At 34.1% G+C, this 61,766-nt stretch overlaps 4 protein-coding genes across 5 annotated transcripts in view; 2 read left to right on the top strand and 2 right to left on the bottom strand.

Moving 5' to 3' along the window:
* The window catches only part of LOC145635771 (putative peroxygenase 5), a 3,389-nt gene extending 2,234 nt beyond the window's left edge, over positions 1–1,155 (top strand). The window contains exons 5-6 of the mRNA XM_081687122.1: positions 260–385; positions 695–1,155. Of these exons, the coding sequence (XP_081543248.1) occupies positions 260–385; positions 695–836 (268 nt within the window). The 3' untranslated portion in view covers positions 837–1,155. The remainder of the gene's footprint in view (positions 1–259; positions 386–694) is intronic.
* Positions 1,156–22,867: 21,712 nt separating this feature from the next.
* LOC145634449 (gamma-glutamyl peptidase 5-like) lies at positions 22,868–25,263 on the top strand. Its single transcript, XM_081685874.1, has 3 exons — positions 22,868–23,379; positions 24,420–24,761; positions 24,918–25,263. The coding sequence occupies exons 1-3, from the start codon at positions 23,044–23,046 to the stop codon at positions 25,047–25,049; spliced, it is 810 nt and encodes a 269-aa protein (XP_081542000.1). The 5' UTR covers positions 22,868–23,043; the 3' UTR covers positions 25,050–25,263.
* Positions 25,264–29,635: 4,372 nt separating this feature from the next.
* LOC145634451 (histone-lysine N-methyltransferase ASHR3-like) lies at positions 29,636–41,695 on the bottom strand. The gene is made up of 11 exons (XM_081685875.1): positions 41,156–41,695; positions 39,704–39,850; positions 38,956–39,114; positions 36,355–36,381; positions 35,822–35,939; positions 35,368–35,461; positions 34,021–34,114; positions 33,748–33,826; positions 31,605–31,776; positions 30,558–30,638; positions 29,636–30,346 (listed from the first exon to the last, which is right to left on the bottom strand). The coding sequence occupies exons 1-11, from the start codon at positions 41,546–41,548 to the stop codon at positions 30,160–30,162; spliced, it is 1,551 nt and encodes a 516-aa protein (XP_081542001.1). The 5' UTR covers positions 41,549–41,695; the 3' UTR covers positions 29,636–30,159.
* A 10,852-nt stretch (positions 41,696–52,547) lies between these two features.
* On the bottom strand, positions 52,548–59,029 carry LOC145635772 (AP2-like ethylene-responsive transcription factor At1g79700). 2 transcript variants are annotated; one of them, XM_081687125.1, is made up of 9 exons: positions 58,511–59,029; positions 58,257–58,339; positions 58,083–58,091; positions 56,105–56,193; positions 55,926–55,999; positions 55,754–55,804; positions 55,340–55,416; positions 53,165–53,275; positions 52,548–53,131 (listed from the first exon to the last, which is right to left on the bottom strand). In XM_081687125.1, the coding sequence occupies exons 1-9, from the start codon at positions 58,687–58,689 to the stop codon at positions 52,692–52,694; spliced, it is 1,113 nt and encodes a 370-aa protein (XP_081543251.1). In that variant the 5' UTR covers positions 58,690–59,029; the 3' UTR covers positions 52,548–52,691. The 2 variants fall into 2 exon arrangements, with proteins under 2 accessions (XP_081543251.1, XP_081543250.1); XM_081687124.1 differs by having other exon boundaries at positions 52,548–53,275.
* Between the last annotated feature and the right edge of the window lie 2,737 nt (positions 59,030–61,766).

Raw genomic sequence — 61,766 nt, forward strand, 5'->3', positions numbered from 1 at the left:
AATTGTCACTAAATGAGGGAGTGTCACTATCACATGGCTGATGAACATACTACGACAAAAACTCAAAATATTTTAGAACTTATTGCCTTCCTATGGGGTGGATACACTGTAAAGTTTTGAAAAACAAGCATGTAACGCTTATAAAAACACTAGCTAGAAAATACATGATCCATCATCTATACCACAATACAATGTACTTTCTCCATCATCACTTATTAAAACTATTGTGTGTGTTGACCATTTGCATATTAATTCATAGGTTTGTAGAATCGAAGTTTGAAGACATCTTTAGGAAGCATGCTCGCTCAAATACAAATGCTCTCACCTCTGAAGAACTTAGTGAAATGCTCAAGGCAAACAGAGAACCTAAGGACTTAACAGGAAGGTTAGCATTGCTTCTTAACTCTTCTAGTCTTCTTGTATGTTCTATCGAACTTTGATTTTTTTTTTCTTCTAATTATTAGGTTATTATTATGCCACTTACTTATTTCGTTTCAAAGATAATTAATTTTTCTCTTTCACGCGACCTCTATGTTATCTTAGTTTTACTCTTATCATTTAAAAAATTAAAAAAAATTACTCGTTTTTTCCTAAATTTTTATACTTGTTGTAATTGAATAGAACAAAATAAATGTATGGAAGCATTTATGTTTCATATTTAGATTATAATTGATCTTGCCTTTTATTTTTACAGGATTGGGGCCTTTGTAGAATGGAAAGTATTGTTTTCTCTATGCAAGGACAAGGATGGGTTGTTACAAAAAGATGTAGTAAGAGGAGTATATGATGGAAGCTTATTTGAGAAGTTGGAAATGGAGAGAAAATCTTCTAAATAAGATTCACAAACAAAACTAGCTAGCTTAGTTGGACTATGTCATATACATAGTGTAATTAAACATATACTGTGAATCATTTTTTAATTTATGTAAATCACTAAATCATCATTATTTTTTACTTCTCTTTTCCAAGTAATTATGGAGGGGATCAATTTGTTTGTTCTTGTTGATCTTCATCATTGGGTTGCACCAATTTGACATTGTTTTGTATTTAACATATGGGTTTGAATTTACTAGCTATACATTGTTGTTCATTCTAACTTAGCGTGTAATTACTGTGTGATGTTTATTTTTAATTTGTACATATATTACATTATTACGTATGTATTGTAAGACACTACTAGAAAATGGTCAAATTCCGACGGAAACGAAATTCGTCGGAAAGTGCAAAATTTTCGACGGATTTTATTTCCCTCGAACATCCATCGGAAATTTCCGACGGAATTTTAATCCGTCGGAAAATTCTTTATTTTCGACGGAAATTCCGTCGCAAATGTTATATTTTCCAACGGAAATTAATTCCCTCGAAAATTTCCGACGGAATTTAAAGCCTTTTCGACGGATTTATGAATTTAAAAAAAAAAAAAAACCAAAACCCTAATCAAAACAGATTTTCTCCCCTCCACCTTTCATTTCTCATTTCTCTTTCCTCTCTCTCCGCCTCTTTTATGTCTCTCTCCTCTCTTCTTCTCTTTCTGTTATGAATTCGGGATCGAAAACAAGCAATAATAAACAATAATGCCAAAGAACAATAAAAGCAGCACAAGCAATTTATGGGTAACTTTGTTACCCTTCTCAAAGACAATCTTACTATTGAATTTGAGCTACAAAACCACAATTACAAACACTCTTAATGAGCTCACAAACTCTCTAGTATTTGCACTCACAATCTACTAAGTACTAACAACTACTCACTCTCTTATGTTTTCACTCAAAACCTTAGAGTAAGTATTATATTTTCCTCACAACTACAATGCTTGTGTGACCACTCTTCTTATGATTAGTGATACTACAACAAGACCCATGCTATAGCTTATATAGCACTCTAGCTACCAAGTTTGGCTTATTCTACAAGCCAACTACAAAGTGTACAAAGCACACTACCACAAAAGGAACCAAGTCAACACTTGGCTTACTCTACACACTACCTTGCATGGCTTATTCCGCACACTACTAATTGCTTGTCTTATTTTACAAGCTATCCTACTAGTGTTAGTAGTGAGTCTTGAACACAACACTCTCCTCTCTTCTTCTCTTTCTCTCTCCTCTTCCCTCTTCTATTCACGCTTGTTTCTCTCTCCTCTTCCCTCTTCTATTCACGCCTTCTGTGCTCTTCTCACGTCCTCTTCCCTTTTCTCACCACCTCAGAAATCATGAAATTTGGAGCCGAAAATGGTGAGTGTTTATAACACTTTAATGGTTTTTAAGGTCGAATCCGACCATAAAATTACTAGATCTAGCGTTTTCATGGTCGAATTTGGCCTTAGTAAACCAAGTTCGAGGTGAAATTTAAAGTTAATTCGATTTTTAAGGTACGTTTTAATGTTTTTAATTTTTGTTTTTGAATTTTTTATCAAAGTTTTTTGCTGTGCGTGGTGTTTGGTTTATTCGTTCATGATGATGGTTTAAGGTGGGTCGGTTTGGGTGTGGGTTTAGTCACGGTTTGGGGAGGGATTTGGTGGATCTAGGTTTGGGTTAGGATTAGGATTTTTGGTGGATCTGGGTTTGGGTTTAGTGGGTCAGGGTTAGGTGGGTTTCAAAATTGAGAAGATATGGTTTAGGGTGCGGTGGTTGTAGTTGGTGGGTTAAGGTTAGTTTTCGGTGGTGGTTGGTGAATTTGGGTTAGGGTTCGGTGATGGGGTGGCTGTTTTGGGTTGTTCTGGGTTAGGGTTTGGTGGTGGTGGCGGTTGGATCTTGGTTAGTTTTCTGTGGTGGTGGTTGGGGAATCTGGGTTAGGGCTCGGTGATGGTGGTTGTTTTGGGTGTAACTAGGTTAGGTTTCGGTGGTGGCTGGATCTGGGCTAGTGAGAATGTCTGTGTGCATGGGGTTACTTCGTCAATGTAATGAGGGTTACTCGGTTAGTGGTACAAGGGTTACTCGATCAATGTTATAAGAGTTACTCGGTTAGTATTGTAAGGGCTACTCGTCTGTATTATATTGGTTACTTTGTTCTTTTGTAGGTGGCACATATGTGGTCAGCCGCACATCAAATGAGCTAATTAAACAATATAATCACCAGTTCACCACGCAATAGGGGCTGATTTCTTAATGTACAATGTAATTAAGGAAGACTTCAACGTGGTAGTGTTACTGTTCCGGATGTAATCCAACAACTCGTATCCAAGATATGTGAAAATCCTATCGTCCAGCAAAGCACCTACACAAGAAATAAGGATTAGCTAACCCTGGAGTAAATCTGAGGATAACCACTCTGATGACAAAGTCAGAAAGTGTTTAAGAATAAGAGAAGGTATTAATAGAGAAAGAGAGTAATAAATACCCTTTTAATAGAGGAACCATGTGACTGCATGCCATGCAAATGACATATATACTAGGTGTTGGTCCACGTGTTATTCGCAGGACGATCATTGCCTATGTCGATATAGGGCAATATCGACATGGTCTTTATGACTCAAAATAGGAATCTGTATAATCTATAAAAGGGGTTGATATCGGCATACATTAACCCTTTATCGGTATCTCCCCATACAATTACGTTTCAACCTCATACAAATAAGATTAAACTAAGCTCGGGAAGGTGTTTGAGAATATTCACTTTGATGCTTAAGCTAATACTTCGTATTTGAAAGGGAACAAAGATACTCTGCAATCTTTCTTGAGGAATGTGCATAAATAATCAAATTGAAAGTACCTTGGGATTTCCCCTTCGAAAGTTATAAGTACTTGCTTATTTTGCTGGCTGCACTTGGACCTAATGGGCTTCTTTTGGAGTTTTGGGGAGCATGTTAAAAGTTTAGGTTGGGCCTAAATTCACTTAGATTGGCCTAACAATTTGTTAATTTGTGTTGGACGGTTGGACATATAAGAACTTAGATCTTTACATGCCTAAATAGCAAAGTTTGTTTTTTTCTTTTTTGACGAGAAATAGCAAAGTTATTTAGACAATCAAATACTCATTCCATTTCACATTAGTTGCAACACTTTTTATTTTCAATCGTTTCATATTAGTTACAACACTACAACATTTGAACACTACTATGTGGAAATAAACATAGTATGTAGAGCTGTCAATTCGGGTAAACGGGTTGGGTTTGGGTCGGGTCAAACCGGGACGGGTCAATTCAGATTAATTCAATAACCTATGCGAGTTGATTTTGGGTTGGGTCATGCTTGAGTCGAGTCACGCCGGATCATACTTCTTATCGGGTTTGGGTCGGGTTACATTTGGGTCGGGTGAACAATAGGTCGGGTTTAATTCGGGTTTTCGCAGGTTAAAACGAGTTAGAGTAATTCTCGGGTTTGAGTCGGGTTCAATTCAAGTCAATAATTTGTGGGTTAGAATCAGATCGGGTCATTCTCGGGTTTGAGTCGGGTTCGGTTCAAGTCAATAATTTGTGGATTATAACAGGTCGGATCATTTTCAAGTCAGGTTCGTTTCAAGTCAATAATTTGCGGGTTAGAATCAGGTTAGGTCATTTCCAAGTCGGGTCATTCTCAGATTCAAGTCGGGTTATATTTAAGTCAATAATTTGCAGGTTACAATCAAGTCGGGTCATTTCCAAGTCAGGTCATATTCGGGTTCAACTAACTATAAATAGATAATTATCATTTTTATCAAGCTAATTATTTCCTTTAACTATATTATATATGGCAATATACTAGGGAACTATAGTCTATAATTTAGGAAGATAATTATCTCCTTTGACCATATACAACAACTATATACTATATTTAACTCTTAAATTTGAGGATGATGCTCCTTTCTTTTGCTGGCCTGGACCGACTTGGTCTCTCAAGATAAAATTCTTTGATCAACAATAATAAGGTGGTCTAATTTATATTTAAGGTGATTTGAAATCGGGTCAGGTTCAATTTGGGTTGAATTTAGGTCGGGTCAATAACATGTCGATTTAATTTCGAGTCGGGTTAGTAATAGATCGGGTTGAATTTTTTGGGTTGGGTAAGTAATAGGTATGGTAAAATTCGGATCAGGTTAATAACAAGTCGGGTTGAATTTGGGTCAGGTCAATAACAAGTCGGGTTGATTTCGGGTCGAGTTTGTAACAGGTTGGGTTTAATTCGGGTCAGGTTAGGAACGGGTCGGGTTGAATTCACGTCAGGTTAGTAACAAGTCGGGTTAAAATCGGGTTTTGACGGGTTAAAAATGGTTTGAGTCAATTTTGGTTCAAATCGAGTTCGGGGCAAGTTAACTAAATTGGCCGTTGTAAACCGGTAAATCGGTGCAAGTTATAAACCAGTAAATTGGCAGTTTAAAAGAAAATTGAATGGTTCCACACAACCAATTAAACGCCCGGAGGGTATTAGGGACCATAGTAAACATTTCAACAATTTTTATTTCCGGGAGAAAAAAAAGTCAAAAAATTCAAAAATTAAAGGCTAATATCCACGCTTTTTGAGAAAATTTGGAGGTTTCGGGGAAGGTCTCGCGGCCATATAACGCCGTTTAAAACCATATATGATCATTTGGTAGGCTTGAATTAATAAAATCGGTGTAAGTTGTAAACTGGTAAATTGGTCGTTTAAAGGCAAATTGGATGGTTCCACTTACTCAATTGGCCACCCGGAGAATATTAGGGACCATGGTAAACATTTCGGAAATTTTTATTTCCGGACGAAAAAAATAAAAAAATCTCAAAATTAAAGGCTAATATCCACGCTGTTTGAGAAATTTTGGAGGTTTCGGGGCCCGATGTAGAAAAGTATTAGTATTTTAGGGGATACATCTCGGGGTCATTAATGCCGTTTGGAACCATATATGATCATTATATGTTGTCATAAATGTTCGTAGTATGCTTGAGTTAATGAAATATGTGCAAGTTGTAAACCAGTAATTAAATTGGCCTTTTAAAAGCAAATTGGATGGTTCACCAACCCAATTGGACTCCCGGAGGAAATTAGGGACCATGGTAAACATTTCGGCAATTTTTATTTTCGGGCGAAAAAAAGTCAAAAAATTCCAAATTAAATTGAATACTAATATCCACGCTTTTTGAGAAATTTTGGAGGTTTCAGGGCCCGGTGTCAAAAAGTCTTGAAATTTTAGGGAATAAATCTCGGGGTCATATAATGCTGTTTGGAACCATATCTAATCATTATTGTTGTCATAAATGTTCTGGTAGGCTTGAGTTAATGAAATCGGTGCAAGTTGTAAACCGATAAATTGGTCGTTTAAAGGCAAATTGGATGGTTCCACCCACCCAGTGGGACTCCCGGTAGGAACCATGCATGGTAAATATTTCGGCAATTTTTAATTCCGGACGAAAAAAAGTCAAAATTTTCAAAATTAAAGGCTAATATCCACGCTTTTTGAGAAATTTTTGGAGGATTCGGGGCTCGGTGTCGAAAAGGCTTGAAATTATAGGAGATACATTTTCAAGGTCATTAAATGCCATTTAGAACCATATAGGCATATATGATCACTACTTGTTGTCATAAATGTTCGTGGTAGGCTTGAGTTAATGAAATCAGTGCAAGTTATAAATGTTCGTGGTAGGCTTGAGTTAATGAAATCAGTGCAAGTTATAAACCAGTAAATAGGCCGTTTAAACGCAAATTGGATGAACCACCCACCCAATTGGACTCCGGAAGGGTATTAAGGATCATGGTAAACATTTCAGCAAATATTATTTTCGGGTGAAAAAAAATCTAAAAATTCCAATATTAAAGGCTAATATTGATGAATCACATTTATATAGGATTTATAGGCACGTTTATGCTAAGTTTATAGTTGCTTTTTAGGTCTTTTGTTGCTTTTTAGGACGCAAATGCATAAGTTGTTTGTTTTATGCTCTATTACGCTCCGTTTGTGTTTTTATTAATGTTTCAGGTGATTTGATAGACATTTGGACGCTTTCATAGTGTTAGGAGTTGATTCGGATGATATTTGGATGGAAGCCGATGAATTGAGTTTATTAATTGGAGATCCCATGTTTGTGGATTTTGATTTTGATTAATATGTGCATGAGACATGAATATAGCATTCACAAGGGTCGTTATGTACTTTACGGAAATGAATTTGAGTTAGAAACGAAGAAAAACGAAGGTTTGTAAAGTGGCAAAACAGACCTTTGATCATTCTTTTGATCATAACTTGAGTTCTACAGATCTGATTGAAGCGATTCAAATTGCGTTGGAAGCTAGACTTGAAGAGCTTTCCAATGATAGGTTGCACGCCTCAAGAAGCTTCCTATAAAAGAAGTTATAGACGTTTGAATCTAAGCAATGCAGTCAGCCACCCGCGGGATGTTGCTGCGCCCTTGTCCCGCGACCACTCGACACCAGCCGTAGCTACTGCCAGCCCGCGGCCACCAGCCTGCGTCCGCAGGTTCTGGCGAGCCAAAGCAGCCCATGAGATGCTCGTGTTGTCGACTTTGCTTGCGGTTTTTTATGTCACGTCATCTTTTATCATCCAATAATAATTCAACCTATGTAATCTTTATTTTCTTAATTATTTTCTTTATTTATTTTTAGATTAGTTTTAGGATAATATAAATACTCAAGGGATATTATTTTTCCCTTATGCCTTTTTATGCTTTTTGTTATTTTACGTTCTTTTGAGTTTTCTCTTGAACCCTAGTTTCTCATGGCATCTCCATGGATTCTTCCATGGATGATTCTTGGGTTTATTATTTCAATTCATTGAGGTATTTTATTTATATCTCTTATTTTTAATTATGTCTTATTCCTTAGATCTAGTTTTAATTATTTCTTCCATGTTTTAATAGTTTATTTCTAGGGTTTGGGAATCCATGTTTATATTATGAATCTTGATTGATAATTTTAATATTTTGATTATTGATTTCTCTAATTGATAGTGTTTTATTGTTAATCTTGCAATCTGATCAATTGTTTGATTATTTTTTGTTAATAAGAGTTTGAATCGAAAGATCTTACTTTTAGAGGCTTACCTACAATTAGCAATTCTGATTATGTTAGCGACCGAACTACATATGTTGAATTGAGAGCGTTAAGACCCGACCGTAGGCTTAGAAATTGCTCTAGATAATTGATTGATTGAATTGTTATTGATTTTTGATAGATTTAGAACTATAAGCATGGTGAACCACAACCCTAGGTCTTTTTGTCAATTGTTTTATTCCTATTTTATTTTAGACTACTTCCCTATCCCAATTTCGTGACATAGTTTAGTTTCTCCAATTTCTTAAGGTTATTGAATACCATCTCCCTGTGGATTCGACCCTATTTACCCTAATACATTGTTAGTTGGTTTTGTTAGGAATTTATTTTTGACAGGTGTACTACAACCTATCAAATATCCACGCTTTTTGAAAAATTTTGGAGGTTTCGGGGCCTGGTATCGAAAAAACCTTGAGATTCTAAGGAATACATCTCGGGGTCATATAATGTCGTTTGGAACCATATATGATCACTATTTGTTGTCATAAATGTTCGTGGTAGGCTTGAGTTAATGAAATTGGTGCAAGTTGTGAACTGGTAAATTGGCCATTTAAAGGCAAATTGGATTGGCCATTTAAAGGCAAATTGGATGAGTACACCCACCCAATAGGACTACTAGAGGGTATTAGCGACTACGGTAAACATTTCGGCAATTTTTATTTTCTAGCGCGAAAAAAGTCAAAATTTTCCAAAATTGAAAGCTAATGTCCACGCTTTTTGAGAAATATTTGGAGGTTTCGGGTCTGATGTCGCAAAGTCTATAATGTAGGGATCGGAATACATTAGGGGGTCATATGATGCCGTTTGAAACCAAATATGATCATTATATGTTGTCATAGATGTTATTAGTGGTAGGCTTGAGTTAATGAAATCGGTGCAAGTTGTAAACCAGTTAATATGCCGTGTAAAGGAAAATTGGATGGTTTCACCTAAACAATTGGACTCCCGAAGGGTATTAAGGACCATGGTAAACATTTCGTTAATTTTTATTTTCGAGCGAAAAAAAAGTCAAAAATTCCAAAATTGAAGGCTAAGATCCATGTTTTTTGAGAAAATTTTGAGATTTCAAGGCCCGATGTCGAAAAGCCTTGAAATTTTAGGGGATACACCTCGGGGTCATATAATGTCATTTGGAACCCTTTTTTATCATTATAAGTTGTCATAAATGTACGTGTTAATCTTGAGTTAATGAAATCGGTTCAAGTTGTAAATCGGTAAATTGGTCGTTTAAAGGCAAATTGGATGGTTCCACCCACCCAATTGGACTCTCGGAGCATATTAGTGACCATGGTAAACATTTCGGCAATTTTTATTTTCGGGCGAAAAAAAGTTAAAAAATTCCAAAATTGAAGTCCAATATCCACGCTTTTTGAGAAATTTTGTAGGTTTTGGGAACCGGTGTCGAAAAGTCTTGAAATTTTAGCTAATTCATTTCGCGGTCATATAATGTCGTTTGGAACCATATATGATCATTATTTGTTGTCATAAATGTACATACGTGATAGGCTTGAGTTAATGAAATCGGTGTCAGTTGTAAACCGGTAAATCGACTGTTTAAAGGCAAATTGGATGGTTCCACCCAGCCAACTTTACTCTCGAATGGTATTAGGGACCATTGTAATCATTACGAAAAATTTTATTTTCGGGCGAATAAAAGTCAAAAAATTCCAAAATTGAAGTCTTACATCCACGCATTTTGCGAATTTTTATAGGTTTCGGGGCCCGGTATCGAAAAGTATTGAAATTTTAGGGAATACATCTCGGGGTCATATAATGTCGTTTGGAACCATATATGATCATTATATGTTATCATAAATGTTTGTGGTTAATATGTCGATTTTATAGTGTTTTACCCCCGTCCCTTAGTTGGAATTTGTAGTATTTTTGGCTCTTTAGAGCCACTTTTATTACTAATTGGTGTTTTCTAGTGTTTTCGTAGTTTTGGTTGAGTTTTTCAAGGAATTGTACAAAGTGAATACGAGCATTGGAGAAGCACGACCGTTATACCGAGGCATCTGGACCAAGTAGTCAAGCCCCAAGGAGGAAACTCGGATTGGGCTGAATGATCAGGGACCAATAAAGAAGTCCAACTTGCCCAAAGTGGCCTTGCCCGGCCAAGATGGCTCCGCCCGAAGGTGGCCCAGCCGGGCGGGGCGGAAGAAGAAGAAAAGCCCTCTTCGTCCGATCTCGCCCCCGACCGGGCGCGAGAGCATCCCTAATGAAAAAAAGGCGCGCCTGACCGGGCGATGTGGCGCCCGATCGGGCACGTGTTTCGGAGAATGTTTAATCGACGATTTACTTAGTTTCTAATTAGGATTTTAGGAGCTTGGTATAATTACAGTTTTAGTTGTTTTGATACGATTACTCTCTCTTTAACCTCTTTTCTCTTAGCTTTCTCTCTCTACTTAGTTTTCATATTAGTTTTCTCTCATTGGTTCTCTCTCTACAACTCTATAACCTTGTTCTTAATACAATTCATTATTTCCGTTAATTTTGGTAATGATTTCTTCTCTATTATTTTTAGTTATTTAATTTGTTCCTTTGATCATGTCTCCTTTAATTGCTTTGTTTAGTTTAGATTTAATTATGTGTGAGTAGTTTTCTTTCTAGGGTTTATGGGGATCCATAAATAATTTGAAGGGGTAAATTATTGTTGTTGATTGTCAATGCTTAATTAATTTCCTATTGATTGATTTAATGCTATGAAACTAGACTTGCGCAAGTCTTTTATGTATGATTTTAGCAATATTGGTTCGAGATTCGAGAGATGAGTATTGATGTTTAAGCTTAGTTTCATTAGACAGGTTAATTTATAAATGGTTAAATCGATATTTGAGAGATGAGATCGATTTAATACCGGTAGATTAATTCTGTGATTGTAATACGTAGCGAAAGCCCTTTATGATCTGATTAATTGATGCATTGATGATTGATTATTATGTCTTACCCTGGAATATTATTTGTTGGTGAACCTACGCCCTAGGTCTTTTATTCATTGATTTATCTCTACCTTTAATCTTAGTAGTTTAGTTTCCATTCGATTTTAATAATTAGTTACTTAATAATCTAGGTTGCTTAATTTAATTAGGAATAGAAAGACTCGTTTCCCTGTGGCTTCGACCCTACTTCCCTATCTACATTAGTTAGAGACTTAGGGCCTGTTCTCATTGACTGAACTCAGCTGAACTGAAATGAACTGAACTGAACTGAACTCAGCTGAACTGAACTAAACTGAAATGAATATATTATAAGAGAAGGAAATTAGGAGATGAACTGAACTGAACTGAACTGAACTGAGCTGAACTAAACTGAACTGAACTGAATTGAACTGAGCTGAGCAGAACTGAACTGAACTGAATTTCAACGTAAGAGAACAGGCCCTTAGTTAATACTTTTGATTAGGTGATACAAGTTTAGCCTGTCAGTGGTAGGCTTGAGTTAATGAAATCTAGGGCTGTGCAGAGTACGGTCTAGACCGCACCAAACCGCAATTTTGCGGTTTGGTGCGGTTTGCGGTTTAGAAATTACGGTGCGGTTTTCAAAATTGACCAAACCGCGGTTTTGCGGTTTGGTGCGGTTTCAAAAAAATTTCAAACCAAACCGCAATTTAATGCTAAAGGTGGGCACGGGTCGTGCCGGCACGCGAGCGGCACGGGCCCGGCACGACGCCAGCACGGCCTGGCACGGCACGGCCACCGGCACGGCACGACACGGCGGCCCACCTGTGGGCTGTGGGCCGTGCCGTGAACGAAAAAAATAGTTTTGGCACGGGCACGGCACGCGGCACGATGGCCGGCACGCCGACACGACCCGCCGGCACGGCCGGGCACGGCACGAGGCCCATATTTACTCACCATTATACACTATTGTACAATTTTTGTAATATCGAACTTCGTATTCCGTATAATAAATGAAGTTATTCACCAAATATTGTACGATTTTTAATTATCATTAATTATTTGTATTATCGATTTATCGTACCGGCTCCCGACATAAGATAAAATAAGTTATTCTTCAATTTTTTGTGTTTTCGGATTATCGCACTCGTAATTTTTTATTTTTTATCATATGCATTGTTGTTTATTGCTAAATTAGTAAAATTGTTTTTATTTGTTTATATAAACTTAAACATAATTAGATAAATAATTTATATAACCTTAATTAAAATAAAGTTGTTCTAAACAAAATATATTAACATTAACATAAACATAAATTAATCACATTATTTATATAAAATTAAGTTGTACTAAAAAATATATATTGTTTTTTTATTTACATTTATTATTTAAAAAAATAAATAAAAAAAAAAATTAAAGTGGCACGGTTTGGCCCGCGGCCGGGCCTGGCACGGCCCGCCAGGCACGTGGGCCGTGTCGTGCCGTGAGCTGGGGTGTGCCAAAATTAGGCACGGCACGGCCCGCCGCGGAGCTGGCACGACATGGCACAACACGACCCCCACCGCGGCACGGCCCGTTGCCCATGTTTATTTAATGCAAAGACTCTTATATGGAAAGAAAACTCTTATATTGTATTTATATGTACTGAATTGTGTGGGTCATTATTAAGAAAACCAAAGTTTTCCTTTCTTATTACTCTCCGTTTCTTCTTGTGCTTTGGAGTTGTAATGGAGTGGTTGTGGTTTACTTAATGATTTTGCTCCATGTTTGTCTTGGCATGTTACTGGATCACTATTAACATTGAAGTAAAGCACTACTTCTTTATTGAATTATTTGCATAGTTGTACAATTTCCAAGTAAAAATTTCATAACAAAAGATTAGCAAATAATCATTATTTGTGAGGTAAAAAAATTATGGAAAAACTGCAAACTGCACCGCACCAAACCGTATTTGGCGATGCGGTTCGTATAGAATTGCGGTTTGGTGCGGTTTGAAAAAATCACAAACCGCACCGTGCACAACCCTAATGAAATCAGTGCAAGTTGTAAACCGGTAAATTCGCCGTTTAAAGGCAAATTTGATTGTTCCACCCACCCAATTGGACGTCGGGAGGGTATTAGGAACCATGGTAAACATTTCTAAAAATTTTATTTCTGGGAAAAAATAAGTCAAAAAATTCCAAAATTAAAAGCTAATATCCACGCTTTTTGAGTAATTTTGGAGGTTTCGGGGCCCGATGTTGAAAATCCTTAAGAATTAGGGTATACATCTCGGAGTCATATAATGTCGTTTGGAACCGTATATGATCATTATATGTTGTCATAAATGTTCGTGGTAAGCTTGAGTTAATGAAATCGGTGCAAGTTGTAAACTAGTAAATAGGTCGTTTAAAGGCAAATTGGATGGTTCCACCCACACAATTGGACTCTCGGAGGGTATTAGGGACCATGGTAAAATTTTCGAAAATTTTTATTTACGGGGAAAAAAAGACAAAAAATTCAAAAAAAGATGGCTAATATCCACATTTTTTGAGAAATTTTGGAGTCTTCGGGCCCTGATACCTAAAAGTCTCGAAATTCTAGGGAATACATCTCGGGGTCATATAATGTCGTTTGGAACCATATGTGATCATTATTTGTTGCCATAAATGTTCGTTTGTAGGCTTGAATTAATGAAATCGGTGCAAGTAGTAAACCGGTAAATTGGTCGTTTAAAGGCAAATTGGATGGTTCCACCCACCCGATTGGATCCCGGAGGGTAATAGGGACCATGGTAGACCTTTCGGAAATTTTTATTTCCGGGCGAAAAAAGTAAAAATATTCTTAAATTGAAGGCTAATATCCACGTTTTTTGAGAAATTTCGAAGATTTCGGGGCCAGGTGTAATACCCCTCATGATTGCTTTAAAGGAGTTTGATATACTACTCATATCAACAAGGTGCATCTTCCTTTTAGGGAGCTCATTTGCTAAGACACTCCATAGTTAAGCGTGCTTGGCTGAGAGTAGTCTTGGGATGGGTGACCTCCTGGGAAGTTTTCCTGGGGCACGCATGAGTGAGGACAAAATGTGCCGAAAGGACTTGTGTTGGTTTGTGAGGACATTTGTTGGCCCTCGATGCGCATTTCGTGACAATAGGCCCCTCCCTATTTTGTTTGGGGTCGGGGTGTTACAAATGGTATCAGAGCAACCCTGCGACCGTGTGCTGACCGTGGATAATTAATCCTATGTTAGTCGTCTAGCGGGGGAGAATTCTGGAGCCATATGGCCATAGCCAGACTGGATGTAACACTTTGGCTACCCAGTTCCAATCAGGCGTAATACTGGAGTCCCTAGCTTTCCAGGCGCAACGAGGGCGTTGCCGTTCTCAAGTGGGGGTGTATGTAATACCCCTCATGATTGCTTTAAAAGGATTTGATATACTACTCATATCAACAAGATGCATCTTCCTTTTAGGGAGCTCATATGATAAGAATACTCCATAGTTAAGCGTGCTTGGCTGGGAGTAGTCTTGGGATGGGTGACCTCCTGGGAAGTTTTCCCGGGGTGCGCATGAGTGAGGACAAATGCGCCGGAGGGACTCATGTTGGTCTGTGGGGACAGTTGTTGGCCCTCGATATGCATTTCGTGACAATAGGCCCCTCCCTAATTTGTTTGGGGTCGGGGTGTTACACCAGGTGTCGAAAAGAAATGAGATTTGATTAGATACATCTCGAGGTCATATAATTATGTTTGAAACCATATATGACCATTATATGTTGTCATAAAGACTACTGGAGGGTATTAAGAACTATGGTAAACATTTCGGCAGTTTTTATTTTCGGGAGAAAAATAAGTAAAAAAATTACAAAATTGAAGGCTAATATCAACGCTTTTTGAAAATTTTTGTAAAACTTTGAAATTTTAGAGGATACATCTCGGGGACATATAATATTGTGTTAAAGCATAAATGATTATTATATGTTGTCAGAAATGTTTGTCGTATGCTTCAGTTAATGAAATCGGTACAAGTTGTAAACCGGTAAATTCACCATTTAAAGTCAAATTGGATGGTTCCATCCACCTTATTGGATTCCCGGAGGGTATTAGGACCGTGGTGAACATTTCAAAAAAATTTATTTACGGGCGAAAAAAGTCAACAGATTCCAAAATTGAAGGTTAATATTCACTTTTTGAGAAATTTTGGAGGTTTTGGGACCCGGTGTCGAAAACACTTGATATTTTAGTGAATATATCTGGGGGTCATATAATGTCATTATGGAACCATTTACAATCATTATTTGTTGTCATAAATGTTCGTGGTAGCTTAGGCTTGAGTGGATGAAATTATATTGGTGCAAGTTGTAAACCGGTAAATTGGTCGTTTAGATGCAAATTGGTGGTTCCTCCCACACAATTGGGCTACCGAAGGGTATTAGGGACCGTGGTAAACATTTTAGCAATTTTTATTTCAGAGCGAAAAAAGGCAAAAAATTCCAAAATTGAACACTAATATCCACGCATTTTGTGAAATTTTGAAAGTATTGGGACTCGGTGTCGAAAAAGTCATGAAATTTCAGGGTATACATCTTGGTGCCATATAATGCCGTTTGGAACCATATAAGATCATTTTATGTTGTCATAAATGTTCGTGGTAGGCTTGAATTAATGAAATCGATATAAGTTGTAAATTGGTAAATTGGTCATTTAAAGGCAAATTGGATGGTTCCACCTAGCCAATTGAACTCTAGGAGGGTATATGGACCATGGTAAACATTTCGACAATTTTTTTATTTACGGGCGAAAAAAAAAATCAAAAAATTCAAAAATTGAAGGCGAATTATCCACGCTTTTAGAGAAATTTGGAGTCTTCAGGTCCCGGTGTCAAAAAGTCTTGAAATTCTAGGGAATACATCTCGGGGTCATATAATGTCGTTTTGAACCATATATGATCATAATTTGCTGTCATAAATGTTCGTGGTAGGCTTGAGTTAATGAAATCGGTGCAACTTGTAAACTGGTAAATTGGTCGTTTATAGGCAAATTGGATGGTTCCACCCACTCAATTGGACTTCCGGAGAATATTAGGAACCATAGTAAACATTTAGGTGATAAGTGTCATTTATGTCGCTATTTTTAGGAGTTTTGTAGTTAGTTTTTCATAGTTTTTCTATCTTTTTACTTGGTTTTAATAGCGTTTTACTACATTTGTCATGTTTGTGTGTGAAATGTCGTTATTGCTCAATTTTGGCTTTTCTTGCATATTTTGGTGGCTTATGACATTAGATTAAACTTTATTGGTTTACTCTTATGTTTAGGAACACTTGGATAAGTTCATTGCTCAAGATTGAAGAATTATAAAACATAAAAGAACAAGTAATGAAGAAATGTGCACTTGATTTGCAAAGATCATACTTCAAACGCCTATATCTTTTGATCTACAAAACATTTTGGGGCGATTCTAATTGGAGATGAAATCTTATCTCGAGATCTTTCCAACGACAGGTCATATGCTCAATTCCGATGTAAAACGTGGGAGATATGCTCATTTGAAGCTGAATAGTTTGCCCAGTCCGAGAGGAGCGGGCGCTCCGGTTCTTGGAGCGGGCGCTCCACCACCAAGAGCGGGCGCTCCAAAATCTGCACGCCCGCTCCTCACAGGAAATCCAAAATTAAAAAAACAGATTGTTTCCTCCAGATTTGGAGCGGGCGCTCCGACCTTCTGCACGCCCGCTCCTGGACTTGGAGCGGGCGCTCCACCTCCTGCACGCCCGCTCCTCTACGCGTTGCTCGAATTTTTGCGGAGCTTCCTAGGCAATTTAGTAAGGGCTATAAATAGATTTTTTTGCTCATTTTAGAGGGGGAACTCATATTTTCAGTAGTTTTAGGTTTTTAGAGAGAGAAACTCTCAAATTTTGGAGAGAGAAAGTGAGAGAAACAATGGTTTTCATGGATTTTGGATAATCAAAGGAGGAATTTGATGATTTGAAGATCTCCATTTTATATCAATGAGCATTTCTTACTCTCTTCTCTCTTTATGCTTTATTAATTGCTTTGTTAATCATGTTTGAGTAGATTTCCTTCTACTAGGTGTTGAGTGAAGCTTTGTTATGGTTAATTGAGTTATTTGAGATAAATTTGATGATAATTGTGTGATTAAATTGATTGAATTGATGATGGCATGTTGTTTGTTTTAGATTGGATTGATCTCCCAAGATAGCAAACTTAATTGCATGTTAGTTCTAGTTTGACAAGGGATTGTGAATTAGAATTTATATATTTGATTGCATTTTGGGTAAATTTCTTCTATGCACCTAGTCAATGAGGGATCTAGGCTAGGAATTTGAGAGATTGCTCTTGATGGTAATTAATTCCCATTTTAATTCTTTCTTTGCATGATTGATTATCAAATCGATTCCCATTAACTTGTTAATTGTTCAAAGTGGATCTTTGCCCCTAGTAGACTTTGTAATATCTTGATCTTTATATGTGTGTTAGTGTAGTTGTAGTGTCCACTATCCATAAACCGACTTCGGCGTAGCTTAAGCATTAGATCGAGAACAATCCAACATTACCGTTCCTTGTGGTTTGACTCCGAACTTACCACTAGACTTGTTTAGGGGTTAGTTTAGGATTATTATAAATTTTGTTTGGCCGTGAGGAAGTTAGTCAACGACATAATTTCCCCGCGCTCATTAGGCAATTTTTATTTCCGTGCGAAAAAAGTCAAAAAATTCCAAAAATGAAGTCTAATATCCATGCTTTTTTAGAAATTTCGAAAGTTTCTGGGCTCGGTGTCGAAAAGAAATGAGATTTTAGGGGATACATTTGGGGGTCATATAATTCCGTTTGGAACTATAAATGATCATTATATGTTAACATAAATGTTCGTGGTAGGCTTGAGTTCGTTAATGAAATCAATAAAAATTTCAAACCGGTAAATTGGCTGTTGAAAGGAAAATTGGATGGTTCCACCCACCCAATTGGACTCTCGGAGGGTATTAAGGAACATGGTAAAAAATTCGGCAATTTTTATTTGCGGGCGAAAAAGTCAAAATTTTCCAAAATTGACGGCTAATATCCATGTTTTTTGAGAAATTTTGGAGATTTTGGGGCCTGGTGTCGAAAAGGCTTGAGATTAAAGGAGATACATCTCAAAGTCATATAATGTCGTTTGGAACCATATATGATCATTATATGTTGTCTTAAATGTTCGTGGTAGGCTTGAATTAATGAAATCGATGCAAGTTGTAAATCGGTAAATTGGCCGTTTAAAGGCAAATTGGATGGTTCCACCCAACCAATTGGACTCTTAAAGGGTATTAGGGACCATGGTAAACATTTCGGAAATTTTTATTTTCAGACAAAAAAAATATAAAAAAGTTCCAAAATTGAAGGTTAATATCCACACTTTTTGAGAAATTTTGGAGGTTTCGGGACCCATTGTCGAAAAGTTCTGAAATTATAAGGGATATATCTCGGGGTCATATAATGCCGTTTGAAACCATATATGGTCATTATTTGTTATTATAAATGTTCGTGGTAGGCTTGAGTTGATGAAATCGGTGCAAGTAGTAAACCAATAAATTGGTCGTTTTAAAGAAAATTGGATGGTTCCACCCACCCAATGGACTCCCGGAGGATTTTAGGGACCATGGTAAACATTTCGGCATTTTTTATTTTCGGGCGAAAAAAAGTAAAAAAAATTCCAAAATTGAAGGCTAATATCCACGCTTTTTGAGAAATTTTGGAGGTTTCGGGGCCCGGTGTCGAAAAGTCTTTAGATTTTAGGGAATACATCTCGTGGTCATATATATAATGCCGTTTGAATCATATATGATCATTATATGTTGTCATATATGTTTGTCGTAGGCTTGAGTTAATGAAATCAGCGCAAGTTGTAAACCGGTAAATTGGCCGTTTAAAGGCAAATTGGATGGTTCCACCCACCCAATTGGACTCCCAGAGGGTATTAGAGACCATGGTACACATTTCATTAATTTTTATTTCCGGGTGAAAAAAAGTACAAAAATTCCAAAATTAAAGGCTATATCCAAGCTTTTTGAAATTTTTTGGAGTCTTCGGGGTCCGATGTCGAAAAGTCTTGAAATTCTTGGAAATACATTTCGGGGTCATATAATGTCATTTGGAACCATAAATGATCATTATTTGTTCTCATAAATGTTCGTGCTAGGCTTGAATAAATGAAATCGATGTAAGTTGTAAACCAGTAAATTGACCGTTTAAATGCAAATGGTTCCACCCACCCAATTGGACTTCCAGAGGGTATTTGGGACCATGGTAAACATTTAGACAACTTTTATATCCAGGCGAAAAAAAAGTAAAAAAATTCCAAAATTAAAGGCTAATATCCACGTTTTTTTTAGAAATTTAGAATGTTTCGGGGCATGGTGTCGAAAAGCGTTGCGATTTTAGGAGATACATCTCGGGGTCATATAATACCGTTTAGATCCATATATGATGATTATATGTTGTCATAAATGTTCATGGTAAGCTTGAGTTAATGAAATAGGTGCAAGTTGTAAACCGGTAAATTGGTTGTTTAAAGGCAAATTGGATGGTTCTACCCAACCAATTGGACTCCCGAAGGGTATTAGGGACCATGGTAAACTTTTCGGCAATTTTTATTTCCAGCTGAAAAAAAGTCAAAAAATTCCAAAATTGAAGGCTAATAGCCTAATATCCACGCTTTTTGAAATTTTTTTGAGGTTTCGGGTAGAGCTGTCAATTCGGATAAACGGGTCAGGTTTAGGTCGATAAGAGTGGGTCGGGTCAACTCGGGTCGGGTCAATTCGGATTAATTCCATAACTATGCGGGTCAAGTTTGGGTTAGGTCAAGCTTAAGTCGGGTCACGTCGAGTCATATACTTCTTATCGGGTTGGGTCGGGCTTAGGTCGGGTTCATAGCAGGTCGGGTTACATTCGGGTCGGGTGAACAATAGGTCGGGTTTAATTCGGGTTTTCACGGGCTAAAACGAGTTAGGGTAATTCACGGGTTTGAGTCGGTTTCGGTTCAAGTCAATAATTTGCGGGTTAGAATCAGGTCGGGTTATTCTCTGGTTTGAGTCGGGTTCGGTTCAAGTCATTAATTTGCCAGTTATAATCAGGTCGGTTCATTTTCAAGTCGGGTCATTCTCGGGTTCAAGTCGAGTTCGGTTCAAGTCAATAATTTGTGGGTTATAATCAGGTTGGCCAAGTCGGGTAATTCTCGGAGTCAAGTCGGATTATGTTCAAGTCAATAATTTAGAGGTTACAATCAGGTTGGGTCATTTCCAAGTCCGATCATATTCGAGTTCAACTAGCTATAAATAGATTATTATCATTTTTATCAAGCTAATTATTTCCTTTGACTATAATATATATGGCAATATACTAGGGAAATATAGTTTATAATTTAGGAAGATAATTATCTCCTTTGACCATACAACAAATATATACACAACAAATATATACTATATTTAACTTTTAAATTTGAGGAAAATGCTCCTTTCTTTTGCTGGCCTGGACCGACTTGGTCTCCCTAGACAAAATGTTTTGATCAACATTAATAAGGTGGTCTAAATTCCATTTAAGGTGATTTGAAATCGTGTTAGGAACAATTTGGGTTGAATTTAGGTCGGGTCAATAACAAGTCGTGTTAATTTCGAGTCGGGTTAGTAACAAAGAGTTGGATTTTTGGGTTTGATAAGTAATAGGTATGGTAAAATTCGGGTCGGGTCAATTACAAGTCAGGTTGAATTTGGGTCAGGTCAATAACAAGTCGGGTTGATTTTGGGTGGGTTTGTAACAGTTTGGGTTAAATTCGGGTCGGGTTAGGAACGGGTCGGGTTGAATTCAGGTCAGGTTAGTAACAAGTCGGGTTAAATTCGGGTTTTGACAGGTTAAAACGGATTTTGGTCAATTTCGGTTCAAGTCGGGTTCAGGTCAGGTCAATAATATACTTGTTACATTTGGGTCGGGTCATCTCTAGGTCAGTTCATGTTCGGGTTCGGGTCTCACATAATCGGGTAACTTGGGTCTAGGGTTGATTTCAGGTTGGTTTTGAGTCGGTATTTCGGGTCTGGTCAACTTTGGACAGCTCTAATAGTATGTGATATCGTACATGTTTAACCAAAGTATTACAATACTCTAGTACAGAGTTTTTTTTATTTCGAAAGAACAATACTATAGTAATTAGAGAGTTAGATTTCATAAGAAGTGGGGGGAAATTACATAGTCAAATTTAACCTTGGGTAATGATATTATATAGTGCACAAAGTTTTATATGCGGCTGGCCGCACCGTACGGCCAGCCTAAAATTTTTTTTTAAAAAAATAATTTTCTCTCTCCTATCTCCTCTCATCTCCTCCGATCCATTTTCTTATCCTTGAAGCACGAAAACTCAGATCGTCGTTGACCTTTTCTCCTCCATTTTCTCACCCTTGAAGCTCTTCGTACTCCGTTTTCTCACCCTCGTGGTCGTCGTGAAGCTCTTCGTAGTACTCAGTCACCTAATAGAGGTTTTTAAGGCCAAATTCAGCCATGAAAACCCTAGATCTAGTGTTTTCATGGTCGAATTTGGCCTTTTTTGCCTATTTGAAGCCATTGTTAATAATTAAGGTATTTATTAAATTTAATTTTTTTTTTCCAGTTTGGTTGTGTTTTGGTTGGATTTTGATTTGTTGCTGCGCGTGGTGGATTTAGGGTGGGTTGGATTTGGGTTTGTTGTTGCGCGTGGTGGTTAGGGTGGGTTGGATTTGGGTTTGTTGCTGTGAGTGGTGGTTAGGTTGCTGGGCGTGGTTGGTTAGGGTTGCTGCGCATGGTGGTTAGGGTTGTTGCGCGTAGTTTGTTAGGGTTGCTGCGCGTGGTGGTTGGTTATGTGGGTTGCTGGGTGTGGTTGCTGGTGGTTGGTGGCGTTGGGGCTAGTGACGTGGGGTAGTGAGTACGAGAGGTGGTGATGGTGTGGTGGAGTTTTAGGCTTTGAGGTGGTGTAGGATTGGTTAGGGGTTACTAGGTATGGTCAAGGGTTACTAGGTCCGGTTAGGGGTTACTTTGGGGGTTACTTGGTACGGTCAGGGGTTACTTGGGGGGTTACTTGAGGGGTTACTTAAGTGGGGTTACTTGATGGGTTACTTGAGGGGTTACTTTATGGATTACTTTAGGGGTTACTTGAGGGGTTACTAATATGACACCCTGTCGTACGGTGCGGCAGGGGGCACAGAAAACGCGCTGTAGTGATATAGAGTATCTTATAAACGATAACTAGAATATAATATACAATATAATTTTTTTCTCTAATAGCGTATGTAGAAACAAAGTAAGGCAATTTTTTTTTTTTTTTTTGGCAAGATAATTTCATGTTGTAATCTAGACATGAAAGCATACTTGATTAATAAAAATCAATGGAAAATATTTTTTGCAAAGGAGAAAAGGTTGACATTGCCATATTCTTGGCTTGTAGTAATAAGTGACAATGAAAGCATCGTTGTAGCAACTACTAGTAGCTAGCAAGGTGAAAAACTAAATTCACCGTTGACTTTTTGGAAATTAATTAGTGATTTTTCATCATTTTCACTATCTACTCGAAACCTATACTAAGATCCCTATAGTTTTCCTTCTATTACTTTAGGAAGAAATTTGTCAATATCACTTTTTTCCTTTTATTTTATACAAAATGTAATATTTAGAACCATAAATATATAGATATTTATTATATATAAAAAAAATAATAAATAAAGAATAATATTTCCATATTCAATATATGTTTTTGGATGAATATGTCCATGATCTTTATAAAAATACAAAACATAAAGTATTTTTATTAGGATTTTCTAACGCATATAAATTGCCAGAGTATATAATATACATTAAATTAGCTAAAATTTTATTTTATTTAAGGAATATGGCACATTAAATTAGTTGGTAAAAATTTTATTAAGTGGGGTCATCATAGCATAATAAAGTGAGAAAAAAAAAATTAAAAAAACTTATGCTATATAAAGGTAACTTCAACCTTCAAATTTCTTTGTACCACAAATTTGAACACATACACTTCACTAAAACTACACTCTCTTTCTTCAATCTAGTTTCTCTCTAAATTATAAACAAAAAAAACCCTAGGTTTCAATCATATTATATTAGCTCCTAAGTTAAGCAGAATTAGTTAGCTAATACAATTATCCTCTTGAATAGTAGTATATATAATTCATAGAAAATGGAAAATGGTGATCAAAACAATATGATGATTACAAAAAGATATGCTCTTCTACTAGCAGCACATGACTCAGAGTACGTGAAGAAAGTGTATGGAGGATACTTCAATGTTTTCGTGGCGGCTTTCGGGGAAGAAGGAGAGACATGGGATTTGTATAGGGTTGTGGAGGGTGAATTTCCAAATATGAATGAGCTTGAGATGTATGATGGGTTTGTAGTTAGTGGAAGTCCTTTTGATGCTTATGGAAATGAGTATTGGATCCTTGAACTTTGCATTCTTTTGCAAACTCTTGATTCCATGCAAAAGAAAATTCTCGGCATTTGCTTTGGTCATCAGGTAACCAAATAATAAACATACTCCCTCTGTTTCAAAATCATAATACGAGCACTAGCTAGTTATATATTTCAATTAAATCATTATAGGGCTCTCTCAAGAGCATATAGGCATATAGCACCATGCATACGTATGTTTTTTAAGATAATAGAATACACAATTCATAATTTTGATATGAGCATAATATAAATCTTTAACAAATTTATGAATAATATATTATGAGTGTAAAGCATTGCATGCTTATTTTCAAAACGAGCATATTCGTTTGGAGAATCATGCGATTGTAATTATGGTTAAGCATTTGCATAATAGTTATTATTATGCGACAAGGGAACATAAAATTACCTTATATGCAAGAAAAAAAGTAAGATATCATATTATATGATTCATACGTATATATTTAATTTACTTACCTTATACAAGGAGGAGGCCTAATGTTTAACACTTTAACTAGGTTTTGTTCTCGTGATAAGACTGATAACTAGTGCATTAATATAGTAGGAATTTTATTTATTTTATTTTATTTTTATGGGGTTTGATGGAAATATATAATCTTAAATCTTTATCAATAGATAAAGTGGAATATATCTATTAAAGAATATTTTGGACTATTTTTTTCCCTCAACAACATGGCCTTTTTTTCCCATAAAATATAACTTTACTAGAATATTTGTCGAATATTACAAAAACATTTTTGACTTACCCGATAATACAATTGACATGTCATGATAGCAATAATACAAAGACTTGTATGAACTTATAAAAAAGAACTCTCTGAACCGGTCCTAGTTAGCTAGTAGTAGAGCACAATAATTAATTAAGTCCATTTTCATTTGGTAAATAGATAAAAACATATTTATTTACCCTTTTCTATATAAGTTTTTTTCAAGCTATAAGATGTTGAAAGTTATAAGACAAATGTATCTTAAGAATAAAATAAACTAGTTTAAAGTTAGCGCAGTCTATATAGTCAAAAGTTACTCGTAGAAAGCATCTTATTATTAATAACTATCATTTTAATTTGACTTGGATACTTTTTATAGGTGTTATGCAGGGCATTGGGAGGAAAAGTGGCAAGATGTCCTACAGGATGGGATATAGGATTAAGAGAAATAAAAATAAATAACAAGGAATGTTTGACCTCTCAACTTAATTTAGAGGTTTCAAATCATGAAATTCCACAAACTCTAACAATAATTAAATGCCATCAAGATGAAGTGTGGGAGTTGCCAATTGATGCTGAAGTTGTTGCATTTTCTGATAAGACAAAGGTGGAAATGTTTACCATTGGCAACCACATTTTGGGCACTCAAGGTCATCCCGAATATACCAAAGACATTCTTTACAACCTTATTGATCGTCTACTTAACAATGGCTCTATAGAGGTATTAACTCCGATGTTAAAACTTATTTCTCCATATCACATAATGTTTAGTTTTCATAATCTAAAATTTAATACCATGTGAATTGTTTTGACACGAGCTTGTTACCATGCATACCTTTTAAATTTCTAATTTGTTTCAAATTTGTCCGATACATAGGAAGACTTTGCTGAAGCTACACGGTCGAAAATAGAAAACATTGAGCCTGATAGAAAACACTTGGAGAAGATTTGCAAAAACTTTCTCAAGGGAAGACATAATTCTTCGTATGGATTTGTTGAACTTTTCTAATCTAATGTAACAATTAGTGTTCAAGTATTGTACAGTCAAAACTAGCTAAACATACACCAAGCTACGTTGTTAACTTGTTTACAAGTTATCCGATTCTGCTAGTATTATGTTACTATTATGTCTTGACCATGTTTACAATTATGAGTCTATGACATATTAATCTCACTTTAATTTAAAGCTTAAATTGTTAAGACTTGGGCTCAACCTATCCTTCTATTTATTCCAAAACTTGTCTAGGATTGATTTATGCATGGTTTGTAATTGAATAGCATCTTAAGGCTCTAAATACTTAGTATATGTTGGAATAGTTGTTGATAGAATAACCAACAAGTTCTAATTCCAAAATTTGAGATCCTGAACCAGAACCTATTGCGACAGGGCCTTAATTTTGTTTTGTTCCAATTCTAAGTATTCTAAATTTTAACTCAACCCTAGTCGATAATGTCCCACGTGTAAAGTGTCACACATGATTCCAATCATAATAACAAGATATGTTTCAATTGAGAATATTGTATCTTTGAGATATGGAATCAACCCTTCGCTATTGTGGAATTTTATCCCCATGTCGGAATGTTGTACATATCAATTACAATTAAGAATCTCCAATTTTTAAGCAAAATCCAAGCTCAATATGCATTAGCACAATAAATGGTGTTGAATACATTTGGCTTTTTTTTTCCCTCCTTAATCAACGGAGAATGAATCTTATTCTTAAGTTGATAACGATAGTTATATCATATATCATGTTTAAGATCACCAATTATCGTATTATCGGAAGTTGACTTTTTTTTGTTTTTATTTATTTATTTTGGTATTTTAAGGATTGAGTTCTTACTATTTATAGGGAAAATTGCATCTTATTTTATGATAGAAGGAAAGTAAATTTAATGCAGTAATTTTTTTAACTTTTGCACGGTATGAAACTAATTTTAATAAAGTTTATTAACATCGGGTTTACAATATCAATATTGTAAATCAGCTTCTTTGGACTCGCACGTGAGCACCTTCTTCCTATCTTTTTCATTTTCTGGATCCTCATCTTCTTTGAGTGCTTTCTTCTTTCACTTTCTCTCTCCACTCTTACTTCCTCTTCTCTTCTTTTTTGCTGCAGTTCATTTCCTTCCATGATTTATCTCTATTGATTTTGAGATTCAAAGGTTTTTGCCTTTTATATTTATTGATTTTTGTTATTTAATGGAATTTCGCAATTAATAAGCTTGAAGTGCATAGTCGTCGTCATCGTCATCGTCGTCACTTTGCTCGGTGAGATGGTCGGAAATGGTGGAATCGGCGAGGGTCGCTATCGGCGTTGCTAGCGAAGAAAGAATTTGAAGGTTTGTTAATGGTGGAAATGTTTAGTTTTGAGGAGAGATAAAGATACGGGATGAAAGTAGAGTCATTGGGTTAACTTTTGCATTTTGTGTTTATTTTTTTAATTTTGATACTCGTTTTTTTGTGAAAAAAAAGGGTCACTTTTGTGAAAAAAAAGAGTTACTTTTGTAAAAAAAACAGTCACTTTTGTGAAAATATGGATCACTTCTGTAATAAAAAAGGTCACGTTTGTAAAGAAAAAGGGTCACTTTTATATAGAAAAAGGGTAACTTTTTGCAAAAATGTTCGATGTACAATAAAATTATTGTAAATCGGGGGCATGCAAAAGGAAAAAAGGTTACTTTTGTTGAAAAAAAGGTCACTTTTGTAAAAAAAAAGTCACTTTTGTGAATAAAAGGGGTCACTTTTGTGAATAAAAGGGGTCACTTTTGTGGAAAAAGGGTCACTTTTGTGAAAAAAAGGGGTCACTTTTGTGAATAAAAAAGGTCACTTTTGTGAAAAAAATGGTTACTTTTGTAGAAGAAAAAGGGTCACTTTTATACGAAAAAGGGTCACTTTTCGCAAAATGTTCGATGTACAATAAAATTATTGTAAACCGGGGGCATGCAAAAGGGATTGATGTTATTTTTACTTAATAATTGATAACAAGTGGTAATAAGTAATAAGTTGTTGAAATATTTTATTTTTTAAACAGGTGATGTCTACTTATTAGTAAACCAATATGGTAATTAAAAAACTGAATAAAGTATATGAAACGAAGAGAGTATGCAGTTGGATAAGTAGGAATTTTTTGAATAGAGATTTTCTAGTTGAATTTTTTATATAACTTCGTATATTTTTTATTATAATTATTCAACGAACGCACGAGTTATAACCTAGTTACATAACATAAATGAATTAAATCATACAAAACTTAATTTATAATGAGGACACCGTCCTGTCCCACACCTTTTTCAACAAAAAGGGAAAGATTAGCAAGCCTTCTGTCAATTTAGAATCTAACAGGTTTCCTAGAAGCGAAGTTGAGAGTGGTGTTACAAACTTAACCACTATGGATGCTGCTAGTGAGATGATGGTAGCTAGAGAGCCTTAAGGGGGTGATGATGCCACTAGCCCCTCTAACTTTTAGGATTCTAGACAGGATAAGGACAAGGGATCGGAGAGAACCCATATCCTCTTTAACAGATCAAGAGTTAATCAGTCCACTCCTGATGGGCATATGGAAGCTCACAAGGCAAAGGACTCCAAAGTTCATGTAACCTTGTTTATCCCCACTAAGATGGTGGGTCTGTAGAAGAGGAATCGAGTCAGGAAAAGTCAAAAGGAAAAGGCCATACGATTTATGGATGCCGCCGTGGTCAACGATGTTGTTGGGCTTCCCAAGTCAAGCATCATTGCCGTTGAGAAGTTAGACTATCATTTTATCTACTTGCCTAACTTCAAGGAGCAATGAGGATTCAAGCATCGAGGAGAGGGGAGTTAGGAACCTGAGAGAGTTTTAACTAGCAATGACATCGCTGAAGTGGAATCCGTAGATTCTAATGAAGAAGACCCCCATGAGTTTTGAACCAGGCTAGGTACGGTGCAATCCTTTCCACCACTTTTTACTTTCAAGTTCTCTGCCTCGTCAAGGAAGCATGGAAGGCCAATTAGGTCAATGGTGAAGAACAAGCCAGGTAAAAAGTATTACAGGGTTTGTTTTTGCAAGATCGATAAAGAAACGCAAGGGATCAAGCGTGGAACATCTTATGACTAGTACTAGTGATAAATCCCCTCAACCCCCTTATTTGTATTTTCAAGCAATCCACAATATTTGTACCCCAATCCCCTTTTTAGCACTTGTATTAGTATGGTTAACAAAGTCAAGTTGTCTCATTGTACTATCGAGTCAGTTGGGAGCTAGACGTACTCCTTTTTGGACCGTTATAAAAGGAGAAAAAAAAATAAGTATAGTTCCACTAATAAAGAAGGACCCCACATAACACATTGAGAAATTGAGATAGAGACAAAAAAAAATAAGACACGTGCTTTAAAACAGTTTTTTTTTTTTTTTTTTTTTCAAATAAAAATAAAATAAAATAAAATTGGTTGTTATAAAATTTGCTTATTCTCTTTTTTTAGGGGAAATTCCTCAATAGTTAAATATCAATGGATTGCCCTTTTTAATTTTAAACTAGTGTGTGTTCCTGGTGATGCCCCAAATTGCCAATTTGTACTTCTTTGATTTGATAATTATATTCAACTGTGTTGTATAGCCAATGTGTGATCCGGACATTGCCTCGGATGTTACGTTTTTTTTACCTCATATGTATTTATTTTCTAATTAATCTTGTGAAGAATAAATAAATTAAATAACCTCTAATCTGAAAGGAATGTATAATATTAATTATGTGAAATTTAAATCACTAATAAAAGTTGGTTGACATGGTAAATGTATAACCTTTATTTGTTGGAGGTTGCGGGTTCAAATCTAGATCAAACCATTAATTTATTTATTTTGATAAATGAGCTTGTAAGCTTATATGTCGCTTGTTCTTTGAATAGTGACGTGGCATAGTGACACATGGTGTCATATACGTTTAAGAGTGTCACGTGGTACCATTCTTTCAAAAGAGATTAGGTTACGAGGTCAAGCTTGCTTGGTTAGTGGTTACTTACAAATTACTTATTGTTTACATTAACTTGAAAGTCAATTTAGGCTTTTCACTCATTTTACAAATCAACAAAATGCTACTAAATTTAATCTTAAAATAACTAAGAGACTAATGCAACAACTCCATAAGATAATCATATCCGTTGATACAATTTGTTATAATTAACTGTCAATCAAGCCTTAGGCTCTCTTTCAAAAGAAAAAAAAATCAAGCCTTAGCGCTTGTTCTCATAGACTGAACTCAGCTGAACTGAATTAAATTGAACTGAACTAAACTTAACTTAACTGAAATTAAATGAATATTTTGTAAGAGAAGGAAATTATGAGCTAAAATGAATAGAACTGAGCTGAGCTGAACTGAACTGAACTGAAAATAAACGTATGAAAACAGGCCCTTGGGCTCTCTTCTTTTAAGCATATAAGTACAAAGTAACAAAATAAGATGTTTCATATATAATAGCCCCCATTTTAATTCACGGCTTAGAAGATTAGTTTTATTGATGTTAACACAAATCTAATCAATTAAGGAATAATCTGGAAAGGAACAGACATAAAGCATCTTTCTTATATATTTTCGCATGATCATTTGCTCAGATTAATAATCAAATGCAAATATTAGATATGAAATAATCATATAGATTAGATACACTGCATAGACAATTCATATTTATTTTCCAGCTCATGTTTCGAGCACACAATTGTTATCTAAATTTACCTACTGTCTTTAAACAATGCTTGATGTAATCACAAAGAATCATATTACACGATTGTGAGTCTAGTCGGAGCTCAAAGCTACAGTTTTCGATTCATGTATAAGCTTACAACACACAATCGAAAATAATCCGGTGCCTACATGAGCAATCATTGAATGATGTAAAGCTTTACAAATGTAATTGCTGGAAAACAGGAAGAATACACAGATTCTTAACCTCTGCTCGTTTGCTTGTGTATGATATTTTGCTTGTATTTCTCGCTGAATTTAGCTGTCATGATTTAATAATAACATAAAGATGTATGTTATAGGCTTCAAATTGTTTAATTTGCCTTCTGTTTCTTTTCTTCTATTCACGGGTGTCTGATGGTAAGAACATAATGTACAGCAGTTTCATTCAGAATGTCTCGCTGCTACCACTTGCGCTTTCTGGCTGATTTTGATGACCTCTTCCGCTTTAAACCCCAGGAAAGGCTGGCTACATGCATCCTTCTTTTAGTATCAAGGATATCTAAGTTAATCTTTTTTTTGGCACCTAAATATCCTTGACAGTTACCAGCACCACAGCAGCACTTAACCTCAGGCCCAAATTGCACAAACCTACAAAACCGGAAACCAACGCCAGGACAGCATGAGGGTAGTCAATAGATCCAAAAAATCGTGTTGCTATCCATACAAGAAAGGGAAACAGATGAGAGTACAAGACGTCAAGATTGACATGCAAGGTTACTAGTGTCAAGTAAAAATCAGAGCAAGATTTAAGACAAAGCAAAACAGATAAATAGAGTAGGAAAGGAGAAGATATATGTACCGGTAATCATAGGTAAGTGGTTCTCCAATTTTTATGGGTCGAGCAGCAAAGACACCCACACGTATATCCCCTTCTACTTGCCTTCAATAACAAAAATAATAGGATTATGACATTCATTCACTTTCCAGTGCAATGTAAAGAGAAAAAATTCCACAGGCAGGTTTTGCAGAGGATAACATTATCCGTAAATGAGTATATCCTGTTTATTTTCTTCGAATGATTGAGATCAGTTTTACAAAAAATTTGTGCAAGACTGCCTATATTCAAAAAGCCATATTTTTTTCCAGCTCCAAACTACAAGGAGCAAACCCCAATTAAGTTTCTCTAAATTTTAATCTCATGTAGAATCATGGACTTCAAATACCTTCAACTATAGGAATAGCCTAGCCCCTCATATTATAGGGTTAAAACTAACCATCACATTAATCACCCCTAAAATTTAAAAATTCATAATCTTATTAAATAATGCCTAACATCAAGAAATTGTCAATGCCCCGATATGCTATTTGACCTACAGAAGTTGGCAAACCCCTAAGAGGCCAATTCAGAAAACCATGCAGGAAAAATCTTACTAAGATGGCAATTACAAGAAACAGATAATAGGTAAAGCTAAGGTCTTGCACTGTAGACAACTAGAATCAGTTCAACAGTGAATCAACCGCATACAAAACTAAGAATCTGGTATATTTCATTTTGTAGAAAATTTATTGAATAAAGGTTGACTAAAAAATCACCAAGCTAATCTGGCACTCTGATACTCCTATACAAAGAGAATACCATACAGTTTCTTTTCAACCATCACTCAACGTTCATAGTAGAAACAAAAAATTAACAATTATAATCTTAAATGCTTTCATCAAAATGCCAAACCATCCAAGTTTTTAAATGCAAAGGGAGCAGAGGTAGGGCTAAGTAAATTACACAATAGCACTGCTCTTTCACTTCATCAGAACACTGCAGGTGTCTATAGTCAAATCATTGCACAGCACCAAGAATTCATATCACTTCACAATCATTAGTCACAATAGGAAGGTCAAAGTAACTCACCATTTCTCTAACTTGCAGTTTGGGTCACAACTATGATTCAGGAAACGAGATGCATTTCCCTTGAATGTTGCATCGATTGTGAAGTCTTTACGGATTTCACACATGTAAAAATTTTTCACCTCTTTGTTTTTCATATCCCATAGCCTTTGTGTACATAACAGATCATCAATAACTGGTTAAGAAACAGATGTAAAAAGAGGTTAAGGTTAACAACAAATTTTGTACCAAAGTTTACAGAAGACAGATATTTTCAACACTAGTAGCTCGAAATACAACTAGGTATAACACATGTTCCTTTGCAGCAAGCAACCTCTCAAGTATGAAAGTCGAACTTGTTCTCTTCAATAAATATAAGGTGTTCTCGTCTGTTTTTATCAAGAACGGATCTGACTTTAATACTAATACAATTACACTTTGGCCTTGTTTTTACGCTAATATAGGGGGGGTGGGGGAAATCATTATTAAGTAGATTTATCTCAATAATATGTACTTGAAGAGTATAAGCAGTTACATATCTAGTAGTAAGTAAATGAAAATGTAAGTTGGAGAATTTTTTTTATGGTAAACTCCATTACTGCAAAATTCCAGATTATGGAAATTTCTCTTTACCTTATTTGCATCAAAAAATTTGTTAGATTAAATTTGTTACATTTTATATTGTGACCTCTAATTCTGCAAATTTTAAGATGGTGGGTGTTATAGAAATCACATCTTCATTCCCTTCCTCCATGATCAACCACCACTACTACCCTCCTCCATGCTTGCCACCCAGCACACCTTCCCTAGAAAATCCTTTTTCTCCACCCTCTTTAAATCTACATTTCTCTCCCCCATCACATCCACCTCCAATACAATCTTTCTTTACCTCCACCCTCAAAACCTTTGGAATTTTCTCCTCTTAACCGCCACCAACTTCATCTTCTTCCTTCAACTCTCATCCTCCACCATGTTGGTCTCTAGATAAAACTAGCATCATCCATAGCAGGAATTAGAGATGGTATATGGTGGTGCTAACAGTAGTTGCAAGGTATGTGGAATGTAGGGTTGGCTGGTTGGGCAGTGGAATGTGGGCCAGTAAATATGAAGGAGAAGGGAAACAGTTATTTAACAGGTTTTATAAGGCCACAAAAATATATTAATCAAAAGTTTAAGGCAACCTTACAAAGAGGAAAAAATCTAAAAACCAAGAGGTCCACCATCTAGAATTTCCAAATATATCTAGTCAAGTATAGTTTGATTAAAATAAGAATAATATACAATTTTAAAATAAACCAAAGATAACAAGTTCTCAAGCATAAAATATAGTACAAGCTTGACAATATGAATTTACACACCCAAATGCATCAAAAGAGTTAAATAAAAAATAAAAATAAAAATAATAAAAAAATCCAACTATCGAGCAGAAAATTTTTATAAGCATGTCAAGACAGTAAAAACAAAATGCCAAAGATTTTATACACTTAATGTTCAACCAAGAATCACAGTCCTTACTCCTTAGTTACTTATTTCAACAAAATCGAGACAATGCTAGTATTAGTAAAGAGCTAGTTCCTCAATTGACAAAGATACAGAAAATATGGATGCATGATTCTTAAAGATAAAACTGAATTGCTTGTAGGTGACGTTACAGCTTATATTACAAAACAATGATCTTGCAAATAGATCAGTAGATTATGAGTTATGACTAGTACTAATTTGATACTCCCTCCGTCCCTTATCTACATGCCTACTTTCATTTTTTGGTGTTTCAAAATTACATGCCAATTTCTATTTAAAGAATGTACTTTTTGAAAACATTGCCTCTTTTTTATGAGTTGTCTATCATTTTTTTTTTGGTACTTTTGACATCATTTTCTAACACTTTCTCTCTCCATCTCTTCAATAATTACCAACTACCTTTTCTTTCTCTCTATCTCTCTCTAACCCCACATGCATATTTGCACTTCCCAATCATGGGTTTTAAGGAATCTCTAAGTTCCTTAATTCCCGTAAAAAATGGGAAGTAGGCATGTAGATAAGGGACGGAGGGAGTAGCATGATTCAAGAAGATTGCATATGAAAAACAAATATATCTTACTTTCATCGCCAATTAACACAAATTTGAAGCAGAATGCAACAAAATAAATCAAAATATGCTAATTACCTTCCCCAACATATTCAATGATAAAATCTCCCTTGTTTATAGCTTCAGCAGCCTCTACTCCCCATCCACAAAGTTCAGTCTGAAGAAAAGGAAAGCATAGATGTAATTTGTGAGATCAAACAATTTGACTAGGATAAAGTGCATATTTTAAAGACAAGATGACAAAGTAAAGCAGTTTTTTTTTTTTTTTTGGTCTTAGCTTACAACAAACAAATCTGCTCATTCTTAAAGTAGCAAGCTTGCTTGTCCAATAATAACATCATAAAATCTTACCCTAACAATTTTGATCTTCTTCTCCTTGCGAAATGGTTTGTTTGTGCATGCATCTGAGCAGTGACAAGATCTTGAACAACTAATGCTTTGAACTCTACAAGATCAGATTGAATATGGGAATTATAGTATTAAAAGATGATGACATATTATGGACAAGGACATGGGCACGTGCATAATTGATTATACGTCGAATGACAAACCACCAGAGATGATGGTCGAAGGCATAATAAGAAATAGCTGTAAATAATTTGCATTGAAAGACGCAGACTGACACTATGAAAGGAAAAAAAAAAAAAAAAGTTTGAAACCTCCCTACAGATAGATGAACCACTGTGATTGGCTTAACAGATCATCAAGAGATTCATGACATATATGACTCCAGACAGGAAAAGCTAAGCATTAGATCCTTGAACCATATTCTATCAGATTTGGGTTTTGCAGATTATTAGTAGTCACTATAACGTAAGGATTAAAAATAAAGTTTAAAAAACTAAAAGGAAAAAAAGAAAAAGCCTATATATTTCAAATTCAATGAATGAAGAATGAATAGTTAAATAGGACAACCAATTTATTAGGGGGAAACAACAGTAATTATACTACATATGATACTAAATTACTCAACAGTAATTATACTACATATGATACTAAATTACTAACAGTGATTGGCTTAACAGATCATCAAGAGATTCATGACATATATGACTCCAGACAGGAAAAGCTAAGCATTAGATCCTTGAACCATATTTTATCAGATTTGGGTTTTGCAGATTTTTAGTAATCACAATAACGTAAGGATTAAAAATAAAATTTAAAAACTAAAAGGAAAAAAAGAAAAAGCCTAAATATTTCAAATTCAATGAATGAAGAATGAATAGTTAAATAGGACAACCAATTTATTAGGGGGAAACAACAATAATTATACTACATACTTCCTCCGTTCTTTTTTACTTGACCCTCTTTGACTTTTTATACTATTCATCACTCCTCCTTTGACCGTCATTTTTTGAATAATTTGTAAGAAAAAACATGTTCATGTTGAATATTTTTGAATTCATCTCAAGAAATACTATCATAATATATAACTTTTATAATTTTTACTTATGGAGAATTAAAGTTATTAATCGTTGAAGTTTTGCATTGGAAAGCGTGAAAAAAGAAACAGGTCAAGTAAAAAAGAACAGAGGAAGTATGATACTAAATTACTCAACAGTAATTATACTACATATGATACTAAATTACTAACAGTTTTATTACCTCAAGCCACAAAAGTAGACATATAGCAAGTATAACCAGATGCTATTAAAAAAATAATAATAAGAATGCATGACAAACAGACTTGCATCTGACCTGCAAACACAGTCATCAGAGCATGCTGAACGGCAACTTGTGCAACCGATATCCATAGAAGCATCTTCCCGCTTTTTCTTGACAAGATACACATCTAGATTTAGTTAAGCCAATGACCATAAGAATGAAGAGAAGATAGTTCAATTGTTCATTCTATTTTGAGAGCATAAGTATCAGAAACCCGAGGGATGTTATTTCCTTCCCTACCAAACTTTGATGACAGCGAGTCTATTAAATATTGGCTTTCAGCTGCCAAATTTAGAGCATTTCGTGTTTTTTTTCCTGCCCTTTCCCTTGCTCTGCAAAGAGTTCCATATAGACGAATTGAATTTTTATTTTTTTCCTAGGTTATTTTCTACAACAGACATGATCACATGAATTGATTATTTAAAGTCTAGTTGGCAATGGTAAAGAACAACAAAAGATATCTGACAGAAGAAATAAAAAAGGATACTGCGCCTAATATGCACATAAGGAGGTGGCTCCAATTTGTCAATTGGACTATCCTTCAGCGTAGACTCTATATTGAACTCTTCCTCAACGTATGGCAAAGGCAAGCGAGAGAATACGTCCTGAAATTAGAAGCAAGCATAAGTTTATTAATCTGATGACATATGTCAGGAAGTTCCACAGTTCCACCAATTTAACTTTCGTAAAACAGAAACATTCATTGCAGATGAATCCTCGACAGATCTTAACCTCTAATTATATTATTAATATGAATGTCTACCAGTTGTATTCAAAAATCGTCTACATTGATTAACCTTTATGCCTCTCAATAAAAGGTGAACATAGATATATTTATTACACCTTTCAAGTAAAACAAAATATTCCTACAACATGCAATACAACATTAATTCTTATTCCATTTATCTTTACCGCATAAATTACACAACTAGATTTTAATAAACAATTTTACAAATCATGTCTTGCATGAATCTATTCACGTATAAAAGTGACAATAGCTAGAAGAAGATCAAATCTGACCTCAAAGTTATTAGTTGCTGCTCCATGCTGCTCAACCAATAAGAGACATCAGTCCTGTCAGCCAGCTTAATCAATGAATAATAAGATAGAAGCAGCAAAGATGAAAGTTGATAGATTCCTTATATATACAAAGATGTTTTAAGATAAACAAGTTACAGGCACAGCAAACCATCATCAAATAAAATCAGCCTAAGTACAGCAACAGAAACAAAATATGGATACAATGGAGAGGACATTTTCCAAAACATGGGGAAAAAGAATTTTCAATAAAACAGCTATTTAAGAAAAGTTACTAAAAAGTTAATTCAAACAATTACAGTACTATACTCCAAATTTTTGGTTTAGCAAACCTTTGACTGCTAACATATAGATAGGGGAGATGAAAAGATGATTAGGATCCAGACGTTTAAAGAAGAAAACATCTACAAATAAAGGTAAAGTGTGGTATAGTGTGAGGACACATCATATATGCGTAATATAGATATCTTTTATAGTTAGTACCAAAACTCTACTATAAACAAACCTATATCCTTCAAAAGACCCAAGTCGTTTCCCCCCACATAGCAGATGAAACCATAAAACCAAAACTCCAACGTCTCTTACATAGGTTCACCAACACACCCCTTACTAATTGAGCGATTTCTCTATCCTCTCAGTCTCATCCCTGTATGGTTAATACAGATCCAAAAATATCGGAATTAAACAAAAATCCAACATAAAGGGGGTCTTGGTTCAGACTTTTAGGTATCAACCATATTTATCACTGAATAAACCCCCACTCTCCAACCAGTCACCAATCTTCTTCACTATTATCTTTAGCTTCTATTTGGTACTTCATGCACTTATTTCTACAAGATAATTCCCATCAAAATGCTAGATTAAATAAAATACATCTGATATTTTAAAACTATAAATGTAGACCAGCTAGATCCTAGTGGATTTCAGATCCAATAATTAGGAATTCAGACAAGAACTAATGGCAATAGGTCATAATTTCCAGAAACAAGATAGGAGCAATTAGATCCGCTTGGTCTAAGCCTAGAAGCTTCAACTTTAAACTCATTTAAGTATTGAAAGTTTGTGCTCATACCTAGTCTCAATGTCTCATACATTTCTTCATCACCTTTTTGATACTCTCTCTTTAAGAATCAAATCATCCGAGTCATTTCCAATTTTAGTAATTGTAGATTCCAGAAGTCCATAATCTTGGGATCATCTGCCTTCAAAATTCCCTATTAGGCATCTTGCTTCTTTACTCTTTAATCAACTTTCCGTTGGTATATTCCGACCTTCAACTTTTCCTTCACAAACTTAAGGTTCTGCATGAATCCTAAATAAGTCCAAACACTACCAAATAATCACTCTAAAAATCTTGAAACCTATTACTTCCTCCATTTTTTTATAAGTACAACATGTAAAGGAAGTACAATTCTTTGGAGAGGAGAGAGATAAAGAAGTAGTCCCATGTGATGAGGAGAGAAATAGTGATGTTGCACTTATTATGCAACTTCCAAGAAAGAAAAACGTTGCACTTTTTAGAGGGGGGGGGGGGGGGGGAGGAAGTAATTAAAATTGTGTTGCAATGTTCACATAGTTTAGGAATCTAGAACTAAGGAACACAAGAAGATTCTAAAAGGATTAGCAAGTAATTCAACATATTTCTAGTCCTAGCCTTCAATTATAAAGGTTCAAGCTCTACTGATCAAGTGTTAGAGCCCAAAAATCTATCCAGCCTCATGGCCACATTATATGCCCTGCCAGACCATTTGCAACAAATCACAACCATATAGTAGCAACAAAGCCTCCTGCTAGCAATGATATGTACTTTCTCGGTTTCTCAACCCCCCCCCCCCCCCCCCCCCCAAAGATCCACCTCTGGAAGCACAAACCTTACATATCTCCACCCTGCTTAGGAAATAAGGGTTATAAAGGCCATTACAGAAGTAATCAAGTAAACTACCACCAATTCCCCTCTAGAATCAGAAGGTAAACAAACAACAAAAAGGGTCCATAAAGGTCTTTAACCCTAGTCTCATAAAAGCTACGTAGTATCAAAATATCTCCAAAGCATCACAAAAAATAAGACAAACCTAATCTCTGTATTTAAAGTTACCCCAATAGACCTAGTTTGAAAATATCTCCTTCACAAGTGAATTTTTTGGTCAACTTTCCAACAGTGACCTAGAATTGAATTAGATAAAATGCCTTAATGTCTGCTAATAATTTTGTGTCCAATGATTGTTTATTAGTAACAAATTGATGATCTTCTTACCACGGGGTTCAGCAAGAACAACCTATCCATAACTAGAATAATAAGATTGTACATGTACATGGTACATCACTACATCTAACTCCCCTACTTAGTTCCAGAAAGAGAATTAGGAGTTTAGTATTATATAGTAAAATTTCAATATAGGCTTTAATATAACAAGAAAACGGAGTTATTGTGTCAATAAATGCTTCCTGTTGTCATACAACTAAATCAAATTACACCATATAATAGATAGATTAGATCTCAGTTCATAAATAATATACGAAGATAAAAAAATGTTTCACTGGTAGGAATGAAACTATGCCAATGAAGAAAAAGAGGAGATTGACCTCCTGCCGCCAATCTTTTGGGTGCCTCCAGCAAACAGTCCATCCCGGACGCTCACTCAGATGAATCACTTTATCTGGCCAAGCTGCACATTTATCATGTGAAGCCACTTCACACCTCACACAGCGCCAAATAAATTTCTGTTTACATATAAAGCATACCTGGAGAACAAATGTAATCAATGTAGAAAGTAATTAATGGAATATGTAAACAATTATTTAAAGATATTGCATAACACCACACAAAATATTCAAATGAAAATAACAAATAATTGCAGGTTAAGATATTACAAAAACACACAGATTATCGATTCCACATTAATGAGTAAAATGAAGTACTACTTGAAGAGGAAGAAACAATCCTTAACTATCACATGCAACTCAGTGAGATCCAGGATTGACATGCTCAGTCATTTTAATAGTGTGAGGTTATCACGTTACGAAATCAACTTATGCCTTCTCCGTGTGCAAGTTGTCCTATCCAGTATGTTATTTGAAAATACAGCCAATATACCATAGATATACATGTATGGTTAATATACAAGTCCCAAACCTTTGATATTAATTAAAATAAATATATATAGTAGAAATTATCTTTATATCCAATTTTCTTTCAATTGATATTCAGCCAGATTATGGTAAACAATAATGATTTGTGTAAAATAAAGACAGATATTCGACTACTAGAAGAAACAGGATTTGTTGGACTAAATATGACACAACAATTAGGAACATCAATTTAAAACTTTACATGTTGAGGGCACTTGAACTTTCTTGTGACCGAATATTGAAAGTTATCCTTTGCACACTTCAAATGGTAAGTTCCCTTACACCCTCGGACAGCGCAAGAGACCTCATCCCCAGGGTAGATGTAACTTGAACAAGCACGACACTCAACCTGAAAAAAGTCACTAGTAATAGTTAACTTACCATATGAGCAACACCATGTCTGCTAGAGCAAAAAATACAAATGTACAATTATCACAAGTTCACTCATAATCATATAAAATATCAACATACATGAAGAATGTTATTGAGTTCTCTCAAGAACAAATTTGAATTAATAATACAAGTCATGACCAATCTATCAAACAATAATATTTTCTAAATAGTTTAGCAAGTAAAGGGCTTAGTTTTATAATAGATACAAAAAGTGCTTTCAAGTTTGTCATGACAACAGCAAAAAACTAAAAACGTATCTGTTTCCAGATTATGATATTCTATTACTATCCGGTTCAGTTAATGGTACATGGGGTTTGTGTACATTTAATGCAGAGCGCCACAGCCTTTTAAGAAACTCTGCCATGAGTTTCTATATCATAACAATCGGGTGAGCTATCAATAACTTTGTCAATATGAAACTAAGAAGCGATGCTAGAACAAGATCTCACTAAATGGCTCAAGCATTTCACAACAAACATCAGAACATTATCGCTTCCAACTTTAACCCCCAATCCCACAAAAAAACATAAATCCTAATAAATAGATGACGTGTAAGTCTCAGAGACTAGCTTTCTAGTTTCTACTAACAATAAAACAATGATTGTTCTTAACCTTAACGCCTATGACACGTGGATAAAGAACAAGAATGTCAAATTGTGCTTAGATGTTACACTGAAAACAGAATAAACATGCATACTGCGATAATTATATTTTAAAGCTTGTGTGCTAGGACACACATTTCCACTATCAATACACACTGACATAAGTTGAAATTATCAATCTCAGACAAGCATCCAATAATTGACAACTCCTAATTATCAATTACTCACTATTCACCATGCTCAATATTGACGATTTTTAACTACATTATTCCGGAATTCTATCCTTGTTAATCGGAAATGATTCTCTCATCACCAACAAATATACAAAAGAAAAAGATCTTCAGCAAGTAAATTACTCATTTCCAATAAACAAAGCATCATGATAACTAATTCACCTCAACCGATCAATCAGGCCAAATCAATTACATCAATTACACCATAAACAAACCAAAAAAACAATAACAAATCATTTTTAAAACAAACCACAAAACAATAATAATTCAAGTAAAACAAACCCTTAATCAACAATTAGAACCAATTCACCTCAACCGATCATCAATTACATCAATCAATTACACCATTAACAACCACAAAACAACAATAAATCAATTTTAAAACAATTCAAAAAAATCATCAAAAATTCAAATAAACAGCATTACCAATCTATTCGAACCCTCGAGAAACGGAAGAAAGCAGCGATTCTCCGGAAACCCTAAACCCAACCTCCTCGCTTTCCAATCACCAACATAATCATCCAAACACTTGTCACCATTTCCACCAATAACCCTCTTCTTATCACAATCAATAGCACCAGAACCCATCCTAGTAACCCTAATTTTCAACAACCCTCTTCTACTCCCAGAAATTTCAGCAAAATCACCATTAATCGGAAGCTGGGGGCGCAAATCGAAGTCATCCATATAATCTAGGGTTTTAATAGGGCAAGGAAAAAGAGAATCAGAAGAATCGGATAAAGAAGATTTGATTGGATTAGGGCAGTAATTTAGGGTTAGGGTTTCGGAATTAAGGAAAGGAGCACCAAAATCCGGCATGGTATCGTAGAAGATTAGAGGAGAGAGAAAAACAGTATAAGACTGAGGTTGGCTGTGTTCTTTAAGTTTTGGGGTGGTGGAATTTGGGCGGGAAGAATGAAAATTATTTTGTGCCAAATTTCTTGGGATACTTTGATTTTTAACGCGGTTTTTTTCCTTGTTTAAGATGTTTAGAAGCAAGCACCACTATGTGTCTATGTGTGCTTCGACTTCGGGTCGATGGGTCTTTGTAATGTTCTCTCTCCGTTTTGGAATGATTGTTATGTAATCGGTTTATTTCATATTATTTATTTATACATTTATATAATTGTTCTGACTCTTGACTCATATGGTATTTCAGTATTTGTGATGTAAATTCAGCTATTGTATTACTTTCAACTCTTAAACATCATATTTTAAGTGATGTGGGGCTTTTCGCCATGTAATATGAATCTCGTTGTGAAGTTAAAAAAATTGGTATCTAATACAATAACTTGAATATGAAGAGAGTTGTTTACGAAGTTACTTCTTAGGTCATTTCGTATTTGGAATAATATTTATAAACGGTTTATCCACCATATACCCATAAATAATTTTTTTATTCATCATAAGCCCATGAAAATTCTCAAATTTGCCATATACCCCTAGCTTTAACAAAATGTCACCAAATACCCAAATGACTAAAGACGGTTAACTCTATTAGCCATTAAGGCTAGTTTTGCCACATGGCAGCCTTTGATGGGTTCTTTTAAATATTTTATTAAAAAAAAAAAAAAAAAAAAAAAAAAAAAAAAAAAACTCAACCAGCCACCCTCCCCGCCCATCACCGTCGCCAGCCCCATGCCCAACCCAGCCTCTGATTGTTTCATAACTATTATAAATACGGATTACTAGGCAATTTTTGGTGTAGAGAGAGGTTAATTGAGAGAATAAATAAACATAGTCTATGTGATAAAAGAGAAATAGAGAGAATTTATTAACTAAAAAAGAAAGTGATGCATCTACATTGAAACTTCTATTATTAAAAAAGTGACGCATCTAATTAAAAATGGAGGAATTGAAGTAGTTATTTTAATTAAAACACCCATGGCTAGTTTTATAATAATTAAATAACTTAAAATAAAAAAATAAAAAAATAAAAACACCCTCCCCCACCAACTCAACCACCTCTCCTCTCCCACTCTACTGCCAGCGCCTAGGCTTCCTTTCTCGCTGGCCAACCCTACCCCGACACCCCAACCCCACCTCGATTTTGCAAAACTCCGTATTTTTATGTATTTTTTATAGAGTATTTAAGTATTTATAGGGTATATTTTAAGGGCTCAAGTATTTTTAATTTAAATATTTTAAAGGATTAAAGTACTTTAATTATAAGGTTTTATAAAGGTAAAATATATGTTTTGGGTCAAACATTTATTAATTATTGGGCCTTGTGTTAAAATATTGTATGTAAATTATTCCTATATACTCTTATTGGAATAACCCATTTCATTTAAATAAGCTCAACCCTTCATTTGAACCCTTATGATAACTTGTTATTTGATATGATTTTAAAGTGATTTTGAACCTTGTTTACTTGATATATTGGCATTTTGGTCCGATCCACTTCTACTTTATTTTCGTTCAATTTTTGTATATCCCTTGCTTCACGGGTTGTTAGTGTTTTTGTTGAGTATTTAGGTCCAAAGACGACCATTTGAAGCATATGGATGATAAACCGAGGTTAGAAGCCGAGACAATGGAGCAAACCCGAAGAAAAAGTGAAGATAAGGGCCTTAGAGAGTCTGCACGGACGTGCAAAGTATGGCAGGTCCGTGCAGTGCTTCAACACAACCAGAAACTGCTGCTTGCTGCTCTCATCAAGACATGCACGCCCGTGCACAGTTTAGCACGTCCGTGCAGGATATTCAGCACGTCCGTGCCTGATCCTGCATGTCCGTGCAGCTTGCCCCAACCCAAATCAATTTCAAAACTGATTGTGCAGTTCAAGGCCTGCACGTCCGTGCCTAATGTGGCACGTCCGTGCAGTATATCCAGACTGAAGCAGTAGCTGATTGTTTCTCTTCTTTTGGTTGTGCACGGTCGTGCACGTAATGGCACGTCCGTGCAGTTTAGGCTGCACGTCCGTGCCAAGTCCGGCACGTTCATGCTGACCTGTAGCCGTGCCCGACTCTTGTTTTCTCCGTCTTTTTTATTTGGGGGTCTTTATTAATTACCCCTTGAGCTCATTTGTACGGCATCCAAGTTTTTAGAGCTTTCTCTTAGTTTTAATTGTAGAAACACAAATATTCTCAGATCATTAGTTAGATTTTAATTAATAGCTTGGAAATTTCAATCTCAATCATTGTAGAAGACAAGTTCCACCATTGTTATTCAAGTTGAAGCTTCTAGTAACTTTTTCTCACTCTTCTCTTCCATTTTAATTGTTTTGATTGTTAATTATTTTGCTTAATTCTTGTATGCTTAGATTGTTATTTAGCTTAATCCTTAGTTTGAATCTTGTTCATGAGTTACTTAAAATTCTTAATTGCTTTAATCTCCATGGATTGTGAGTAGTCTAATTTTCTAGGATTTGGGTAAAACCCTCAATGTAGTCATTAATTACTTGTTGCATGTGTTAATTTGGTAATTGTTGAGTGTTAATTAGTTGAGCTTAAGTGGTTTAATTGCTTAGTTCTTGTATATAGCCATTACTAGAACTATTATCCAAACTTTCTCAACAAAGAATCGAGAGATGAACTTGAGTTAGCTCCCTTATGCTTAATTGACTTGAACATGAGAATAGGAATTTCCAATCAAAGGAATGTTTTTGTCATCGTGATTATGCTTTAATACTTGTTTTATGCTTTGTAACCACGAGAGTAGGTTGTATTCATGATTCAAGTAATCCCTCTAGCTTGAGAGAGTAGTAGGGTGCTTTATATGACTTCCCCTTTATTATCCCTTAATTTATCATTGTTTGCTACATGCTATTTGTGATTTGTGACGAAGTTGAGTGGTATATCCCGAGCCCTAGAATTCTCTAATTATTGTTAATCACCCCTTAGTATTAGTTGATTTGAATTAGTACATGTTACATAAAACCAAACCAATTTCGACTTCATTTAGCTTATTTAAACGGTAGTATCTCGGTGGTTGATTCAACGCCTCTCTTGGGTTCGACCCCTTTTTTACCCTCGATATTAGCTAGTGAGACCAAGATAAGATTTTATCTTTGGTAGGCTCGACGACGGCCTATCACCTTGTGGGTCAAATGTTTTATAATTTAAGCCCATAAACACAAAGAGGCTTAAAGAAATCAGATGTTCTCATGTAAGTTTTTCTTTCTTTTCTTTTTCCTTATTTTTCTTTCTTTCCTTCTTTTCCCCTATTTCTCTTTTTCTTATTTCTTTCTTTCTTTATTTTTCCTTGTTTTTGGGAGTTCACATGCGTGAACCATCCCACGCATGGCAGCAAGTTGGCTTGCTTGAAGACCCACCTCGCCGCCACGTCACCACCTGCGCCACCTTTTGCCGGCGCCCAGCTGCGGCCACCACCCCTCGGTGGTTATCTCTCTCCTCCTTTATCTTGTTTTAATTATTACCCTATAATTTTATAATTTGGGTTTTTGATTTTAATTGTTTAAACATGATTAATATATTTTTATAATTGTGTTTTGAATTTTGATGATTAAATATTGTAAATTTTAAATTATAAAGTGTTTAATTTTAAGATTTTATAAAGTATTAAAAGCTAGGGTTTTAATTATTAAAGTGTTGATTTTTTAGGGTTCTAACTTATAATTGATTTGGGGGTTTTATATACCCATTGATTGTAAGTGATAATAAAGCTTAAAGATTGTATCTTTATGGAGTTTTGATGAAGTTTTAATGGGTTTTTGACTAAATTATAATGCTGAAATTTTATTTAAAGTAGTATAATTGTGGTTTTATGAAAAGGGTTATATTACCCATTAAAGAAGAGTTTAATTAGGGGTTTTAAAATAATTTTTCAGATTATTTTAAGTAGTCTAAAGTGAGTTTAAGTTGCTGGAAATTGTGTATACAAGGGTAATTAATTTAGTATTATTGTCCCTTCATGTAGGAGACTTGGTTCGGGAATTGTTGTAGAGTACTCGGCTATTTTAATAACTTAATTGAGATACGTTCGCGTACTTAGCATAATTATGTTGGTGTGGTAGCATGCTAAATGTGTTTGATTGATTTCAAGTAGTATCATGCTAGGTTTGGAATGGAAGTTATGATTTGGATGTTATTGGTGATTGGATTATGAAACATGATTTATTTGTGATGGATTATTGAATGAAAATTAATAGTTTGGAATATTATTTATGAACCACATATTTATTTGTGGCATGTTAGAGAGCATGTTTAATTTGGTTTGGAATATTGAAAAGGAATTTTATTTTGGTTCATACAATTTTTATTGATGTTATAAGCACGAGGAAAAAGCTATTTAAGTGTCTTTGTACACGAGGAATAAATTATATTTTGGTATCTTAGTGCACTTAAGGTGTTTTTAACACCGAGGGATAGGATTTGTGGCGCTTTATGCGTTTAAGGTGTCATTGGCACCGAGGTAGAATTAAAAAAGATTCAACATTAAATATTATGTTGTCACTAATTATTCAAGAATTAAACTGGTATATTTGGTTGATTGAATAATTATTGTTGATTGAATGAGTATGGTTTGAGAGTCATCACCAAGTTTAATAATCTGTAAATAACGTAAAGTGAAAGAGATTACGCACCAAAACTCTTGGAATGTATATACCTTGAGTATGAACATATGGAGGGAGTTATGGGGTTTTATATTTAACCATAACTTCTACTGGAGTACAAGACGCTGTACATTCCTTTTATTATTATTATGCGCAGGAATTCCGCCACCTATGTGTGGTTATTGATGTTGGCACGGTTAGCTCCCATGTCAGTAACCTCAATTTATTTAGGGGAGGTTGAGTGGGAAGCCCGTTCGATGCGCAATCAACACTAAATAAATTATTTAGTGGTCTATTTGAGAAGTCTTACTGAATGTTGTGCGTGCTTGTAAACAGGTGCATTGAGGTAAGTGTGTGTTGATAGGCGAAAGCATGTTAGTGTGTTTAAAATACGCTTATGTACTCAGCTTTGCTGATTGTGTGTGTTTGTGTGTTATTGGCATTGTTTTTATCTTGGCCCTATAATGAACCATTTCTAATGGAGAGTAGTGGAAACAAGTAGAGAGAAACTTTTCAGGTATTGAAGCATATTCATGACAGGGCATGAGTGAAGAACGAATCATTCTAGTTTTCATAAGTATATAATGTGTTTAATGCTTTAATTATTTATGATGTTATAATTATGCTTGACTAACGTAAGGTTTTGAGTTTGGTTTGGTTTTAATAAGGGCCTATAATGGCTCCAAGTTGTAGATTGATTTTATTTTACTCTGTTTGACTTTGGTTTGACTTTGCTTTCGTTTGGTTGACTTTTTAAGTTTACTTGTTTTGAATGTTTTTGAAGGTAGTCTTCTGCTGTGTGTCTTTGATAGTTGCCTTAGCCGTTTTCACGGTGGCGGTAATATCTTAGATATTCCTATTTAAAGTTTTAAACAGGGCAAAACAGATATTTTAAAAGAAAGGAATTTCTAGGGTGTTACAGATTTCCCCACCCTCACCCCCACTCCCCTGTTTTACACCTCAATACCAACTCTAACCTTAATTGAATCCTCTTCATTGTGAAGGAGGCAGAGAAAAATACGGAGGTTGAAGGATTTAGGATGAGGGAAGATAGAGTAGTTGGAGTTGAGGATAGAGAAAAGGTAGTGTACTTCTGTAGGGAATAATTTCAAGCCTTTAAAATCCCACTAGCTTGAACCCCACTGTGATCATACACTAAAGTACGGTGGCGTCCAAAAGGGAAGAAGATAGAGCAAAAGAGTCGCCAACAAGTTTTTTAAGGAACTTGTAAACCGTTCACGAGGGGAAGGTTACACCCCTTAACGATCCAAGAGATCGTCACTCCATAAGGTCATGAACCAAAATAGGGTTCGGGGATGATGGTACAAATCCAACCTAAAATAAATTGAACCTGCCCTAATAATAGGCCTCTACTTTATTCTGCTCGTATTCATGTGCGCTTTCTTATTAACATACAAGCAATTGGATTAACCCTAAACCTGTTTAATCTATGTTGGTTGAATATTAATGCACAAATAAACTATTATTGGCGATCACTTGAATTTATAATCACAATTAACCTAACAAGATTATTAATTATCTTATTAAGCGTGATTGCAAATACCAATTCCCTTTAAACATGCAATAAAAGGTGATCAAGCAATAACAATATAATATAATATGTATCAAGCAACATAATAAATAATCAACATCATTAATAATAATAATAATCATAAAATAATAATCATAAAAATAATCATGTTAAAGAATAGCAAGATCCTAGGCATGATACTAACAAGATTAATAACAAACCCTAGCATGTCACTAAACAATAAAAATCAAAGCTTTAACCCTAACATGATACTAACATGAATTAATATTAGGAAGAATATAGGAAGCATCGTACTTTTAATCATACTTGATATCAAATTTACCCTAAACATGATACTAGGAATTTATTGTTGTCACCCCAAACATCAAATTAAGGAAAACATCCTAACATGATACTAGGAATCAAAATAACAATCTAAGCATGATTTCTACATCATAATATCAATTAAACCATTAAAGTACTTACTTGGATGCCTCGTACCTCTTTCTAATAACAAAATACACACGTTAGTAACTTCAAGGAAAATAATAAACAAACAATTAAATTAAATAATTGAAATAGAGATTTGGGACCAAACCCTCGGAAATTAAAACCTTTCACGTCTAGGGCGAAGGCAACTTCGAATATGGCTAGGTGTTTCTAGATCTTGTGAATGCGGAATTTTGTATGAAAAAGCAAGAAAGAATTGAAGAAAGAAGAGAATGCTAAAGAATTAACGTTATTGAAAATTGATGAATAAATAATGAAGATGAATGAATTGCGAATGAAAACTATGGAAACTTGTGAATGAAGAGAGTTGATGAATGGTGAGAATTGATGATGAAAACGGAGTTTTTGATACGATATTTATAGAGAAAATCATCCAAAAAAGATAATTTAACAAAACAGAGTCTGAAGATCGAAAATCAACATTGGCGCCAATGCTATTTGATCTTGATTAAAACTCTGAAGAGTCCTAATTGAATTAGGAATGAAAAGAACCTTCTAGAATGTTCTAGAAGACTAAAACCATTCCTAATTGCATTAGGAATGATAAATTATATTAGGCCCTCCCCTAGATCATTGGGCCGTACATAAAGCTCAAACCGGGCCCAGTTTAATTAGTAAATTGGCCATAACTTCCTCAATATTCATCGGAATTGGGCTTATAATATATCGTTGGAAAGGTCTTTGCAAGCCCCATCCAACTACACCATTATTGGACCCATATCATGGACCAACCAAACTGGATTGGCTGTTTTCTTAAAATAAAGTTTTCAAAAACAGGGAGGAGAGAAAAGAAATAAAACTTTCCGCAACACTAAACCTTTCCACACTTTCGTTTCATTCGATCACTACAAGAAAATAACCTTTTTGTAGCGATTATTTTAACCTTTAGTATCAATTGTAATTGCAACAAAAGGCTTTCCCAATGAATGGTCATTCGATACAATATCCCCCGTTGCCTTAGCCTTTAGTAGTGGTTTTCAATATCGCTGGGGTTGGCCTCAATAATCGATACGAAAAACTACATCCAATCGTGGTGATTATTGTAGCGATTACAATTGCTATAAATGTTTAACTCATTTTCTTCAGAAAAAAGAAAAAAAAACCATGCGTATGATCTTTACAAGATTCGAACATGCAACCTCATACTCTTATATTAAATGTTTTACCAATAAGCTATGACATATTTTATGTATTCTTTGTCAAACAATATTTATATATCTAGTGTTGAAAAGGCTTTTCGTATCGATTTTTAGGATTTAGTGGCGATTGTAAATGATACGATTTCTCAAAATTATATAAATGTGTAAAAATAGTGTGGATATGTATTATTATGCTTTGCGTATCGATTTTATATGGGAAAACCATGGCGATTGTAAAAATGATACGACATCCTTGATTATTTCACAAACATACTTGCATATTGTAGCGATTGAACAATCGCTACGAAATAATCGCTACGAAAAGTGATTTTTCTTGTAGTGGATTATGATTCAACGTGAAAGGCACTCATCACTGGGTTTGGTTTTGGGGAGACACAAATGGGTGTCTACAACTTCACCGGAGGAGTAATGGAGAATGGAGGAGTAGCTGCCATTAAAGCATTAGTGGATGAAGTTTGTGGACATCATGGTGGCGGTGGGAGGGGAGAGGAGAGTGAAGGATTAGAGTAGGAGGAGCAGTGGCAGGAGAGAAATTAAAGAGTAGAGAAAGAAACCTAAAGGTGGTAATAGGAAAGGGAGGGTCGTGGGGGTTTATGGTGTAGGGGGAGAATGGAAGAGAAACCCAATAACCCCTGACCATCTCCAATGGTGAGACTCAACTTTGAGTATTTAAATACAAAATGAGTTGTTTTTTTTACCTCCAATGGTAATACTGTACCCACTTCTCAATTTAGCAACTCATGTGAAGTATAATTTCCCAATGGCGAGACTTTCTAAAAATATACAAATGTCACTTTCAATTTATGGTCCACCAAATCTATTTGTTTTTTTTAATATGAAACACTATAAGATTAAAAAAAAAAGGTACGTAAAACTTAAATAAATTACAAAATATATTAGAATATTGACAAAAGCCTCACACTTTTTGTCAAATGAGACTCAAAGTTGAGTATCTAAACTTAACAACTTTCTTTTGGAGTTGCCAACTTATTGGTATGCAAAAATACTCTCTTTCTCCTAAAAATACTAACTTGAGTCTCACCATTGGTGAGGGTCTAACACTAACGAAGTAACCTCCATGATGGAAGGTCACACCGTGTGTCCAACCACATATGAAAATTTGTGAATAATTCGTGATTATCAAAGATAATATATGTTTTTTTTTCTTTTTTACAATTTATCAAAGGAAAAATTAAATAATAGAGGCTTACTAAAGAGAATAACTTTTAGGAAAAATTGCTAAAAACAATACAACCTTTGGCCCATTCTTTTTTAATAATACAACCTTTAGATTATTTTGTAATAATACAACCTTTAGGGGGTGTTCATTTTAAACAAGATAAAATCAAATTTTCGGTGGACTTTGAGGTTAGGAAAGGGGACGAACGAGTTTTTGGTGGTGGGGATGAGAAAGGATGGAATATCCCCTCCCCTTCTCCCACCTCAAAACTCACCGAAAATTCGATTTTATCTTGTTTAAATTATTACAAAATAATCTAAAGGTTGTATTATTAAAAAAGAATGGGATAAAGGTTGTATTATTTTTAGTAATTTTTCAATATTAATTAATTAATTTAGTAACATATTTCAGGGAGAGTGCCGCTTTCGCTCCTTGAACATTATATAGATGTTTACCCATTAACCCTTTCGGAAATCTTATTTTTTTACTTACAGTAAATTAAATGTAAAATAAAAAAAATATACATAATATAAGATTCAGCCTACTCCACACAAAATAAATAACTGGATTATATTTTATATTAAAAAAATTTATTAAAATAAATTATGAAAGATTTGATAACAAGAAAATGGAAACTAAAAAAAAAAGTCAAATAAAAGAAGATACAAAGTCGAACACAAAGGATAAAGAAAGACAATTTGATATTGACGCCTCGTTGGTATTTCGATGACCGATAACCACCATAGGGTTCGTTGGGAGAAAGGGAAAGTGAGAAATCCATCGGTATTCTATTACATTTTTATTATTTTTATTTTTAAATGTTCTTAAAAAAACGAATGAAAATGTTCCCTGAAAAATCCCCAAATCATGCTAACTGTTCCGTTCCAACCAATAGTGTTCCCATGACTTCCTATTTGTCCCAATCTCGTGCAATCTCCAATAATACATGATACATTAGTCAGGGCAGTCACACCACTTATTAGGCGTCTACGTGGAAATTAATTAGGTGGAAAATCAACACACAAATTTGCATCTTTATTGTGTTTTTTTTTAATATTTAATTTACTTGTCAAACAGATGATTTAATATACGTATTAGTTCTTTAGCTAGACTAATTGAACTTTTTTAGTCAGACTAATTGAACATGTTTATATAAAAGATAGATAAGTTAATTTGTCAATTCAAAACATTGGTTATATATTTTTCTTTTTATTTGCATGATAATAGTAATTTGGTGAACTAATTAAATGATACAATATATAAAAAACATCCGACTTTATGTCATGCTAACTTTTTTCACTTCATCCTCACTTTGCCCCCATCGGAAGATAAGTTTAGGCACCACTATTTTATATTATATATATATATATATATATGTAACAAGGTAACAAAGAACGAAGGCAACAAAGAGGGAGTAGAATTGTTATCAAACAGCTTGTATGCTTTTAGTGGAACTAGAATTGTTTCCAAATGAGCCTCCATTGCATGCATACTTATATGCCTCTTGGCCTTATTCTAGAAACTTCTATGGCTTAGAGACTTGCACTTTACAAGGCTATCCTATGTATAACGCTTTTAAAGTTCTCCACATTATTCCTACCAAGTTTTAACAAGAGAGCACTAAAGGTCTCTAGAACATTACAACAAGGAACAACCTATTGCCTTGAATGATAAACAACATCTGCTAATTAAAATAAATAAATAAATAAGAAGGGACTGGTAATATATATAATAGATAATTGACAATGAATTTAATAATAATTATCATTCTAAAAAAAGAAATATTTAATAATAATTATAAAAAGAATTACTCAGCTCATTTCCTAATTAAAAAAATTGTCCCCTTTGCATTTGCCTTCTCTAGGGGAAAAAATGCAATCAATACCAACCTTTTTCAAAAAAAAAAAAAAAAAAAAAAATAGGAAAAAAAAAACACGTATAGTATTATTCAATATGTACCAAACATAATAAATAATGTGACTACCTATGCTATTTAGAAATTGAATAGTGTATAGTATAAATGTTGAAATCTTGATAAAACCCCATGCATGTATCAATCACCTTCAATCGTAACATTGTGTGCTAGAAATGCACATCTCAATTTGTTCGGCCTCCATAATATCAAAATCACATAAAAGCGAGCTAAGATCACTGAAGAAATCTTTTTCATTGTTTCCCACATCATCGATAGAACCACCACCTTGATGACCATCCACACACGAATATAGATTATCATTTGTCACACTATATTGCAACAAGTCATCATATTCATTATTGAAACCTAGCAACATAGACGAACAATCAACTGTTGGCTGTTGGTGACTGCTCCATAATAGTTCGTCCATGCTAATAGCATCATCTACTTGATCATGGGTAATTTGCTCAATTGATGATGTGCATTCTAATAACAAGCTTTGATTGCCACTACAAGTAGAGCCACTACTATCCTCCACTAGCTTGGAATTGCTTGGTTTAACTTCATTATTATTATTATTAGGGCTTATTGGTTGATCTTGATCATCATCACATGAAATGTTTGGTTTGTCCAAATTAATGTAACGGCTAAGGTCAAAGTTTGTGACAGCATTGAGTCCCCTATATTGAATTGCTGCAATATCATAGGCTGTTGCTGCCTCTTCTTGTGTAGCTGTTTTATGACAACAAAAATGAATAGTTATAAGTACAACAAATCAAATTAAATTAAATAAATAGGTGTGTAATTTAGTTGAGAGTTGGAAAGATTTGATGTTATTATAAATAAATAAATTTGATAAAGTATCATCATATATTATGTAACCGTTGAAGTTGTTGAACTTCTCTAACTAAGTGACAATGACATTATTGGCAAGATTTGCTATATTATTCATTATTATTTGAATCTAAGTAGGATGGAATAGATCCTCTTTGATCCGGTTATTGGGCGGTCTTATATGTTATAATTAGAGTATATGATAAATAACTAGTTAGTGACCCGGGCGATGCCCCGGATTATATTTTAGATGATTGTGGATATAGAGTGATCGAAACATATAGCTTTTAATATTATTACTCCATATTACACAAATTAAAAGAATCAATAAATTGAATTGACCACAAATATCAATCCACAATGTTTTTCTCTAGATTATTTGATAGTTTAAAAAAGTCATATTTTTTGTAAATCATAGATTACCATTATAGTCCTAAAAAATTATACAGTTTATACTCTTATCCTACTATACCATCGTTTTTTTCCCTCTCTATAAAGAGTCCAATGTATATAGTATATTTTATTTTTTTTCTTATCATATCTCTTCGTAAAGTGTCAACCAAAATCAGTCAGTCGAACAATAGTGCAAATAACACACACACACACACACAAATATAAAAAAAATCATATAAATAATTGAAAACTAAGAGGAATGACATCTAATCACAGAATGTGTAAGCTATATTTCAACAAATGATCAACTTGTGTAAGAAGACATTTTAACACTACACACCGTTGATTGATATGATAGTAAATTAAACGGTAAGAAACCTTATTAGTAGTGTATAAAAACTATTGGGGAAGGTAGATTACAATTTTTATAGTATAACCTGTACAATTGTTATAAATCTACATATAAGCATGTTATTTTTTTTTTTTAATTTTTTTTTTGAAAGGAGATAAGTATAGCATATAGATTTAAACAAATACTATACAAACTAATGATATATAAAAACTAATGTTCTTACAAAAAAGATGCTAAGAAAGTCATGCCACTTCAGAATTACCCGTCTTTACTCGAACAATACTATAGAGAATTATGCACTACTATTTTACTAAGAGCAGATGAGCGATTATTGTAACAAATTTTTGGTATTTCTGACCACACAACCACAATAGCAAAGTGTTTTATTTTATAGTGATAGGATAAGTGTCAAAGTACTAATATTAAAGTTTTAATTTGATTATAATATTAAAAAAAAGGTGTAATTCAGCCATTAATTTCATAATTAAGTCATTAAATATTTAACATTATAATATGAGGCAATTCAACAGTTTTTTGTAATTACTATTTTAATGATTCCAATACTTCAATTGAGTCCAAATAATTAGAATAGTAATTTTTTTTTAAAAAAAACACTTTGAATTGCTTCATTTTATAACTGCTAAGTAAATGTTTTAATTTTTTTTTTTTTTTGAATAGTAATGTTTTAATGTTGAATACATAAATCACTATAATTGACAATTATGGTAGCATTAATAATGCCGTTTACAAACTTTATGGGAGTTTTTTTTTTTTTTTTGTTTTTTTTTTTTTTTTTGTTATTGGGTTCGAATGACATGGATATGACATGGCGAAATGTAACAAAAAAAATTGACACATGGCGAAGTGACACTCATTACCTTTGAGTTTTAATAATAATATTGATTGATTTCTTTAACCAACTAAGATACTTGATTAATGATTATTGATTATAAACTACAGATTAGTCGATTAGATAGAATAGTCCGTACATATTAATTATGGAGAAAAAAAAAAATTAATACAACGGGGTTTCACTTATATTCATTAAATGTACGTGGAAACTATTTGACAGAAAGTGATTGAGCTATAAATGAGAAAACATGGTCTAACTTCTTTTTTAGGCTATAAAAATAGTATGGAGAAAAAAAGAAAAGAAAGTATATAAAATTAATTGTGAAATAGCAACAGGATGAACATAATGTACAAGAGGAAGGTACCATATGTCCCGAGATAAAGATATTTATTGCCAAGCACCCTGCCAATCCGAGCTTCCCATCTTCCATTGTGGTGATGTCTGAACAAACACCCCCAAAAAATTAATATCCAATGTAATTAGCCTCTTTTCGTCGGTAGAGTTGATCATAAATTAGGTTAGGCGAAGGTATAGATTATTAGTCTGTTTTGACTAGCTAGATGTTTAACCTATTAGAGAATAAGGTTCAAATTAAGTTGAAAACTCGGTAGAATTATTATTTTGGCCTAGCTAGACACACCCTTAGGAATAGGCCGGACATTCTGATCAAGTCGAGCTATGATCAGAATAGACTCTAAAAGCTTATTGCCAAACATGTCATTAGTTAAGGACTCAACTACTCAAGGTACGTAATAGAAAGCGAGCTTGTGTTAATTACCTTGCAACTCCTCTATATTTTGACACCCCTCTTGAAAAACCGTTACTTTTCCTGAAATGTAAACAAACATTTCCAATTATATATAATCGTTTATGAAACGTTCCTCCATACCATATTAGTACAAATAAAAATTCAAAACAAATAAACATAAAAAAATAACATTATTTCATACCTTCTTAGTGATCCTAAATATTCTTCTCTTGACAAACCATCCATCTCCTTCATTTCATTCTCATAAGTTGATAGCTACATTTAAATATAAAAAGTAAGCGAATAATCTAATATATGATTATAGATTTTTTTTTTTTTTAAAAAAAAATAAAAATAAAAAGAGTAGAATTTATGTCTTACTGAAAAATTTAAAATGGTATCTTTGCCCCAATATTTTAGTGCTGCCAAGTCGTAAGCTCGCGCAGCTGTTGATTCATCATCATAAGCACCTAATCAACCAAATTGACCAGTAGTGTTAATTAGAATATGATACTCCGTATGTAATTAAACTCGAGTAGATAATACGAGTATATATAGATGCTCTGATTATTGATTATAATAATTTAAGACGAAGGGAGTATTAATAGCAATCTAAAAAAGTCACTTTTTATTTCTTAAAAAAAAATAAAACACTTTTTATTTTCCTAAAAAAGACACTTTTTATATTCCAAAAAGATGAGCCTTTGATATTTATTTTAAGACGGTTAATTATAGGTTTAGAAACACAAATAGAACACGGACTTTGTAAGTGATATGTTGAGTAGTGTAGACTAACATGTAAGGTTTCTCCCAAAGTAGATGAGAATGGAAAAGGAAAGAGAACATCATAAGTCATATATATAACCGGAATGCTAGGATTATATCCTTACATTCGCACATCTTCTATGTATCAATTCTAAAAATACCCCGTTGAATTTTATTTATTATTTTTTTTTTCAAGTCAAGTTAGGGTTCAATACTTTTTTAAAAAAAGGAGAATAATGGGTGGAGCTACATGTAGAGTAAGGAGTGCAAATGAACCCATTTAATTAAGAGTGACATCTAGTATTTACGTGTACACAACATTAATTTAAGAGAAACATAAAGAGTCTAATCATAATGAAGAGTATTATCCAACAGTAACACTAACAATTCTAATTGACTTTTCTCCCCAAACTTAAACCTAATATTGGTGATATAACTCTAGCTAAAGACTATTTTCTTGATGATTGAAGAGACTAGAGCATAGTACATTGATGTAGATCAGATAAAACGTAATCTCATGTATTGAGTATCAAACAATAATATTATGATTATTACGTACATGTATAAAATAGATATTTAATGTCAAACTAAATTTGTTGGACCCACTCACTTTGTGATGTTAAAATTTTTAAACAATGTCATTGTTAATGTTGACCAAGCTCACATTCTAAGCATGAATTGCAACAGTCCAAATTCACTATTAATCTTTTTTGAGATGTGGGTTAACTTCGATCAAGTTTTCTTTGGATTAATTTTTATCAATATTATAATAGAAAATAGGGCCATCCATCTTTTTGCTTCATTATGATCAAGTTATCAACTTATGCATTAAAAGTTAAACAAGTGTGATCATGTAGCTTGTTTTAGTCACATTGGTCTAGTAAAAGGATTGACAACAAGATTAGTAGTTGAAGTAGAACATTATGTTTTTGTATTATTGGGAGCCCACTCATATCCCCACAAATTGTGAAATTTGGAAACTATATAAGAAGTGGTCCACGTTTTTTAAACCCCAAAAGCAACACCTTTTTTCACCTTCGGTTCGTCTTATGTGTAACTTTGGAATTTTTATATCTCACAAATATTACACCAAACTTACATATAATACAAACCGGAGGTAGTAAAATGAAATAAAATAGGTTTAGACAACCTAATAAAAAGGAATAATTATAATCGCTTACAGTTTCATACTAATACCAACCGTATGAGGATCCTTAAATAATGGGTAAATAAATTTACAATTCGAATACCATATCAAAATTCACAAATAAATTAAAGATGAATGAGATTTGAATATGAATGGTTAAACTTTATGGATTAGATTCATATCTATCAATATCATCTCTTTACATGCGCATATGTTCCTTGTACACCTCACAAAGATAATTAAGACACCCTTTTTTATTTATTTATTTATTTTTTTTATTTGGTCATATTTCGCATAATTTATACGCGTTAATTTTTTTTCTACAATTAGCATATTTATTTCTAGATAATTGTTCATAATGGAAAAAATGTCACTTTCCAAATTGACCTTAGACATTCTATCAAAAAGAAATTAAAAATAAATTTACAATAAAATACAAAGACATACCAAGATATACTGCGGATTCAAAAGTGTTCCAACCCGAATTTGAAGCATTCCAACAATTACAGAAAAGAAGGCAAAACAAATTGATCAGTATCACTAAAAAAAACAGATCAAAAACAGCTAATATTAATTAATAAAACTTCAAAAAAAATAAAGTAAATAAAAATGAAAATAAACCTTGTCTTCCTTTCTTCTTCTGTGTATCATTCCAGCAGTCTTTATCCCATAAATGTGCTTCATATCTTCCTGTCCACCTATGCCTATCAAAATAATACCTTGATCAATTAGCTACGTGCATGCACCACCAAAAGTCTGGCTCGCTTCAACAAAAAAGCGCGCCACTTTACAAGTAATTTGAGACAGAGGGAGTATAATTAACACTGCATAGAAGTATAGTACATATACTATAATACAATCGTAATAAAGATTACCTTGTAACACCGCGATAATTGGAGCTACGTTGGAAAGGGGACTCTCTAGGCAAACTTTTCCTTGTTCGCTTAGTTTTCGTGCTCGAAATTTTAACAAAATCATTCGTAGTAGTAGTAGTAGTTGTTTTAGTATTATCTTTAGAATTGCTCTTTTGATTTCTCTTTGCTGCTTTTGCCATGTATTTTCTGTTTAGGAAAAGAGGGGAAAAAAAAATCTTCAAAAATGGCAAATTATGAGGGCAGGTAGAAGTTGTTGTAGTTATGAAGGTTTTATTTTGGTATTAAAAGAGGGTTTAATTAAAAGGGTAATGAAGAAATAGAAAAAGAGAGAAGAATTTTGGCATAAGATTTAAGAGTATAGAATTTAGAGTTTATATATATATTTGTTGTATAACTACCATGGAGATTTTGGGGCCTACGATTCCCATGCATTAGGTGTAAATACTAAATAGTGAAGTCTAAGTACGGGTGAGTTATTTAAGGAGTAGCATATGATTTAGTTTGACTTGTATGCTTCTTTGTCTTTTAGAGATTTCGATTTTTTTTAAAAGTATAATTTAGCGAAAAAGAACTCTTTACGAAGTATATGTATTTAAAAATATTAATGACAGTGATTCTTAAAGAGTGAGACAGAGAGTCATAAAGGATCGATAATGATGTAAGGCAGATTTGATCTCCATATTAGGTATCACCCCTCAATAATAAGTAATAGTTTAACCAACTAAGCTAAATGGTATCCAAGATGCAGTCTGTAGAATGAAAAGGGATAGCGAGAGAAATGAAAACTCTCAACTTCCCGCCAAACTTTACACATCATTGAAAACCATGCACATAATTCAAGAGACAAATAGATAATTCATGTGAAAATCTGAGAACCGAGAGAAAAACCACCAATTTGTAGTAAGATGTTCGATGATGGGCGTACAAAGCTCCTTGAGATCTTTCTTGAGCTTTCTCTCGGTTAATATCGGAAATTAGTCTGCCTTGAAGGACTCCGGTGCAACTTGCTTGTAGCTCTAAATACAAGCCTTTAGCCTCCAAAAATAATATTATGCCCTGTGCTCTATACACAGTTATTTACCATTTCCACACCATACCTAGATAGAAAGGCCCTAAATTCGATCAAATTGATAAACTTATTAGTGCTTATTTAATTTACACGGAAATTAATAAATTACTATTAAAAGTTTTTATTTAATTTTATATATGAATAATATCGACTTGCTAGTTAGCATTAAAAATTAGAATTTTCAATTCTAGCTCACAAATCATAATTGACTATAGGAAGGCTTGATAATCTATCCAGTAATTTTCTACTTTACATGAATTTAAATTTTCTCTTATCTATTAATGGATATATTATACACCCATAATCCATAGTTGGATAAAGTATGTATATATAGTTTAAACAAGCAAATAAAATAAAGTTGTATGAATTGAATCGATAATCAACTCACAAAGGCACAAAGCTCATCCTCATATATAAACTTTTTCTTTTATCCATTCCTAGCCGACATAGGTTTTAATCATGGGCATAACTAAAAAGAAATTAAACATTAATATTCATATTCATATTGTTTTTCACTTTGATACCATCATTGTCACTTTGTGTAACTCTCCTCACTCTAGTTGAATAAAACTATCATGAAAAAAAGGTGTCATTAATTTATATGAAGATAAGATTATAATCAAGCCCCCAAATAAAAACTAGTGACTTTGATGTACCACTATGAAAAGTACTAATCTTTGGCTTTAGCTTAGCCACACCAATTCTAATTAAACCGGCCTATACATATACTTTGAATACACACCTTTGTCTAAAGTCATTCGCCACATTTTTCACATCCTTGTTTAAGATATGGAACACACGATTTTTCAACAATGTATTCGATTATCTCAACAACACTTTCTTAATACAAGTATGTGAGAAATAAGATAATTATTTTCAAATGGTTCAATATTTGCTCGTATAGCTTAAAATAGAATTGAATAAAATATCCACCACACAAAATTCGACAAATTATCTTTTTATCATCATGTAGTACTATCCACTATTAAGTGAAAAAAAGACTCGACATAGTAAGATCATCATGAGCCTAGGCACTCTTGAGTGACAATTGACAAGTCAATTTCCATTATAATCTTGTCAAACACTAGAATTGAGCACAAGAAAATTATGATTTAATTCAATTAGATAACCTCTTTTTTGTTGTGCAAGAATTACATGATTTAATTTGTATTGCTCCCCAATATAAACTTTCTATATTTACCCTAAAAAATAAATGTTACATCTAAGTAGTTAGACCAATAAAACCATGTTTTCATGGTTTATATTCATAAATTCCTTTAGTTGGTTGAATTGTTTACCATAATGCCGCAAATAAAGGTGTCAAAAGAGTAGGACCATTGATTTTATGTAGACCAATATATTTTGTTAACATAGCTTAGCTTGCTTATTGAATTTGAATTTGGTAAGCAAATTGCTGGCTAATTATTATATTGGACACGTAATTTGGCTTATTTTGGAATAAACAGATCACCTAAAAAACATAGCTTGTGACATTAGTGAAGAAATTAAATTAAAGTATCTAAGAGAATATATTTTGTATTGTAAAAATTATAATATACTTATAGCTAAAGTAATTGAGTAGCTTATTTATTTATTTATAATTTGTTAAAATATTAATTGACCAAATCACTTTCTAGAGCTTTCTATGATGCTTTATTGAATGTCTTCATGCAGGTTGGTATGTTGTTTGTGTCTTTTCCCATACTTTGTCTCATTTCATTTTGTGGTTTGCACGAAGAGAAGAATAAGTGTACAAATTGATTATATGTGCATTTAGAAGTTGATTAAGCTCAATTATATGTACTCGAAATAAGAACTTTGGTGCATGATGTTTGATCAAGCTAAAATTGTATGGAAATTGTAAAAACCAAGTTCATTTTTATTAGACAAACATGTTTAATTTGGAGGTTTGAAAGTTCAAAGTGAAAACACAGTTGGCCCTAATATATACCACATTTTCAATGATAATATGATTTTAAACTTGTCTAGGAGACCCATCATTCTCATATGATTTTGGGAGATAAAACCTTATTTGATCTTGTGAAGGGTGCAGCCTAGAACTATATTTAATAACATAATATGCATATTTATGAAGCACATACAAAAGAATGGACACCCTTCCTTAGCTTGCATAAAAAATTAACGCTGAGCATTTAGAGATCGGGTGAATAAAACTAAGTACTCTGT

The sequence above is a fragment of the Chenopodium album genome, chromosome 6 (genome assembly GCF_948465745.1).
Source record: "Chenopodium album chromosome 6, dcCheAlbu1.1, whole genome shotgun sequence".
In the NCBI taxonomy this organism is placed as follows: Eukaryota; Viridiplantae; Streptophyta; class Magnoliopsida; order Caryophyllales; family Amaranthaceae; genus Chenopodium; species Chenopodium album.

Coding starts and splice junctions, on each gene's coding strand:
- LOC145634449 (XM_081685874.1), top strand. CDS start 23,044: ATGGAAAATGGTGATCAAAACAATATGATGATTACAAAAAGATATGCT. Junction 23,380..24,419: donor GCATTTGCTTTGGTCATCAG/GTAACCAAATAA, acceptor TACTTTTTATAG/GTGTTATGCAGGGCATTGGG. Junction 24,762..24,917: donor TTAACAATGGCTCTATAGAG/GTATTAACTCCG, acceptor TCCGATACATAG/GAAGACTTTGCTGAAGCTAC.
- LOC145634451 (XM_081685875.1), bottom strand. CDS start 41,548: ATGCCGGATTTTGGTGCTCCTTTCCTTAATTCCGAAACCCTAACCCTA. Junction 39,851..41,155: donor TCGAGGGTTCGAATAGATTG/GTAATGCTGTTT, acceptor GACTTTTTTCAG/GTTGAGTGTCGTGCTTGTTC. Junction 36,382..38,955: donor CAAAAGATTGGCGGCAGGAG/GTCAATCTCCTC, acceptor TTGGTTGAGCAG/CATGGAGCAGCAACTAATAA.
- LOC145635772 (XM_081687124.1), bottom strand. CDS start 58,689: ATGGCAAAAGCAGCAAAGAGAAATCAAAAGAGCAATTCTAAAGATAAT. Junction 55,805..55,925: donor TATTTAGGATCACTAAGAAG/GTATGAAATAAT, acceptor TTTACATTTCAG/GAAAAGTAACGGTTTTTCAA. Junction 53,276..55,339: donor TCTTTATCTCGGGACATATG/GTACCTTCCTCT, acceptor GTCATAAAACAG/CTACACAAGAAGAGGCAGCA.